We start from the raw sequence: 60,948 nt of genomic DNA, 5'->3' as shown, positions 1-60,948 counted from the left end.
AAATCTAACACCACATTCACTTTACCCTCCCGTGGAGATGCTACTAGTTAGAGCGGCAAAGAGAATAACTGGGGGGGACGGAGCCTGAGGGGGAGCTATATGGACAGCTCTGCTGTGTGCTCTCTTTGCCACTTCCTGTAGGGAATGAGAATATCCCACAAGTAAGGATGAATCCGTGGACTGGATACACCTTGTAAGAGAAATAACAGTTCTTATAGACGCAAGAAAAAACAGTCCTACTTTTATTGAGAATAAAAGAACGTTGATCCCAAGGTATCCCACGTGCAAAAAAGATGAATTCCAAATTCCCAGTCAACATGCTTAAAATAAGTAGAATACCTACTTACTCAAAATTACCTCAATCATATGAGGTAAGTGCCGCTTGTATACACAATCTGTAAACTTGTCAGCTGCTCAGACGGTCTGTGATCCACTGCAAGGCTGCTTAATATTGTTCCACTTTCCCATGTGTAGTCTCCTTAGTATATTGTAAAGTATAGGTACTATACTTGCTGATATTTCTATGCAGAAAGCCATAGTATCCTAAAATGCAGTAAGGTACCAAACATGCCCTGCTGCAGGACACCGTGTAAGGTTCATGATTCAGATAGAGAATACAATTATAAACAACATTCCAATTTGCTTCTATTATCTAATTTGCTTCATTCTTTAGATATCCTTTGCTGAAAAAATAGCAATGCACATAGTTGAGCCAATCACACGAGGCATCTATGTGCAGCCACCAAGCCTATCTAGATATGCTTTTCATCAAATGATATCAAGAGAATGAAGCAAATTAGATAATAGAAGTAAATTAGAAAGTTGTTTAAAATTGCATGCTCTTTATAAAAATAAATAAATAAATGATAAGTGTTTCATGTCCCTTTAAATTCTGCATGAAAGGCAGGGGGTTATTTTTGGCTGAGTGTATAGGGTTTAGTTACTTAATTATTGTGAATTCGTCCCTTAATTCTTTAGAGATGTCCCTAAAATCTGTCTACAGAATATTCATCTCTACGGAGAAGTTCAAAACTACTATACATTTTTTTATCCAAACTTTCTGAAATAATTATTTAGCAAACTGAACATAACAATTTTTTTTTGTACAAAAGAAAGAGTAGCACAAACACACACTTTTTTTGCTGATATGAAAAAGTGAAAGCTGTAACTTTATATAGAAATTAATATACATGAAAAGCATGTATGCAAAACTGATACTGTCATTTAGAGGTTTACTAGGACAACTGTCACTGCTGTATTGGTAGAAAAGTTTGTTTCCTCAGCACAGGCAGATCTGTTAACAAAGATGCCTGTAATGGTCTCAAGGTCAACTCATATAACTGAAGCCAGGTTGGTAGAGGTTTGCTCGGCAGTAGGAACTTGAAGAGACAAAGTATAGATTTTGTGGTGCTGGCTGTTGGGAGAACTAAAGTTGCAGTCCATAGTGGCAGACAATGAATATTCCATTATTTGTACCACTGCTGAGCTGGAGGCACTGGTCCCTTCTGACTCAACTCATACAGTTCTTGCTGTGGGGTTAGGGTAGGACCTGGTATTAGCACCGTCTATAAAACAGAAACAGACAAACTCATTCCATGAAAAGGGTTTACAAGGTACAATAATATCTTTTAGTACCATTATTCTAAATTCCACATCTGTCTCTACAGATACCTTTAAAATGGGCTCTTTGGGTGGAGCCCAAGCAGGAACAATCTTTCCATGCATCCTCCACGCTCCATATGGATTCACCATGTGGCGCTCAAACACGACATACTCCAACACATCCCGAGGCTCATCCTTCCCACACATCACACGCCCAAATCGATCATAGATCACCAGAGACTGGATGGCAGAGAGAAAATGTTATGAGACACTGACCATTGTTGGAACAAAAGATGAGAAAAATTCAGGAATGGATCAATCAACCTGGAAGAAATAACAACATTTATGCTTACCTGATAAATGTATTTCTTTCTGGATATGGAGAGTCCACAACGTCATTCAATTACTAGTGGGAATATCACTGCTGGCCAGCAGGAGGAGGCAAAGAGCACCACAGCAAAGGTGTTAAGTGTCACTCCCCTACCCATAATCCCCAGTCATTCGACCGAAGGGAAATGGAAAAGGAATAAAACAAAGGTGTAGAGGTGCCTGAGGTTTATTAAAAAATAACTGTCTTAATAAAGGGTGGGGTCGTGGACTCTCCATATCCGGAAAGAAAGAAATTGATCAGGTAAGCAAAAATTGTTATCTTTCTAAGATATGGAGAGTCCATGACATCATTTAAATTACTAGTAGGTACCAATACCCAAGCTAGAGGACACAGAATGAACAGGGAGGGAGAACAAGACAGGCAGACCTAAACAGAAGGCACCACCGCTTGAAGAACCTTTCTCCCATAAGAGGCCTCAACCGAGGCAAAAGTATCAAATTTGGAAAAAGTATTCAGAGAGGACCAAGTTGCAGCCTTGAAAAATCTGTTCCACAGAAGTTGCCTTTTTGAAAGCCCAAGAAGAGGAGACAGCCCTAGTGGAATGAGATGTAATTCTCTCAGGAGGCTGCTGTCCAGCAGTCTCATAAGCTAAACGAATCATACTTCTCAACCAGAGGGAAAGAGAAGAAGAAGTAGCCTTCTGAACCTTACGCAGAAGACTGGCGAAAAATTCTTAGTTGCCTGTAGGTAGAATTTTAGAGCATGCACAACATCCAAATTGTGCAACAGACGTTCTTTAGGAGGAGGATTGGGACAGAGAGAAGGAACAACAATTTCCTGATTAATATTTCTATCCGAAACCACTTTAGGAAGAAACCCCAATTTAGTACGAAGAACCGCCTAATCCGCATGAAAGATAAGGTAAGGCTAATCACACTGCAAAGCCGAGAGTTCCGAAACTCTCTGAGCAGAAGAGATAGCAATAACAAATAAAACCTTCCAAGATAGCAACTTAAAAGCTAAGGAATGCATTGGCTCAAACGGAGCCTGCTGCAAAACTTTAAGAACAAAATTAAGGCTCCAAGGAGGAGCAACAGGTTTAAACACAGGCCTGATTCTGACCAGGGCTTGACAAAAAGATTGAACATCTGGCACATCCGCCAGACACTTGTGTAACAAAATAGATTATGCAGAAATCTGACCTTTCAGAGAACTGACTGACAACCTTTTCTCCAGACCTTCCTGGAGAAAAGACAAAATTCTAGGAATCCTGACCATACTCCAAGAGTAGCCATTAGATTCACATTAATAAAAGTAATTTTTCGAGCAACAGGCTTGCGAGCCTGGATCATGGGCACAATGACCGACTAAGCGTTCAATCTCCAAGTAGTTAGCTTCAGAGAAATGAGATTTGGCTAGATGAATGAACCCTGAGTTAGAAGGTCCTTCCTCAGAGGCAACCTCAAAGGCATCCGAGATGACATCTTCACTAGGTCTGCATACCAGATCCTGCGAGGTCATGCAGGAGCTATTAGAATTACTGATGCCCTCTCTTGTTGATACGAGCAATAACTTGTGGAAGGAATGGAGGAAACCGGTATGCTAGACAGAAATCCCAAGGAACCGCCAGAGCATCTATCAGAGCGGCCAGAGGATCTCTTGACCTTGAACCGTACCTTGGAAGCTTGACGTTCTGTCGAGACGTCATGAGATCCAACTCCGGCACCCCCCATTTGATGGTTAAGCTGGAGAGCACCTCCGGATGGAGAGCCCACACCCCGGGATGAAATGCCTGTCTGCTCAGGACATCTGCTTCCCAGTTGTCCACTCCAGGAATGTGGATGGCAGATAGACAACAATTGTGATAACAATTGTGAGCTTCCACCCACTGAATAATCCGTGCCACCGCCTTCATGGCTAAGAAACTCTGAGTTTTTCCCTGGTGCTTGATGTAAGCCACTGAGGTGATATTCTCCAACTAAAACCTGATAAACCAGGCTAAAAGACAATTGAGGCCAAGCCATCAGAGCATTATATATCGCTCTCAACGCCAAGATGTTTATGGGGAGAGCAGACTCCTCCCGAATCCATAGTCCCTGCGCCTTTACCGAGACCCAGACTGCTCCCCAGCCTAGCAGGCTGGCGTCCGTGGTCACAATCACCCAGGAAGGTCTCCAGAAGCATGTGCCTTGAGACAGATGGTCCTGAGAAAGCCACCATGGGAGAGAGTCTCTTGTCGACTGGTCTAGATCTATCCTCTGAGACAGATCCGAATGGTCTCCATTCCATTGTCTGAGCATGCATAATTGCAAAGCTCTCAAATGGAATTGAGCAAAGGGAATTGAGCAAAGGGAATGTTGTCCATGGAAGCGACCATCAGACCAATTACCGCCATACATTGAACAGTAGACTGAAGAGAGAGGTAAGGAGGGAATTTTGGATTTTCTGACCTCTGTCAGAAAAATTTTCATATGGTCCCTAAGAAAACCACCCTTGCAGCTGGAACAAGGGAACTCTCTTTCAGATTCCCTTTCTAACCGTGGGAACATAGAAAAGACAACAAGATCTCTGTATGAAAGTTTGCTTGTTGAAAAGATGGCGCCTGAACCAATGTGTCGCCTGAACCAATGTATCGTCCAGGTATGGTGCCAAGAGAGCCCCCAGAACCTTTGAGAAAATTCTGGGAGCTGTGGCAAGTCCAAACGGAAGAGCCACAAACGGAAAGTGTTTGTCTAGAGAGGCGAATCTCAGGAATTTGTGATTATCCCTGTGGATGGGAACATGAAGATACGCGTCCTTCCGGTCTATGGTCGTCATGAACTGACCCTCTTGGACCAAAGGAAGAATGGAACGAATGGTTTCCATTTTGAAGGACGGTACCCTGAGAAACTTGTTGAGGCACTTTAGGTCGAAAATGGGTCGAAAAGTTCCCTGCTTTTTGGGAACCACAAACATATTTGAATAGAATCCTAGACCCTGTTCCCTTACTGGAGCAATCACTCCCAGGGAGGAAAGGTCCTGAAAGCAGTTCAAGAATGCCTCTCTTTTAACCTGGTCAGCAGATAATCTGGAAAGGTGGAAATTGCCACTTGGAGGGAAAGTTTTGAATTCTATTTTGTAACCCTGAGATACTATGTCCACAGCCCAAGAATCTGGGACATTTCGTCTCCACACTTGACAAAATAGGGAAAGTCTGCCCCCCCCCACTTGATCCGATCCCGGACCGGGAGCTGACCCTTCATGCTGACTTAGACTCAGCTGCGGGTTTCTTTGATTGCTTCCCCTTATACCAAGACTGATTGGGCTTCCGAGAAGACTTGGACTGCTCCTGCTTGGAGGAGGGAGAGGAAGACTTTTGTCCTTTGAGTCTGTTGTTCTTGTCTTGCGGTAGAAAAGACCCTTTTCCACCTGTAATATCAGAAATTATTTCTGCCAGACCAGGTCCAAACAAGGTCTTACCCTTGTAAGGAAGCGCCAGAAGCTTGGACTTAGAGGTAACATCAGCTGACCAATATTTTAGCCACATTGCCCTACGGGCTAGGACAGTGAAGCCAGACATCTTGGCTCCCAGTCTAATAACTTGCATATTAGCATCAGAAATAAAGGAATTGGCTAGTTTGAGAACCTTAATCCTATCTTGTATCTCCTTCAACTGAGTCTCTTCAAAAATTGGATCAGACAAGGCGTTGCACCAATAAGATTGCGCACTTGCTACTGTGGCAATACAAACTGCAGGTTTCCATTGAAGACCTTGATGAACATACATCATCTTCAAATAAGCTATCCTCTATAGGGATCCTAGTTCGCTTAGCCAGAGTAGAAATAGCCCCTTCTACTATAGGCACCGTGCGCCAAGAATCTTTAATTGAGTCAGTAACAGGAAACATCTTTTTAAATACAGGAGACAGGGAGAAAGGAATCCCTGGCTTCTCCCATTCCTGTGAAATAATCTCCGTCACACGGTTTGGGATAGGAAAACTTCCACAGAGGAAGGAACATCATAGTATTTATTAAGTTTACTAGACTTAATAAAGTTGACAACGACAGAAGTGTCGGAGTCGTCCAAAGTAGCCAATACCTCCTTTAACAGTACACAAAGGTGTTCAAGCTTAAATCTGAAGTTTACTTCTTCAGTATCAGATGAAGGAATAATACTGTCCGAATCTGAGATTTCACCCTCAGAGGCTACCGACGTATCCTCCTCATCAGACTTATGAGGGAGGGCAACCTGCGTAGCAGTAGGTGGAACAGAAATCTTACTATCAGAATGTCTAAATTTTCCCACTGCGTTTTCCCAGTATATGAAAAGCAGATAATTCCGCAGATACCTTAGAAGATACATGTGCAGCAAAATAAACTACTCCCGGAGGCTGAGAGGAACTGCAGGGCACTGTATGTGACGCCAGAGGCTTGGGACATTTGAGGAGAAAGCTGTGGCACTGCCCGAACAGCATCATTCTGAGAGACATTGGGTTCAGAGGGCTCAAGTGTTCTAGCTAAGCATGCAGCACATAATTGCATAGGCAAAACAATTTTGCATCAAGGCATAACAAGCATTTGTCAAAAGACACAGAGTCTTGGTACATGTCCATAATACCAAATAAAAAATTCCCCAAAAATTGTAGAAATGTTTTAAATACACTGTCACTTTAAAAAAATTTAATACCACAGCCACTTAACGTTATGCAAAAATTCTTTAAAATAATAAACAAATCAGGCCCCCTACACCTCAGACAGGCGGAGGTGCCTTACCGTAACACATATACACAACTTGGCTGCCAGAAGTCTCTAAAATGATCATATGGTAGATCGACACTGAAGAGACTGAAATTCAATGACGCCGCTCCGTGAATATTCGACAGCAGAGAGAAGTCACATGACCGGCAGAGAGAGGAGACTACGCAGCAAGTAAAAGGCGCGCTTTTCCTTCTGCCTACAACACCTGAGCTTAATTTACACAAACGCTCAAGCAGTCTGTCAGCCTGTTCTAGCTAAGCAAGCAAAGAAAACCAACTGTCAAATTTTAAGTTTATACATAAATCCCTGTATAAAACATAAGCCACACACATACTAATAAAGTATTTCAGCAAAATTAACCCAAAGAGGAAAAAACATCCCAATAAAGGGAAGATAAACCTCTAGTCCCAACATATATAATGTGCCTGGCCAATGCTATAGAAAATCCTGTATAAAGGATTTTAAAAATATCCCCATATACTGCATATGACATATTCTTCTGAAGTGCAAGTCTCCAAGACCTAGAAGGCAAAAGCCCTTACCTGCAGTCTAGCTGTCCGGCAGGAAGACAGCTCACAAGTCGTGAAAGGACACATACTCCTTACAGAGACCTGTAGAAAAAGAAAGGACAGAGTAACCAACTCTGGCTTTCTGTATTATGGGCAGCAATGTGTTAGGAAACAAAGCAAATACTTCCTAACTGCTTAAAAGCCACCATTACGCTACTGAAGAGATTGACGTGGACTCCGATAAACCCAAATCCTTGCCTGCAGGGAAAAGTATCCGAAAAAGGAATTCATTTCTTCAGACACCAAACTTCACCTCCTCCATTGACAGAGGCAAAGAGAATGACTGGGGATTATGGCCAGGAGTGATATTCCCATTAGTAATTGAATGACGTTGTGGACTCTCCATATCTTAAGAATGAAAGTATGTTCGCTTCAGAGCAGCATTGTACTACGGGGACCTAGCTAAACACATTCAGGGTCTAATGATAAAAGATTCTACTGCTTAAAAAGAAATTATAGTGCAGATTTCACAGGGGTGGAACTCCCAGAAAGATGAGAGATGCCTCCCATAAAGCTCTAAGCTCAGATGAGATCTAAAATTATTCTTCAGCACAGCGAGATCTCTCACTAAATTCTAGACAGACAAATATACTTTCACTTGTGTATATTAAAGCATTTAGATACAGCAGTGATTTTACAAATACAATTCTGATTATGTTTTGAAAGTCTCTGTGTGACAAACAAATTAGGATCATACTTTTATATTTCTGTATATCTTTTAGAGATTACATTGCACTCAGTATTTGCTCTCTCACAATGAACTTCTTAAACTGACACAAAAACAGAATTTATGCTTACCTGATAAATTACTTTCTCCAACGGTGTGTCCGGTCCACGGCGTCATCCTTACTTGTGGGATATTATCTTCCCCAACAGGAAATGGCAAAGAGTCCCAGCAAAGCTGGTCACATGATCCCTCCTAGGCTCCGCCCACCCCAGTCATTCGACCGACGGACAGGAGGAAATATATATAGGAGAAACCATATGATACCGTGGTGACTGTAGTTAGAGAAAATAATTCATCAGACCTGATTAAAAAACCAGGGCGGGCCGTGGACCGGACACACCGTTGGAGAAAGTAATTTATCAGGTAAGCATAAATTCTGTTTTCTCCAACATTGGTGTGTCCGGTCCACGGCGTCATCCTTACTTGTGGGAACCAATACCAAAGCTTTAGGACACGGATGAAGGGAGGGAGCAAATCAGGTCACCTAAATGGAAGGCACCACGGCTTGCAAAACCTTTCTCCCAAAAATAGCCTCCGAAGAAGCAAAAGTATCAAATTTGTAAAATTTGGCAAAAGTGTGCAGTGAAGACCAAGTCGCTGCCTTACATATCTGGTCAACAGAAGCCTCGTTCTTGAAGGCCCATGTGGAAGCCACAGCCCTAGTGGAGTGAGCTGTGATTCTTTCAGGAGGCTGCCGTCCGGCAGTCTCATAAGCCAATCGGATAATGCTTTTAAGCCAAAAGGAAAGAAAGGTAGAAGTCGCTTTTTGACCTCTCCTTTTACCAGAATAAACAACAAACAAGGAAGATGTTTGTCTGAAATCTTTAGTAGCCTCTAAATAGAATTTTAGAGCACGGACTACGTCCAAATTGTGTAACAAACGTTCCTTCTTTGAAACTGGATTCGGACACAAAGAAGGTACAACTATCTCCTGGTTAATATTTTTGTTGGAAACAACTTTCGGAAGAAAACCAGGCTTAGTACGCAAAACCACCTTATCTGCATGGAACACCAGATAGGGCGGAGAACACTGCAGAGCAGATAACTCTGAAACTCTTCTTGCAGAAGAAATTGCAACCAAAAACAAAAAACTTTCCAAGATAATAACTTAATATCTACGTAAGGGTTCAAACGGAACCCCTTGAAGAGCTGAAAGAACTAGATTTAGACTCCAGGGAGGAGTCAAAGGTCTGTAAACAGGCTTGATCCTAACCAGAGCCTGAACAAATGCTTGAACATCTGGCACAGCTGCCAGTCTTTTGTGAAGTAAAACAGATAAAGCAGAGATCTGTCCCTTCAGAGAACTTGCAGATAATCCTTTCTCCAAACCTTCTTGTAGAAAGGATAGAATCTTAGGAATTTTTGTCTTGTTCCATGGGAATCCTTTAGATTCACACCAACAGATATATTTTTTCCATATTTTATGGTAAATTTTTCTAGTTACAGGCTTTCTAGCCTGAATCAGAGTATCTATTACAGAATCTGAAAACCCACGCTTTGATAAAATCAAGCGTTCAATCTCCAAGCCGTCAGTTGGAGGGAAACCAGATTCGGATGTTCGAATGGACCCTGAACAAGAAGGTCCTGTCTCAAAGGTAGCTTCCATGGTGGAGCCGATGACATATTCACCAGGTCTGCATACCAAGTCCTGCGTGGCCACGCAGGAGCTATCAAGATCACCGAGGCCCTCTCCTGATTGATCCTGGCTACCAGCCTGGGGATGAGAGGAAACGGTGGGAATACATAAGCTAGGTTGAAGGTCCAAGGTGCTACTAGTGCATCTACTAGAGTCTCCTTGGGATCCCTGGATCTGGACCCGTAGCAAGGAACCTTGAAGTTCTGACGAGACGCCATCAGGTCCATGTCTGGAATGCCCCATAATTGAATTATTTGGGCAAAGATTTCCGGATGGAGTTCCCACTCCCCCGGATGGAATGTCTGACGACTCAGAAAATCCGCTTCCCAATTTTCCACTCCTGGGATGTGGATCGCAGACAAGTGGCAGGAGTGATCCTCCGCCCATTGAATTATCTTGGTCACTTCTTTCATCGCCAGGGAACTCCTTGTTCCCCCCTGATGATTGATATATGCAACGGTCGTCATGTTGTCTGACTGAAACCTTATGAATTTGGCCTTTGCTAGTTGAGGCCAAGCTCTGAGAGCATTGAATATCGCTCTCAGTTCCAGAATGTTTATCGGGAGAAGAGACTCTTCCCGAGACCATAGACCCTGAGCTTTCAGGGATTCCCAGACCGCGCCCCAGCACACTAGGCTGGCGTCGGTCGTGACAATGACCCACTCTGGTCTGCGGAAGCTCATTCCCTGTGACAGATTGTCCAGGGTCAGCCACCAACGGAGTGAATCTCTGGTCTTTTGATCTACTTGAATCGTCGGAGACAAGTCTGTATAATCCCCATTCCACTGTCTGAGCATGCACAGTTGTAATGGTCTTAGATGAATTCGTGCAAAAGGAAATATGTCCATTGTTGCAACCATCAATCCTATTACTTCCATGCACTGCGCTATGGAAGGACGAGGAACAGAGTGAAGTACTTGACAAGAGCTTAGAAGTTTTGATTTTCTGACCTCTGTCAGAAAAATCCTCATTTCTAAGGAATCTATTATTGTTCCCAAGAAGGGAACTCTTGTTGACGGGGACAGAGAACTTTTTTCTTTGTTCACCTTCCATCCGTGAGATCTGAGAAAGGCTAGGACGATGTCCGTATGAGCCTTTGCTTTTGACATGGACGACGCTTGAATCAGGATGTCGTCCAAGTAAGGTACTACTGCAATGCCCCTTGGTCTTAGAACCGCTAGAAGGGACCCTAGTACCTTTGTGAAAATCCTTGGAGCAGTGGCTAATCCGAATGGAAGTGCCACAAACTGGTAATGCTTGTCCAGAAAAGCGAACCTTAGGAACTGATGATGTTCCTTGTGGATAGGAATATGTAGGTACGCATCCTTTAAATCCACGGTAGTCATAAATTGATTTTCCTGGATAGTAGGTAGGATCGTTCGAATAGTTTCCATTTTGAACGATGGTACCCTGAGAAATTTGTTTAGGATCTTTAGATCCAAAATTGGTCTGAATGTTCCCTCTTTTTTGGGAACTATGAACAGATTGGAATAAAATCCCATTCCTTGTTCTCTTATTGGAACTGGATGTATCACTCCCATCTTTAACAGGTCTTCTACACAATGTAAGAATGCCTGTCTCTTTATTTGGTTTGAAGATAATTGAGACCTGTGGAACCTTCCCCTTGGGGGTAGTTCCTTGAATTCCAGGAGATAACCTTGAGAAACTATTTCTAGCGCCCAAGGATCCTGAACATCTCTTGCCCAAGCAAAGAGAGAAAGTCTGCCCCCCACTAGATCCGGTCCCGGATCGGGGGCTATCCCTTCATGCTGTTTTGGTAGCAGTGGTAGGCTTCTTGGCCTGCTTACCCTTGTTCCAGCCTTGCATTGGTTTCCAGGCTGGTTTGGGTTGTGAAGTATTACCCTCTTGCTTAGAGGATACAGAATTAGAGACTGGTCCGTTTCTGCGAAAGGGACGAAAATTAGGCTTATTTTTAGCCTTAAAAGACCTATCCTGTGGGAGGGCGTGGCCCTTTCCCCCAGTGATGTCTGAAATAATCTCTTTCAAATCAGGTCCAAATAATGTTTTACCTTTGAAAGGAATGTTAAGCAATTTTGTCTTGGAAGACACATCCGCTGACCAAGACTTTAGCCAAAGCGCTCTGCGCGCCACGATAGCAAACCCTGAATTTTTCGCCGCTAATCTAGCTAATTGCAAAGCGGCATCTAAAACAAAAGAGTTAGCCAATTTAAGTGCTTGAACTCTGTCCATAACCTCCTCATACGAAGATTCTTTACTGAGCGATTTTTCTAGTTCCTCGAACCAGAAACACGCTGCCGTAGTGACAGGAACAATGCATGAAATTGGTTGTAGAAGGTAACCTTGCTGTACAAAAATCTTTTTAAGCAAACCCTCTAATTTCTTATCCATAGGATCTTTGAAAGCACAACTATCTTCGATAGGAATAGTAGTGCGTTTGTTTAGAGTAGAAACCGCCCCCTCGACCTTGGGGACTGTCTGCCATAAGTCCTTTCTGGGGTCGACTATAGGAAATAATTTCTTAAATATAGGGGGGGGGGGGACAAAAGGTATGCCGGGCCTTTCCCACTCTTTATTTACTATGTCCGCCACCCGCTTGGGTATAGGAAAAGCGTCGGGGGGCACCGGAACCTCTAGGAACTTGTCCATCTTACATAATTTCTCTGGAATGACCAAATTGTCACAATCATCCAGAGTAGATAACACCTCCTTAAGCAGTGCACGGAGATGTTCTAATTTAAATTTAAATGTCACAACATCAGGTTCAGCTTGATGAGAAATTTTTCCTGAATCTGAGATTTCTCCATCAGACAAAACCTCCCTCATGGCCCCTTGAAATTGGTGTGAGGGTATGTCAGAACAGTTATCATCAGCGTCCTCTTGCTCTTCAGTGTTTAAAACAGAGCAATCGCGCTTTCTCTGATAAGTAGGCATTTTGGATAAAAGATTTGCTATGGAGTTATCCATTACAGCCGTTAATTGTTGCATGGTAATAAGTATTGGCGCACTAGATGTACTAGGGGCCTCCTGTGTGGGCATAACTGGGTAGACACAGTAGGGGATGATGTAGTATCATGTTTACTCCCCTCATTTGAGGAATCATCTTGGGCAATATCATTATCTGTGGCATTACTGTCCTTACTTTGTTTGGACACTATGGCACAATTATCACATAAATTTAAATGGGGAGACACATTGGCTTTCATACATATAGAACATAGCTTATCTGATGGTACAGACATGTTAAACAGGCTTAAACTTGTCAACAAAGCACAAAAAACGTTTTAAAATAAAACCGTTACTGTCACTTTAAATTTCAAAATGAAAACACTTTATTACTGAATATGTGAAAAAGTATGAAGGAATTGTTCAAAATTCACCAAAATTTCACCACAGTGTCTTAAAGCATTAAAAGTATTGCACACCAAATTTCAGAGCTTTAACCCCTATACAGTCCCAGCTATATGCTTTGCTGAGACCCAACCAAGCCCAGAGGGGAATACGATACCAAATGACGCCTTCTATAAGCTTTTTCAGTGATTCTTAGCTCCTGACACATGCATCTGCATGCCTTGCTCTCCAAAAACAACTGCGCATTAATGGCGCGAAAATGAGGCTCTGCCTATAACTAGAAAGGCCCCCATCTGAAAAAGGCGTCCAACACAGTGCCTGCCGTTTTTCTAAACGTTCCCCAAGATTATAATACCAATTATTAGTTAGAATCTGCATAATATGCCTAGTAAAGCAATCGTTTTAGCCCAGAAAAATGTCTACCAGTTTTTAAGCCCTTTTTGAAGCCCTTTATTCTTTTATGTTTAACTAAGAAAATGGCTTACCGGTCCCCATGAGGGGAAATGACAGCCTTCCAGCATTACATGGTCTTGTTAGAAATATGGCTAGTCATACCTTAAAGGATTACTTTATGTTATAATTTTTAAGCTAAACAACTAACATATTAAAGTTAATAAACATTAATTAAAACCTACTGACCTATATTTTCTCCAAAACGAAGTTTCATAACGTTCTAAAAGTTATATCTTTTATTCGCCGATGATGTCACGTTATCCTGCCCACTATTTTCAGCACTGCGTGTTCAAAATACTTAAACCAATAACTTTGTGTTTAAAGTGCCATTTTGAAACCTAGGTATTGTAAACGGATTGGTACAGAGCAAAGGATACCCACGGAGTGGGTTTGGAAAACAATTAAATTTGCAGACAAGATTTCTGATATACGGTAGAGATATGTTAATGAAATGCGATTGATAAAAAGCGTATTTGGGGTAGTTAGTTAGTAACAGGCATAGAAAATATTTACTTACAGTGGCCCTTTAAGCAGAAAAGTCTGCCAACTGTTTCCCCCAACTGAAGTTACTTCATCTCAACAGTCCTGTGTGGAAACAGCAATCGATTTTAGTTACTGTCTGCTAAAATCATCTTCCTCTTACAAACAGAAATCTTCATCCTTTTCTGTTTCAGAGTAAATAGTACATACCAGCACTATTTTAAAATAACAAACACTTGATAGAAGAATAAAACTACATTTAAACACCAAAAAAACTCTTAACCATCTCCGTGGAGATGTTGCCTGTGCAACGGCAAAGAGAATGACTGGGGTGGGCGGAGCCTAGGAGGGATCATGTGACCAGCTTTGCTGGGACTCTTTGCCATTTCCTGTTGGGAAAGAGAATATCCCACAAGTAAGGATGACGCCGTGGACCGGACACACCAATGTTGGAGAAAGTAATATTTACTAAACTAGATTCAAAAAGCAACTCAAAATGTAGAGAAAACACTTAAGTTTAATTTGTATTTGCTGCAAACTGAGAATTTATGTCAGTCACTCAGTTTCTATGTAAGGCATCTTTCATCTATCTGGGACTTCCAGATTCCGCTGTTTTTGCTATGGAATTCAACGAGTTAAGTCCCTGTGAAGTCTTCACTAAAATGTCCCTCCAAACTAGAGAATCTTTGATAATCAATCCCATAGAAAGTAATTAAGCTCTCTGGGAAACTGCACTTTGTATTTCTTCTATTAAAAATAAAACTGACAGCTTCAAAGTAATTTATAAAATATACAAATAAATATAAAATATAAAGTATGACCCTAATTTGTTAAATTCACACAGAAACTGTCAAAGCATAATTGTATTTTGTAAAATCACAATGCTACATACATTACTATAAATTCTGACTCCGACATACAAAGCCCTCAACTGCACTGCTCCACCCTATATCTCAGACCTTGTCTCCAGATACTCTCCCTTCCGTCCCCTTCGCTCTGCTCACAATCTCCCACTCTCCTCTCTTTTTACCTCCTCACATTCCGGATTACAGGACTTCTCCAGACTGGCTCCCATCTTGTGGAACTCTTTGCGTCGCTCCACAAGATTTCCCCCTAGTTTTGTAAGCTTCAAGCACCCCTAAAGACTCTACTATTCAGGGATGCATATAACCTACACTAACCTTTCCTAACTCAATTTATATCCCCTTGAACCCCTTAGTGTGTAGGTCTATGAGCCCAGCTGTTTGTAGAGCACCTTCGTAAGATACGACTACAACACTGCAACTCTCGGCAGGGCCTTCTACCCATTTGATCCCTATAAATGTTATCTTGTATACCGCCTTTGTTTATAGAGCTGCAGAATCTGTTAGCACTCTACAAATAACTGATAATAATGATAATATTAATATATACAGTATGAATATGCATTAAAATATACAAAAAGTTGAAAAAAAAATCTGAAGTCTAAAGTAATGTAAAATAAAAAGTGTAAATCCTGCATAACGTTCATGTCACACATTTCTATATTTCACTGGGCTTGTTTCTTCTTCACATCCAGAAATGCCTCTTGGAGAAGTATAGCAAAATCTGCCTGGAGTGCAGAGGATAATTTCTTTCATGTAATTAGCAAGAGTCCATGAGCTAGTGACGTATGGGATATACATTCCTACCAGGAGGGGCAAAGTTTCCCAAACCTCAAAATGCCTATAAATACACCTCTCACCACACCCACAATTCAGTTTTACAAACTTTGCCTCCCATGGAGGTGGTGAAGTAAGTTTGTGCTAGATTCTATGTTGATATGCGCTTCGCAGCAGGCTGGAGCCCGGTTTTCCTCTCAGAGTGCAGTGAATGTCAGGAGGGATGTGAAGAGAGTATTCCTATTTGAATATAATGGTCTTCCTCTAGGGGATCTATTTCATAGGTTCTCTGTTATTGGTCGTAGAGATTTCTTCTCCTACCTCCCTTTTCAGATCGACGATATACTCTTGTATACCATTACCTCTACTGATTCTCGTTTCAGTACTGGTTTGGCTTTCTACTATATGTAGATGAGTGTCTGAGGGTAAGTAAGTTATTTTATTTATGACACTCTAAGCTATGGTTAGGCACTTTTATATGTAAAGTTCTAAATATATGTGTTTAAACTTATATTTGCCATGATTCAGGATAATCAGTATTCCTTCATTCATACTGTCAGTTTCATTTTTTGGGATAATGCATATGAATAAATATTTTATCTTACCTTAAAATTATTTTCAATTGACTTTTTTCCCTGCGGGCTGTTAGGCTCGCGGGGGCTGAAATGCTTCAATTTATTGCGTCATTCTTGGCGCAAAATTTTGTCATTTCCGGCGCCTTAATTGACGCCAGAAGTTTATTCGTAGTTGCGTCATTTTTGACATTTATGTATTTTAGACGTTCTTTTGTGCCAAAAAATGTGGGCGTCATTTTTTTGCCGTCAGAGGATGTGACGTCATTCTTGGCGCTAAAAATATGGGCGTTGTACTTGGCGCCAATAATGTGGACGTCATACTTGGCGCCAAAAAATGTGGGCGTCATTCTTGTCTCCACCTTTTTTCCACATTATTTAAGTCTCACTTTTTCATTGCTTCTGGTTGCTAGAGGCTTGTTCATTTGGCATTTTATCCCATTCCTGAAACTGTCATTTAAGGAATTTGATAATTTTGCTTTATATGTTGTTTTTTCTATTACATAATGCAAGATGTCTCAACCTGACCCTGGATCAGAATCTACTTCTGGAAAGACGCTGCCTGATGCTGGTTCTACCAAAGTTAAGTGCATTTGTTGTAAACTTTTGGTATCTGTTCCTCCGGCTGTAGTTTGTGTTAGCTGTCATGATAAACTTTCTAATGCAGATAGTGTTTCCATTAGTAATAATCCTTTACCCGTTGTTGTTCCTTCAACATCTAATGTTCAGGATGTTCCTGTTAATGTGAAAGAATTTGTTTCTAATTCTATTAGGAAGGCTTTGTCTGTTATTCCTCCTTCCAGCAAACGTAAAAGGTCTTTTAAAACTTGTCATATTTCAGATGAATTTTTAAGTGACCGCCATCATTCTGACTTATCCGTTTCTGATGAGGATCTATCTGGTTCAGAAGATTCTGCCTCAGATATTCACACTGATAAATCTTCATATTTATTTAAAATGGAATTTATTCGTTCTTTACTTAAAGAAGTATTGATTGCATTAGATATGGAGGAGTCTAGTCCTCTTGATACTAAATCTACTAAGCGTTTAAATTTGTTTTTTAAACCTCATGTAGTTATTCCAGAAGTTTTTCCAGTTGATGCTATTTCAGAAGTAATTTCTAGGGAATGGAATAGTCTGGGTACCTCATTTACTCCTTCCCCAAGGTTTAAGAAATTATACCCTGTGCCATCTGATAGATTAGAGTTTTGAGACAAAATCCCTAAAGTTTATGGGGAAATCTCTACTCTTGCTAAACGTACTACTATTCCTACGGCGGATAGTACTTCCTTTAAGGATCCTTTAGATAGGAAGCTTGAATCCTTTCTAAGGAGAGCTTATTTATGTTCAGGTAATCTTCTTAGACCTGCTATTTCTTTGGCTGATGTTGCTGCAGCTTCCACTTTTTGGTTGGAGGCCTTAGCGCAACAAGTGTCAGACCATAATGCTTATAGCATTGTTAAACTTCTTCAACATGCTAATAACTATTTGTGATGCCATTTTTGATATCATTAGAATTGATGTCAGGTATATGTCTTTAGCTATTTTAGCTAGAAGAGCTTTATGGCTTAAATCTTGGAATGCAGATATGACTTCTAAGTCAACTTTACTTTCTCTTTCTTTCCAAAGTAATAAATTATTTGGTTCACAGTTGGATTCAATTATTTCAACTGTTACTGGGGGGAAAGGAACCTTTTTGCCTCAGGACAAAAAATCTAAAGGTAAATACAGTGCTGCTAATCGTTTTCGTTCCTTTCGCCAGAATAAGGAACAGAAGCCTGACCCTTCCCCTAAAGGAACGGTTTCCGTTTGGAAACCTTCTCCAATCTGGAATAAATCCAAGCCTTTTAGAAAGTCAAAACCAGCTCCCAAGTCCACATGAAGGTGCGGCCCTCATTCCAGCACAGCTGGTAGGGGGCAGGTTACGATTTTTCAAAGATATTTGGATCAATTAAATTCACAGTCTTTGGATTCAGAACATTGTCTCACAAGGGTACAGAATAGGTTTCAGGGTAAGACCACCTGTGAGAAGATTTTTTTCTCTCTCGCATTCCAGTAAACCCAGTGAAGGCTCAGGCATTTCTGAAATGTGTTTCAGACCTAGAGTTGGCTGGGGTAATTGTGCCAGTTCCAGAACAGGGTCTGGGGTTTTATTCAAATCTATTCATTGTACCAAAGAAGGAGAATTCCTTCAGACCAGTTCTGGATCTAAAAATATTGAATCGTTATGTAAGGATACCAACATTCAAAATGGTGACTATAAGGACTATTCTGCCTTTTGTTCAGCAAGGGCATCATATGTCTACAATAGACTTACAGGATGCATATCTTCATATTCCAATTCATCCAGATCACTATCAGTTCCTGAGATTCTCTTTTCTAGACAAGCATTACCAGTTTGTTGCTCTTCCATTTGGCCTAGCAACAGCTCCAAGGATTTTTTCAAAGTTTCTCGGTGCCCTTCTCTCTGTGATCAGGGTATTGCTGTATTTCCTTATTTGGACGATATCTTGGTACTTGCTCAGTCTTTACATTCTGCAGAATCTCATACGAATCAACTGGTGTTGTTTCTTCAAAGACATGGTTGGAGGATCAATTTACCAAAGGAGTTCATTGATTCCTCAGACAAAGGTAACCTTTTTGGGTTTTCAAATAGATTCAGTGTCCATGACTCTGTCTCTAACAGAAAAGAGACGTCTGAAGTTGGTTGCAGCTTGTCGAAACCTTCAGTCTCAATCATTCCCTTCGGTAGCTTTGTGCATGGAAATTCTAGGTCTCATGACTGCTGCATCGGACGCGATCCCCTTTGCTCGCTTTCACATGAGACCTCTTCAGCTTTGTATGCTGAACCAGTGGTGCAGGGATTATACAAAGATATCACAATTAATATCCTTAAATCCCAATGTTCGATCTTCTCTGATTTGGTGGTTGAATCATCATCGTCTAATTCAAGGGGCCTCTTTTGTTCGTCCAACCTGGACTGTAATCTCAACAGATGCGAGTCTTTCGGGTTGGGGAGCTGTATGGGGATCTCTGACAGCGCAGGGGGTTTGGGAATTTCAGGAGGCGAAATTACCAATCAACATTTTGGAACTCTGTGCGATTTTCAGAGCTCTTCAGTTCTGGCCTCTTCTGAAGAGAGAATTGTTTATTTGTTTTCAGACAGACAATGTCCCAACCGTGGCATATGTCAGTCATCAAGGGGGGACTCACAGTCCTCAGGCTATGAAAGAAGTATCTCGGATACTTGTATGGGCGGAATCCAGCTCCTGTCTAATCTCTGCGGTTCATATCCCAGGTGTAGACAATTGGGAAGCGGATTATCTCAGTCGTCAGACGTTACATCCGGGCGAATGGTCTCTTCACCCAGAGGTATTTCTTCAGATTGTTCAAATCTGGGGACTTCCAGAAATAGATCTGATGGCCTCTCATCTAAACAAGAAACTTCCCAGGTATCTGTCCAGATCCAGGGATCCTCATGCGGAAGCAGTGGACGCGCTGTCGCTTCCTTGGAATTATCAACCTGCTTATATCTTTCCGCCTCTAGTTCTTCTTCCAAAAGTGATTTCCAAAATTCTAATGGAACGTTCGTGGTGGCTCCAGCATGGCCTCACAGGTTTTGGTATGCGGATCTCGTTCGGATGGCAAGTTGCCAACCTTGGACACTTCCGTTAAGGCCAGACCTTCTATCTCAAGGCCCTATTTTCCATCAGGATCTCAAATCATTAAATTTGAAGGTATGGAGATTGAACGCTTGATTCTTAGTCATAGAGGTTTCTCTGACTCAGTGATTAATACTATGATACAGGCTCGTAAATCTGTGTCTAGGAAGATTTATTATCGAGTCTGGAAGACTTACATTTCTTGGTGTTCTTCTCATAAATTCTCTTGGCATTCTTTTAGAATTCCAATAATTTTACAGTTTCTTCAGGATGGTTTGGAAAAGGGTTTGTCTGCAAGTTCTTTGAAAGGTCAAATCTCTGCACTTTCTGTTCTTTTTCACAGAAAGATTGCTAATCATCCTGATATTCATTGTTTTGTTCAGGCTTTGGTTCGTATCAAGCCTGTCATTAAGTTAATCTCTCCTCCTTGGAGTCTTAATTTGGTTCTGAGGGCTTTACAGGCTCCTCCGTTTGAACCTATGCATTCTCTGGATATTAAATTACTTTCTTGGAAAGTGTTGTTCCTTTTAGCCATCTCTTCTGCTAGAAGAGTTTCTGAGTTATTTGCTCTTTCTTGTGAATCTCGTTTCCTGATATTTCATCAGGATAAGGCAGTGTCGCGGACTTCATTTAAATTTTTACCTAAGGTTGTGAATTCTAACAACATTAGTAGAGAGATTGTTGTCCCTTTGTTATGTCCTAATCCTAAGAATTCTCTGGAGAAATCTATACATTCTTTGGATGTAGTTAGAGCTTTGAAATATTATGTTGAAGCTACTAAAGGTTTTAGAAAGACTTCTAGTCTATTTGTTATCTTTTCTGGTTCCAGAAAAGGTCAGAAGGCTTCTGCCATTTCTTTGGCATCTTGATTAAAGTCTGATTCATCATGCTTATGTAGAGTCGCGTAAGTCCCCGCCTCAAAGGATTACAGCTCATTCTACTAGGTCAGTTTCTACTTCCTGGGCTTTTAGGAATGAAGCTTCTGTTGATCAAATTTGCAAAGCAGCAACTTGGTCTTCTTTGCATACTTTTACTAAATTCTACCATTTTGATGTTTTCTCTTCTTCAGATGCAGTTTTTGGTAGAAAAGTACTTCAGGCAGCTGTTTCAGTTTGATTCTGCTGCTTATTATTTCATTTTTTTGATTTGGGTTGTGGATTATTTTTTCAGCGGAATTGGCTGTCTTTATTTTATCCCTCCCTCTCTAGTGACTCTTGCGTGGAAGTTCCACATCTTGGGTATCTGCTATCCCATATGTCACTAGCTCATGGACTCTTGCTAATTACATGAAAGAAAACATAATTTATGTAAGAACTTGCCTGATAAATTAATTTCTTTCATATTAGCAAGAGTCCATGAGGCCCACCCTTTTTTTTTGTGGTGGTTATGATTTTTTTTGTATAAAGCACAATTATTCCAATTCCTTATTTTTTGATGCTTTCGCTCCTTTCTTATCACCCCACTTCTTGGCTATTCGTTAAACTGAATTGTGGGTGTGGTAAGGGGTGTATTTATAGGCATTTTGAGGTTTGGGAAACTTTGCCCCTCCTGGTAGGAATGTATATCCCATACGTCACTAGCTCATGGACTCTTGCTAATATGAAAGAAATGAATTTATCAGGTAAGTTCTTACATAAATTATGTTTTTATATCATCTCATCTGAGAGGAGAGCTTTACATCATCAGGCCCTCAGGGAGATAGAGACAAGAGATATGTGTGTAGCCACAAATCACTAGCTAGGTCTCATTAGTGCATTGGTGCTTCTAAGTCCACCTAGGTATGCTTCTCAGCAAAGGATATCAAGAGAACAAAGTACATTTGAAAACAGAAGTAAATTGAATTATTTCTTAAAACTGTATGCTCTGTTTGAAACATGAACATTTAATTTTGACTTTCAGAAGGCAAGAGTGATGGAGAACATTGAGAGCTGAATGTAGTACATATATACATATATATATACACACATGCTGAATTTGTCTAAGGAAGGGGTGAATGCCCCGAAATGAAACGCAATAAGGGTTTTGATGTGTTATATCCAGAGAGTTCAATAGCTTCTGTGAAATATATTACAGAAGTACCAAATGTTTAAAGGGACAGTCTAGTCAAAATTAAACTTTCATGATTCAGAAAGTTTCATGATTTTAAACAACTTTCCAATTTACTTTTATCATCATCAAATTTGCTTTGTTCTCTTGGTATTCTTTGTTGAAAGTTAAACCTAGGTAGGCTCATATGCTAATTTCCAAGCCCTCTTATCTCAGTGCATTTAGACATTTTTTCATAGCTAGACAGTGCTAGCTCATGTGTGCCATATATATATATATATATATATATATATATATATATATATATATATATATATATATATATATATATATATAAATAAAACATTGTGCTCACTCCGTGAAGTTATTTATGTATCCACATTGATTGGCTAAAATGCAAGTCTGTCAAAGAACTGAAATAAGGGGGCAGTTTGCAGAGGCTTAGCTACAAAGTAAACAGAGGTAAAAAGTGTATTAATATAAAACTGTTGATTATGCAAAAATTGGGGAATGGGTAATAAAGGGATTATCTATATTTTTAAACAATAAAAATTCTGGAGTAGACTGTCCCTTTCACGGAAGATGAAGTAGGTGATAGTGTGCAGAGAAGTAGATTTTGATGACAGAAGGTAAACCTAGCTTGCCCACTTCTCTGCATGTATACTCACAATAGCCTCATGCATATCCCAGGCAATATTACAATACTATACTGTAGGATGAGAGAATTTCCAATGGCACTACTAGTATATAAGACACCTGTCTATCCTTAATTTAGCCCACTAGTACGGCTTGGCATGGGTGCTAAGTGTATAAATTGAATACTTGCTTAGAGAGAAAAAGAATACACGTTGAAAGCACTCCCAGGTCAATTGCATGAATTAAACTTTGGATATAATTCCAGTAAGGAATTGGGGAGACAAGAATATTAGCTATAGTTAAAATATAACTTTTATTGGGGTCAAAAGAATAAAATAGGAAAAATATTAAAAACACGCTTAAGTTCCGAATGTAATATAATAAGGTGGAGTGATAATCTCCTAGTCAATTATAATATGCCGAGACAATAAATCTGTCAAGGGTGTCTCAGTTGACAACTGAATATATAAGGGTTAAATCTAGGTACGACAGTAGTAAGGTATGTAGAATTAAACCACTTTATGTATCCAGTAGCTGTACAGATGACAGAGTGAAGTGAATGGAATGTCACTGTTATTTGAGACGTTCAGTGTGATAGGTTATAATTTGGTACTGAATCTAGAAAGGAGGTTGGAATTGAGGTGCAGACCTTTTGTATTTAGTGAAGCTCAGTACAATGTATATAATCTGAAGTGTGACCCAAAATGTGTATCTGGTTTGAGGATAATATCAAGTACTCCACTGAGGTGTTCACCAACTGGGTAATTGTGCTTACTAGTAAAGGATATAAATAATATTGAAGATGCTCGAATTGCTAGGTAAAATAAGAACATACAGCCAAATCAGTAACCGATTCAATCACTGGTAAATTACCGTAGTGCTGAGAGTACAAAGGTATGTTTATTTTGCACTGCTACGAGTATCGAGCACTGTTATCCTATGTTAGGCTTCTAGTAAGCAGAGTCTCAAAAGTACCAAAGTACTATAACTGGGTACTATATTAATATTACTCGCCACCCGGGCTCATAAATAACCCAACAGTTAAATGATGGAGTTTGGTATATAGTGATAGAGCCGACTAAAGCAATGTTGGTCCTTTGCTCAAGTAAAATTATTTGGAAGTCACTGCATCAAGACTAGCTATCGCTAGATTAGGATTAGGTAAATTGAATATAGAGTTTCATTCATACCTCAGAATAAAACACATTCATTCACTCGCTGGTATCCAAAGTTAAGCTCCTGGTAGGCGGGACTCAAGAGTAACTAAGTACTATATCTAGTACCGTGTTGTATTCCCTAAGAGCGGAGTCTTAGCAGTAACTTAGTGCTATATTCATATTACTCGCCACCCGGGCTCATAAATGCCCCAACAATTAAATGATGGAGTTTGGTATATAGTGATAGAGCCGACTAAAGCAGTGTAGGTCCTTTGCTCAAGTAAAATTATTAGGAAGTCAAATTCAACAGGCCAACCCCCTGAGTGGTAGCACTAATTAAGTAAAGTAAAATTAACAACAACTCAGTAGCTTGCAGTGGGGTTAACAATACTCCTAAAGTTACTAGTATATTATGCCGATGTTTAATAAATATTTCGGGCCATATAATACTCGTGCGGTTTGAGTAAACCTCTGGTATCTACTTGCTATGAATACATCTCCGTGGCTACTAATATTTATTAGAGTGTGTCCTCACATTGGAGTTGTATTTTATCAGCAACATTAATCACCCTTTAATACCGTATAGGACTACAACAGATGCCTCTGAATTGTCAGTATATAGAGCGTTAGCTATCTTATAACCTGAACGTATTGTTCCTCGGGTATGGCTGTTAATGTATCCAAGCTAGTAACAGGGTATAGTTTGATGTTGTATCTTACTTCAAAGATCATATAGAGAGTACAATTAAGAATGGTTCGTGTTTCACTTGTGACTGCTAAGTGAGGTTATGCGCTCGGCTATGCAAACCAATCGAGCAAATGCTATTGGTTTCTAGTGTTACGACGTCACAGCCACATTTGCGTGTGTATTGGTTATCCACATTCAGATCTAAGTTATATCACGAACGCACATATGTTAGGAATTACGACTGTCCTAAACAATAGTTTGGCTGCATTGAATTCATTTAGCACATAGCACTGTGTACTTCCAATCTATACACTGCAGCAAGGCTAGCTCTCGCTAGATTAGGATTAGGTAAATTGAATATAGAGTTTCATTCACGCCTCAGAATAAAACACATTCATTCATATTCACCACCTTTTAATGGTAAGGCATATGTTACAAATAATTATAAGACACCACTTGAAGTATATTTGCTTATAAAATAAATAACTGCTTGGTGAGCATATAAGTATTGCGATAATTGACTACAGTATTGACTGCTGTATTTGCGGTTACCTACATGCCTGCCAGTGTATACTACTAAACTAACTGAAGCCAAGCATTGCTGAATGTATAATCACTGCTTTATGTTAGTATAAGTTTATAATAAAAAAGGATATTATTTCCCAGCATTTCAATCTCCTCCCTTTTTCAGTGCCAATAGGTATACTTAGCACTCTCTCTAGACCAAACAACCACCACTGTAATTGCACTATTGTCCTCTTCACTACAGCCTATGCTGCAGATGCCCCCAACTACAAAGCTCTTTATCACGAGCAGAATTATGATTGTTCACTTCTCCGAAAGCACATTTTATGATTGGCTATTGGTGAAAAGGCAGACATAAAAAGCAGACATAGCGAGCTTTGAAACTGTAAGCCCACAAAGGTGTTAAGCCAGACAGCAGCATTGTGGCAGATGGTCAAGACTTGGGCACCATACGTTATAACACACAAAAATGCAGATATAGCCACTCACCTGTTTGGTATGCATGCGTACAGTGACTTGTCCATACAGGTTCCCCTTGGTAACCATCTCAGGACACCGGATCTGAACCACACGTGGAGGCTCCAAGGACTCCACAAATCTCCAACGGATTGTTTTATATCTATTACCCCGCACCATCTCCTAAAAAATAAACATTAACACAAGAGGTCAGAAAGCTGATCACTATAGTCTTTGGTTGTAGAGTCAGGTTAAATGGTTTCAGGCCACTTACAGGATAGCATCTCTCAGTTACCAGCGCATGCAGCTTGTGACGGTCAAACCTAAAAGATTGAAGAGTGATTAAAAAGTGAGTGAGCCAAACAAAACAAAATATGGGGGGGGGGGGTTAATGTGTAAACTACTTCAAATTACATTATAATCTGTCCTTTGTTTGCCCTCACCATCATTTCTATTTTATGCAACTAAAATTGACAAAAGAAGGGAGCAATGAGTGAGTCAGATTCACGGAATAAAATGAATTGTTGAAATGCAAGGAAAGGCTTCTTAGTGAATTTTGTCCAATTTAGGTTTTGATAAGTTTTTGATATTAGATGGCTGAGGGTACAGATTGTGGGAGAAACTAATGGCTATGGACACACTGTATGAGACTATTCAATGCACAATTAAAAGCCAGCTGGTGATGGTCATACTGAAATGTTACTAAACAATTGTAGAAAGTTGTAGATAAATAATAAACCAACATATATTTTGTGGGAATAATTGTGCACAAAATGAGAAAGGGGAACAAGACATGCACAGTGCCACAGAGGTAAAGATCTTAATGGTGAAGATGCTTAAAAGGAACAAATGCTAAAATACGTACACAAAAAGATAAAAAAATTGATGGCAGCTATACACTGGGAGTATATAATCACACAGAATATGGGGGCAGTTAAAGAAAGCAAAAGGAATATGAATGAAATTAACAAGCATGGATAAAAGGGAATTGAAATTGAGAATCTCATAAAACAAACAATATGGACAAAACTGGCTAAAATATCCAAAGGAGAAAAGTTAAAAGGGACAGTCTAGTCAAAATTAGAAAACAACTTTCATGATTCAGATAAAGCATGTAATTTTAAACAACTTTCAAAATGTACTTTTACAATCAAATTTGCTTTGTTCTCTTGGTATTTTTTGTTTAAAAGCTAAATCTGGGTAGGCTCATATGCAAATTTCTAAGCCCTTGAAGACCGCCTCTTATCTCAGTGCATTTTTTAGTTTTTTTTTTTACAGCTAGACAACACTAGTTCATGTGTGCCATATAGACAACATTGTGCTCATTCCCGTGAAGTTACCTAGGAGTCGGCACTGACTGGCTAAAATGCAAGTCTGTCAAAAGAACTGAGACAAGGGGGCAGTCTGCAGAGGCTTAGATACAAGGTAATCAGAGGTAAAAAGTGTATTAATATAACCCTGTTTTATGCAAAACTGGGGAATGGGTAATAAAGGATAATATATCTTTTTAAACAATAAAAATTCTGGAGTAGACTGTCCCTTTAAAAGCAGAAGCGAAAAAGGGAGGTTTCAAGGCATTCAGTAAAGAACAAATATCGTAAGTAAATAGTGACATGGGAGGGTAAGGATCATGAAAATAGGACAATTAGCGTGCGCTATTGTTCTCACTGTGTCAGACACTCATGTGCTGCAACGAAGATTTCTTGTGCTTTCTCTGGAAAGGTCTTTGTACTGAAGCCACTGTCATACTCCTTAATTTTCCGGATTCTGTGAGCAGAGATTAAAAAAAAATATACTATGAAGGGTATTCAAATACAGTACTTGTGTTTGGGATTTGTTGTCAAAATGTATATTATAGTAAACTGATACAGCGACATGCGAAAAGATGCCATAGGATGAGAAACTGATGGGGTACACATAAAAACAAAAAAAATGTGTGGGTATGATAATAAATATGGTCCTATCACATCATATGTTGTATATGCGTGTATCTGTGAGGACAAACTCAAAAAGATTTGATGTGCATTAATATAGATTTTATTGCAATCAGGACTCACGCCAGCTGAGAGGCTGCTGTCTGTTTGAGCTGCTCTGTTCTCTGTTTCAGACCTTCTTTTGATAGAGAAGACAGACGGGCATCTCCCTCAGGGGGCACATATGGGTCAAAGATACCAGCTGAAAATAGGAATGTATGTATTACTACCAATAAAAATGCAATATATTTAAATGTAACCTGCCAGATGGACCAAAATCTTCTCTGATTTGAACAACTTAGACAGTGCAGAACACTCAACAAAGAACATCACATTATTAAAAGAATATGTTGCAATTTATGTTCTTATAAATCAGGGGTCGAAAAAACAGAATTTATGTTTACCTGATAAATTTCTTTCTCCAACGGTGTGTCCGGTCCACGGCGTCATCCTTACTTGTGGGATATTCTCTTCCCCAACAGGAAATGGCAAAGAGCCCAGCAAAGCTGGTCACATGATCCCTCCTAGGCTCCGCCTACCCCAGTCATTCGACCGACGTTAAGGAGGAATATTTGCATAGGAGAAACCATATGGTACCGTGGTGACTGTAGTTAAAGAAAATAAATTATCAGACCTGATTAAAAAACCAGGGCGGGCCGTGGACCGGACACACCGTTGGAGAAAGAAATTTATCAGGTAAACATAAATTCTGTTTTCTCCAACATAGGTGTGTCCGGTCCACGGCGTCATCCTTACTTGTGGGAACCAATACCAAAGCTTTAGGACACGGATGAAGGGAGGGAGCAAATCAGGTCACCTAAATGGAAGGCACCACGGCTTGCAAAACCTTTCTCCCAAAAATAGCCTCAGAAGAAGCAAAAGTATCAAACTTGTAAAATTTGGTAAAAGTGTGCAGTGAAGACCAAGTCGCTGCCCTACATATCTGATCAACAGAAGCCTCGTTCTTGAAGGCCCATGTGGAAGCCACAGCCCTAGTGGAATGAGCTGTGATTCTTTCGGGAGGCTGCCGTCCGGCAGTCTCGTAAGCCAATCTGATGATGCTTTTAATCCAAAAAGAGAGAGAGGTAGAAGTTGCTTTTTGACCTCTCCTTTTACCTGAATAAACAACAAACAAGGAAGATGTTTGTCTAAAATCCTTTGTAGCATCTAAATAGAATTTTAGAGCGCGAACAACATCCAAATTGTGCAACAAACGTTCCTTCTTTGAAACTGGTTTTGGACACAGAGAAGGTACGATAATCTCCTGGTTAATGTTTTTGTTAGAAACAACTTTTGGAAGAAAACCAGGTTTAGTACGTAAAACCACCTTATCTGCATGGAACACCAGATAAGGAGGAGAACACTGCAGAGCAGATAATTCTGAGACTCTTCTAGCAGAAGAAATCGCAACTAAAAACAAAACTTTCCAAGATAATAACTTAATATCAACGGAATGTAAGGGTTCAAACGGAACCCCCTGAAGAACTGAAAGAACTAAATTGAGACTCCAAGGAGGAGTCAAAGGTTTGTAAACAGGCTTGATTCTAACCAGAGCCTGAACAAAGGCTTGAACATCTGGCACAGCTGCCAGCTTTTTGTGAAGTAATACCGACAAGGCAGAAATCTGTCCCTTCAGGGAACTTGCAGATAATCCTTTTTCCAATCCTTCTTGAAGGAAGGATAGAATCCTAGGAATCTTAACCTTGTCCCAAGGGAATCCTTTAGATTCACACCAACAGATATATTTTTTCCAAATTTTGTGGTAAATCTTTCTAGTTACAGGCTTTCTGGCCTGAACAAGAGTATCGATAACAGAATCTGAGAATCCTCGCCTCGATAAAATCAAGCGTTCAATCTCCAAGCAGTCAGCTGGAGTGAAACCAGATTCGGATGTTCGAACGGACCCTGAACAAGAAGGTCTCGTCTCAAAGGTAGCTTCCAAGGTGGAGCCGATGACATATTCACCAGATCTGCATACCAAGTCCTGCGTGGCCACGCAGGAGCTATCAAGATCACCGACGCCCTCTCCTGATTGATCCTGGCTACCAGCCTGGGGATGAGAGGAAATGGCGGGAACACATAAGCTAGTTTGAAGGTCCAAGGTGCTACTAGTGCATCCACTAGAGCCGCCTTGGGATCCCTGGATCTGGCCCCGTAGCAAGGAACTTTGAAGTTCTGACGAGAGGCCATCAGATCCATGTCTGGAATGCCCCACAGGTGAGTGACTTGGGCAAAGATTTCCGGATGGAGTTCCCACTCCCCCGGATGCAATGTCTGACGACTCAGAAAATCCGCTTCCCAATTTTCCACTCCTGGGATGTGGATAGCAGACAGGTGGCAGGAGTGAGACTCCGCCCATAGAATGATTTTGGTCACTTCTTCCATCGCTAGGGAACTCCTTGTTCCCCCCTGATGGTTGATGTACGCAACAGATGTCATGTTGTCTGATTGAAACCGTATGAACTTGGTCCTCGCTAGCCGAGGCCAGGCCTTGAGAGCATTGAATATCGCTCTCAGTTCCAGAATATTTATCGGTAGAAGAGATTCTTCCCGAGACCAAAGACCCTGAGCTTTCAGGGATCCCCAGACCGCGCCCCAGCCCATCAGACTGGCGTCGGTCGTGACAATGACCCACTCTGGTCTGCGGAACGTCATCCCTTGAGACAGATTGTCCAGGGACAGCCACCAACGGAGTGAGTCTCTGGTCCTCTGATTTACTTGTATCTTCGGAGACAAGTCTGTATAGTCCCCATTCCACTGACTGAGCATGCACAGTTGTAATGGTCTTAGATGAATGCGCGCAAAAGGAACTATGTCCATCGCCGCTACCATCAACCCGATCACTTCCATGCACTGAGCTATGGAAGGAAGAGGAACGGAATGAAGTATCCGACAAGAGTCTAGAAGTTTTGTTTTTCTGGCCTCTGTTAGAAAGATCCTCATTTCTAAGGAGTCTATAATTGTTCCCAAGAAGGGAACCCTTGTTGACGGGGATAGAGAACTCTTTTCCACGTTCACTTTCCAGCCGTGAGCTCTGAGAAAGGCCAGGACAATGTCCGTGTGAGCCTTTGCTTGAGGAAGGGACGACGCTTGAATCAGAATGTCGTCCAGGTAAGGTACTACTGCAATGCCCCTTGGTCTTAGCACCGCTAGAAGGGACCCTAGTACCTTTGTGAAAATCCTTGGAGCAGTGGCTAATCCGAAAGGAAGCGCCACGAACTGGTAATGTTTGTCCAGGAATGCAAACCTTAGGAACCGATGATGTTCCTTGTGGATAGGAATATGTAGATACGCATCCTTTAAATCCACCGTGGTCATGAATTGACCCTCCTGGATGGAAGGAAGAATAGTTCGAATGGTTTCCATCTTGAAAGATGGAACCTTGAGAAACTTGTTTAAGATCTTGAGATCTAAGATTGGTCTGAACGTTCCCTCTTTTTTGGGAACTATGAACAGATTGGAGTAGAACCCCATCCCTTGTTCTCTTAGTGGAACAGGATGAATCACTCCCATTTTTAACAGGTCTTCTACACAATGTAAGAACGCCTGTCTTTTTATGTGGTCTGAAGACAACTGAGACCTGTGGAACCTCCCCCTTGGGGGAAGTCCCTTGAATTCCAGAAGATAACCCTGGGAGACTATTTCTAGCGCCCAAGGATCCAGAACATCTCTTGCCCAAGCCTGAGCGAAGAGAGAGAGTCTGCCCCCCACCAGATCCGGTCCCGGATCGGGGGCCAATATTTCATGCTGTCTTGGTAGCAGTGGCAGGTTTCTTGGCCTGCTTTCCCTTGTTCCAGCCTTGCATTGGTCTCCAAGCTGGCTTGGCTTGAGAAGTATTACCCTCTTGCTTAGAGGACGTAGCACTTTGGGCTGGTCCGTTTTTACGAAAGGGACGAAAATTAGGTCTATTTTTCGCCTTGAAAGGCCGATCCTGAGGAAGGGCGTGGCCCTTACCCCCAGTGATATCCGAGATAATCTCTTTCAAGTCAGGGCCAAACAGCGTTTTCCCCTTGAAAGGAATGTTTAGTAGCTTGTTCTTGGAAGACGCATCAGCCGACCAAGATTTCAACCAAAGCGCTCTGCGCGCCACAATAGCAAACCCAGAATTCTTAGCCGCTAACCTAGCCAATTGCAAAGTGGCGTCTAGGGTGAAAGAATTAGCCAATTTGAGAGCATTGATTCTGTCCATAATCTCCTCATAAGGAGGAGAATCACTATCGAGCGCCTTTATCAGCTCATCAAACCAGAAACACGCGGCTGTAGTGACAGGGACAATGCATGAAATTGGTTGTAGAAGGTAACCCTGCTGAACAAACATCTTTTTAAGCAAACCTTCTAATTTTTTATCCATAGGATCTTTGAAAGCACAACTATCCTCTATGGGTATAGTGGTGCGTTTGTTTAAAGTAGAAACCGCTCCCTCGACCTTGGGGACTGTCTGCCATAAGTCCTTTCTGGGGTCGACCATAGGAAACAATTTTTTAAATATGGGGGGAGGGACGAAAGGAATACCGGGCCTTTCCCATTCTTTATTAACAATGTCCGCCACCCGCTTGGGTATAGGAAAAGCTTCTGGGAGCTCCGGCACCTCTAGGAACTTGTCCATTTTACATAGTTTCTCTGGGATGACCAACTTTTCACAATCATCCAGAGTGGATAATACCTCCTTAAGCAGAATGCGGAGATGTTCCAACTTAAATTTAAATGCAATTACATCAGGTTCAGCCTGTTGAGAAATGTTCCCTGAATCAGTAATTTCTCCCTCAGACAAAACCTCCCTGGCCCCCTCAGATTGGGTTAGGGGCCCTTCAGAGATATTAATATCAGCGTCGTCATGCTCTTCAGTAACTAAAACAGAGCAGCCACGCTTACGCTGACAAGGGTTCATTTTGGCTAAAATGCTTTTGACAGAATTATCCATTACAGCCGTTAATTGTTGCATAGTAATGAGTATTGGCGCGCTAGATGTACTAGGGGCCTCCTGAGTGGGCAAGACTCGTGTAGACGAAGGAGGGAATGATGCAGTACCATGCTTACTCCCCTCACTTGAGGAATCATCTTGGGCATCATTGTCATTATCACATAAATCACATTTATTTAAATGAACAGGAATTCTGGCTTCCCCACATTCAGAACACAGTCTATCTGGTAGTTCAGACATGTTAAACAGGCATAAACTTGATAATAAAGTACAAAAAACGTTTTAAAATAAAACCGTTACTGTCACTTTAAATTTTAAACTGAACACACTTTATTACTGCAATTGCGAAAAAACATGAAGGAATTGTACAAAATTCACCAAATTTTCATCACAGTGTCTTAAAGCCTTAAAAGTATTGCACACCAAATTTGGAAGCTTTAACCCTTAAAATAACGGAACCGGAGCCGTTTTAACACTTTAACCCCTTTACAGTCCCTGGTATCTGCTTTGCTGAGACCCAACCAAACCCAAAGGGGAATACGATACCAAATGACGCCTTCAGAAAGTCTTTTCTAAGTATCAGAGCTCCTCTCACATGCGACTGCATGCCATGCCTCTCAAAAACAAGTGCGCCACACCGGCGCGAAAATGAGGCTCTGCTTATGCTTTGGGAAAGCCCCAGAGAAATAAGGTGTCTAATACAGTGCCTGCCGATATTATATATATCAATATACCCAGATAAAATGATTCCTCAAGGCTAAATATGTTTTAAAACTGAATCGATTTAGCCCAGAAAAGTCTACAATCTTAATAAGCCCTTGTGAAGCCCTTATTTACCATCGTAATAAACATGGCTTACCGGATCCCATAGGGAAAAATGACAGCTTCCAGCATTACATCGTCTTGTTAGAATGTGTCATACCTCAAGCAGCAAGAGACTGCACACTGTTCCCCCAACTGAAGTTAATTGCTCTCAACAGTCCTGTGTGGAACAGCCATGGATTTTAGTTACGGTGCTAAAATCATTTTCCTCATACAAACAGAAATCTTCATCTCTTTTCTGTTTCTGAGTAAATAGTACATACCAGCACTATTTTAAAATAACAAACTCTTGATTGAATAATAAAAACTACAGTTAAACACTAAAAAACTCTAAGCCATCTCCGTGGAGATGTTGCCTGTACAACGGCAAAGAGAATGACTGGGGTAGGCGGAGCCTAGGAGGGATCATGTGACCAGCTTTGCTGGGCTCTTTGCCATTTCCTGTTGGGGAAGAGAATATCCCACAAGTAAGGATGACGCCGTGGACCGGACACACCTATGTTGGAGAAAATAGATTTAACATTTATGAGCCAGACATACTTTTAGGATCTAGACAGTGGTATTTCTATATAAATATATGAAGAATAACCCGAAAAGTAAGCAGTCAGGGGTAAATTTCTAGGAGCCAGTGGTTCCCTGGCTCCTGGTTTTTTTTTTTAGAACAGTTATAAAGGGGCCATTATAGTGAAAACGATGCATGCTCAAATTTGTTAGTTGCTTTAACAGTGTTTTAACTCCATTGCTGGGGCTCAACACAGACAGTTAGTAGTGCTAAAAACAAAATTTATTCTTACCTAATAAATTCTTTTCTTTCGGAATAATGATGGTCCATGGTCCTCCATAACACATGGGATTTATGTCCCGCCACTAGGAGGAGGTCAAGAACCCATACAAGAGCTTTAAATCCCTCCCACCTCTATCCAGTTCAATGTATAGCCAAGCAGAGAATAGGAAACATAAGTAGGAAAAACAAAGCAGGGTCTGTAGAGATGTCATTAGAACTGTCGTCCAAAAATGTAAAATGGGCAGGGCCTATGAACCATCGTTATTCCAAACGAAAAGAATTTACCAGGTAAACATAAATTTTGTTTTCTTTCATAAAATAATTATGGTCCATAGTCCTCAATAACATAAGGGATTAATACCCAAGCAGAAGGTTTATGTTACGGAAAGTGTGGGACAATTTCTCTGGCAGTTCCTATTTAGTCGACACTGTGACCTGAAGGACTTTCCTCCCAAAAGCGGCTTGTGAAGAAGGAAAAAAAAAAAAACCATCACCACATGAAAGCGATAACATTTGGAAAACTTATGCAGAAAAGACCATGTTGCAGCATTGAAAATTTGCTCCAAAGATGCATAATTTTTAAGATTATATGAATTCTTTAGTAGCTTGAAGATAGAACTTCAAAGTTCTGACTACATCAAGATTATGCAATAGTCGCTTCCTATTACCTTAGGAAGCAAATCATATTTAGTACCAAGTACAGCCTTATCCTTGTGAATAATTAGAAATGGAGAATCACACAACAAGGCTGACAACTCAGAAACTCTCCTAGCTGAGGAGATTGCTAACAAGAAAAATACCTTCCAAGATAAAAGCTTTATATCAATGGAATGCATTGGTTCAAAAGGAGGACCCTGTAATATAGAAAGAAAGAACTAGTTTCAAATTCCAGGGTGAAGAAATAGGTCTTACAACTGGCCTAATTCTAACTAGTACCTGGACAAAAGTCTGAAAATCAGAAAGTTTAGCTAAATTCTTATGAAAAAGTACATAAAAGGCAAAAAGTTTACCTTTTAGGGAGCTAGCAGACAAACCCTTGCCAAGGCCATACTGTAAAAACGGAAGATTTCTAGAAATCCTAAAGGAATACCAAGAAAACCCTTTGGAATATCACTCAAAATATGCCTTCCAAATCTTGTGATAAATTATTTGTGTCACAGGCTTTCTGGCCTGAATCAAAGTTTCAATAACGGATTCTGAGAGACCTCTATGTCTCAAAAATAGGCGTTAAATCTCCACGCCGTTAAACATTGAGATTTGAAATCCTGATGGAAAAAGAGGCCCTTTGGACAACAACTGAGGCTGACTCCTGTTTGTTCCGATCAATAACTCTTGGAAGAACAACAAACAGAGGAAATAGGTATGCTAAATGATGTTCTCATGGACATACCAAGGTGTCCACCATGTGAGCCTTTAGATCTCTTGATCTTGCACAATACCTTGGAAGCTTGCGATTTCAGTGAGAAGCCATAAGATTTATATCCGGTAGACCCCATTTGATCACTAAGCAATAAAAAAATGTCCTGATGGAGAGACCACTCTACCGGAAGCTTTATTCTACAAGGTTCTGACAGAAACAAACAGATGCATAAGAACTGTATCTATTATGACTCATAGAAATACTACCCTTGTAGCAGGCTATAAATGAGATTTGTGAACATTGATTCCCCAACCTTGGTCTTGGTAAAAAGACAGAAGCTTGTGAGTTTGAGAAATAGCTAGTGACAGCAAAAGGGCTTTGACTATAATATTGGTGCACTTCAATCAAATGTGATTCATTGTAAAACATTATTATATATCTTAAACCAAGAGTGTATAAAAAAAAACCAATCAATTTGTCCATACTATTGTATCAGTAAAGTACTAAAAAATGTACAAGTGAACAATATACCCCTTGAGAGGACATATACATAAAGTATCTGTATAACAATACCGGTAAGAAATATTAAATTCATATGTTGTCATATCTTTTTAACCTAAGTGTTGCTCATCACCAACAAATACTTGTAAGATTTATATTAGCCAAATATTACATCTTAAACGTATAGCATATAAAACAAAAATGTGACATCCTAAACATACAGCATATTAAGCAAACAGGCGTAAGACAATGTCCCTCACATGGTGATCAACTTGGTGCACTTTACTGATATACAATAGTATGGACAAATTGATTGTTTTTTTATACACGCTTGGTTTAAGATATATAATAGTGTTTAACAATGAATCACATTTGATTGAAGGGGGAGGAGATGTGGGTCTGGATTGGGAATTGTGATTGGTCAGTTTGTATTTAAAAGCTTCCTGTTCAGTAACAGATGCCTGATGAAACAGCTAGCACAGCTGAGAAACGCGTTGCAATCTGTATTTCTTAATGTTTTTATACACTTGGGTGTGAGTTTGCATCCTCAGTTTTATTTGGATTTTAAATAAAACTATATCGAATTAATTGGAAGTCTGAGCTTATTTCTTGATCCGGAGCTGACACCGAGAGTTTGTGTCCATTGATCCCTGGCCTGGGACCAGTAAGCTGGGACACAGAGATCCCAGTAGGCCCGACTCAGCACAATAGGGTGCTGTCACTCTTGTGAGTATAACAACATCACAAGACATCTGCATTTCACTCTGCAACATAATTCCTTAGAGGAAGTAGGTTGCAGCTGATTTGTAAGCAAAATTAAGATACACAACTTGTCACAGAGTTGGTTGGAACAGATTTGCCAAATAAACATAATAATATACGAGGAGGGTTATCAGTAGCCGATTCCTCTACAGTGATAATACTGACATCAGTGGGTACAGACTCGGTTTGTTCTATAATAATTTGAAAAAGCAGAGTATACAGTGACACCACATATACACAAAAAGAAAACAGGTAGAGAGCCCTCTACACTAAACCAAATAACCCCTTTAACACCTTTATTTTAACTTAGTGTTTTTATACTAAAGCCCCAAGCTGCAGACTGAATACCTAACTGACCACCTGGCCTAACCTCACCCCCTTCTGTAACAGGACCAAGGATAAGCTAGTAATGGCTGAACACATTACAAGCCAAAGGCTCCTGAGCTGCTTTTCTACTCTGTAGCAGTTCCAGAGTGAAGAGGAAAGCAGGGGAAGCTGAGGGGTTGGGCTACCACCCGGTGTAACGTCAGGGTCTCAGAGAGGCTTACAGAGAAATAAAAACAAAGTATGCACCACGCACTAAATATAATATTAAAACCTTAAATTAAAAAAAACCCTGCCATAGCAGATTGCAGTTTTCTTAAAGGGCCAGGCACCTATTTTCTACAAAGTACTTAAAATGGTTCCCCAGAGCTGTCAGAAGGCTGTGAAGGGCATCAGTTTTACCTGGCTGTGCCCCTGATAATAATTGGGTATGAAGGGACCTGAAAAAAAAAAAAAAAAAAAAAAAAAAGAAGAAAAAAGTGTGTCATGATGAGAGCAGGCTAAGTCCCCTAACATTGTAAGGACAAATTCCAGCATAAGACATGGACAGGATACAATGAAAAGCACTCTTCCCTCTTATGTGGAGGTTTAGTACATGTAGGGTTAAAATTCAAACTTTATTGATTTAAATATTAAAATGGGTAACACATATTAAAACAATTGCAGAAAGTATGCGTATGTATCATTTCTTCCCTTTGATAATATCTTGTATAGCAAGGTTGTCTTGGGTTAATATTACAGGCCCAAAGACAAATATTGAGTCACAGGGAATATTAATGACCTATATTGGAGTATAAATATCAATTGCAAAAAGTATGATTGTACTCCTTATATATTAATATAGGCTATCTAAATAAAGTGACACATGCTCTAAATAGCCAACAGATCTCAGGAAATTAAATGAATCATGGTAGGATTCTTCAGGGAGCAATAATAACCAATTTTCCAATGGTAATAGAACCATTATAATCGCACTCGTATCATTTTAAAAATATTGCAGGACAACATTGTCAAAAACAGAATCATTAAATTTCAACCAATTTCACCTTTATAAAGAACTAGACTAATGGCACTACTATAATATAAACTTAGGGCTCCCTGTTTTAAATCTTTGTGGAAAATTCCACTTGCAAATAATTCACAGTCAGGTGCTGTGTACAGTTTTTCTAAGAAGAAAGGAAGTAGTTTTTAATCCTGAGATTAAAAATGTTGTACACTCTTATAGCACTCTAGCCTAAGGGATAGTGGTTTAGGTGTTAGAACAATTAGTTCCAGGGAGGTATGGCAGTATTTACTGTAACAAATTAAAATATAACCTTTATTAGGAATAAGATTAAAAACTGTTATATCCACACACAAACATATATTATTAAATTAAAACCACAAGATGTTCCCGAGAATGGAGTAATCGGTATATATAATTAGGTACAGAAAATTGCCAATAGGGTTTATTCTCACCCTAGGGTGTAATAATCCATAGCTAAGAGTAAAACCCTTTAAAAGATTATACAGTACTGAGTGTTAATAGATATCGTCAAAAGTGCTTAATGCAACCAACCATAAATATTCACTTTGCACCGGTTACCAGTGCACTCAAAATACACTATTTGCCATTCATGTGGGTACTTATTGAAATTGTTCTTGTGTGCACACAAGAACAATTTCAATAAGTACCCACATGAATGGCAAATAGTGTATTTTGATTTGACGATATCTATTAACACTCAAGCCATAGCTAAGAGTAAAACCCTTTAAAAGATTATACAGTACTGAGTGTTAATAGATATCGTCAAATCAAAATACACTATTTGCCATTCATGTGGGTACTTATTGAAATTGTTCTTGTGTGCACACAAGAACAATTTCAATAAGTACCCACATGAATGGCAAATAGTGTATTTTGAGTGCACTGGTAACCGGTGCAAAGTGAATATTTATGGTTGGTTGCATTAAGCACTTTTGACGATATCTATTAACACTCAGTACTGTATAATCTTTTAAAGGGTTTTACTCTTAGCTATGGCTTATTACACCCTAGGGTGAGAATAAACCCTATTGGCAATTTTCTGTACCTAATTATATATACCGATTACTCCATTCTCAAGAACATCTTGTGGTTTTAATTTAATAATATATGTTTGTGTGTGGATATTACAGTTTTTAATCTTATTCCTAATAAAGGTTATATTTTAATTTGTTACGGTAAATACCGCCATCCCTCCCTGGAACTAATTGTTTTAACACCTAAGCCACTATGCCTTAGGCTAGAGTGCTATAAGAGTGTACAACATTTTTAATCTCAGGATTAAAAACAATTTCACCTTTATGCAGACTAATTATATAGTCAATAAATAATTCATTTTAGTTTATTTCAGTATCTTACATACCGATTTTCACATTGTTCACACACACAAAATATACACTTTGTCACCTATACAGCAAAACACAATCACACTGAGCAGAATGGATCATTGACCAATATTGTTAATAGTAGAATGATCAATGTGGAATAAAACAGGATGAACTCAGTTGTATATAGTTTATACTAAGATGATAGGACGGCTCTTTGAAGATTTGGAGAACAACAATTTACACATTTCTTATTAAGACATTACTAAAATAGATAGGGCAAAAAATCTGCATTTCTCTATAAATACACTAAACCAACCTACCCATCCACTGGGAACGCAGGATGGCAAAGATTCTGATTGGATTAGCCGGAATGACGTTAAAATAGGAGGCGATACGTAACGTAGGAAGAAAATAAAAAGCCGCAAAAGGGGTGGCGCCTCCACTTTTGAAAAAAGCCGCAAGGCGAAACATGTTAAGGGTGGGGGGGAAATCAGCAGGGTTGTTGGGTGTCCTGCTTTTTTTTGTTGCACATAGTTTGGATATTTATCAATAATTACTTACCCTTGTGAGAAGGGAATTAGTGACCTTGTTATAATCAATTCAGGCGTGTTTATAAGATAGTGTCCGTTTGCAGCAGTGATTGCACGAATAACTCATGTTACTTACGCTATACACACTGTTTATGGAGTCATAATATACAGGTGTAATAGCGGTACTGTAGATCATATCATTTGATAAGATCACTCAGTACGGCGATACTTTATTTAACTGCAATGGATAAGTGTAAAGTTACTACCACCAGCAGCCATAGTTGACAGAGCATAAAAGAAAGGGTGAATATTTAAACCCCTGACTTTTGCTACACTTACCAGATAATACTTACATACCCAGCATTGGGGAACTATATATAAATCCGGCTAATAAAAATATATATAAGTGGAGCAAGCAAAATATTGGTATAAAGGTTGATACTTATATAATGATCTAACGACATAGCCATATTAGCAAGACACTGTCTTGCTGCTGTTATTTCTGTAACTGCTCTTGTGCACAAACAGTACACTCATCGATACTATCCAATCATTGCAACAATCTAGGAACATAATTGTATCTAAACACTGTGGTTTATTTCCTAGATGTGCACAAACATCTGAAAGCTAGCACTTCCAAATTATTTCAAGATACAGTGCTATCATTATTGCTTTACTACATAGTTTAGATATACTCAGCCGTCACTTTCTGAGATCTGTTGGCTATTTAGAGCATGTGTCACTTTATTTAGATAAAGTATATTAATATATAAGGGGTACCATCATACTTTTTGAAATTGATATTTATACTCCAATATAGGTCTTTCATATTCCCTATAATAACTCAATATTTGTCCTTGGGCCTGTAATATTAACCCAGGACAATCTTGCTATACAAAATATTATCAGAGGGAAGAAATGATACATAAGCATACTTGCCGCAATTGTTTTTAATATGTATTACCAATTTTAATATTTAAACCAATTAAGTTTGAATTTTAACCCTACATGTACTAAACCTCCACATAAGAGGGAAGAGTGCTTTTCATGGTATCCTGTCCAGTTCGTATGCTGGAATTTGTCCTTACAATGTTTACCTTTTGATACACAGCACCTCTAACACATTAGTTATAAGCGTGTATAAGTTCGCTTTTTCACACAATCATTACTATAATTATTCCATCAATCATAATAAGAGTAGTGCCATTGGTTTCTTTTGAGCAATAAGTCCCCTAGCTATGCTGTACCTGTGACAGGGTACCAACAAATAGCCTCTGGGCTGTGTGTGTGTGTGTGCGCATGCTGTGGTCACTTATCTGAAGTAGCACCCCTCCACAAGCTTACCAGGCATGTAGCTGCCACAGTATCCAGTAGAGAGACCATCCAGTGCATGTATGGGTACTGCAGAGGAAATACCTGTATCCCACAGAGGGAGGCTAAGGACAAGTCCCAGCAACGCCTGAGGGTAGTTATGGCTGAAGTCCCAAAGGGAAATACTGTGCACATAACAGGGTATTCCTATGTCCCTATATAATTCAGATGCTGTGAAGTCTCTCTACTGTCTTCTTTGTAAATGACAATTCCCATGGATTATGGGTCTCACATTGGTCTGAGCTCTCAAATTTAAATTCATAAACAAGTAGCAGGAAACACCTCTATTCTCAACCAACTCCTGAGAGGCCAAGAACAGAACTGAATAGAGATGGGAGGGATTTTAAGCTCTTGTATGGGTTCTTGACCCCTTCCTAGTGGCGGGAAATATATCCTGTGTGTTATTGAGGACTATGAACCATCATTATTTTACGAAAGAGATCACATGCTCTTTCTGGGTTTGTCAAGCCCTGCTATAAAAAGGGCCAATATAGTGCAAAAGATACATGCTCTAATTTGTTAGAGCAAGTAATCTTAGCCCTACCAACCGTTCAAAGTTTGTGTTCAACCACAGCAATGAAGTTAAACACACTTAAAATACTGTGCAGCAGCCATAGACAACTGCTGATCCAAAGCAACTCAGCAGGTAAACCAATCAGCAGCAGCACAACCCAGCAAAGAGCTCTCATAAACCCATTACCAAGAACATCTTCCAAATCTTATGGTATATTTGGACAGCAAAGAAGTTTCATGTCTGCAACAGTGTGGAAATCTATTATTTCTTCAGAGAAACTACTGTCTAGTAAAAATTAGAATTTTTACAGCCACACCATCGGTCATTTTGTGGGGTTTTACCTTAAGCCAATACATAAAACACCTTCCTAATGTCAGGGTATCTGTGAATGTTATATATATCTACACCAAATGATTAATTTATTTGTACGACATTAGATGCCTGGTCGACCACAATTCAATCCTCCCCCACTCAATATGCAAAATTGCAATGCATCCAGGTGAGAACAAAGGGAAGACATTTGGTCTAGTTGGTTCAGGCAGTCATTTCAAAGAAAGGCAAATTACTTCAAAAAGATGGTCATCTATATGGTTGTGTATTGCAAATCTTAAATCAGATACAAGAAGCATATGTCAACAGACATGATGTCTATGGAAATCCCTTTGAAACTCACTAAAGCCAGGAATATTGTAATTAGCATAGACTTGTTAATTGCCCCTGAACCAACTAAATACACATAGGACATCTGAACTCAAGTTACCTACAGACATGGAAAATTAGATCTCAGATATTGAAATGATGCCTAATCTTCATGTAGTTTAAGATACTCAAATGAATGTATGTATGTATGTATGTATGTATGTATGTATGTATGTATGTATGTATATATATATATATATATATATATATATATATATATATATATATATATTTCCATTCAGACAACATATTAAATATGAACACATAAACCTGGGAGATTGTCTATGCCTAAGAAGGGTAATATTGGAAGCTGAAAACCTAACAATCCCGATTTCAGCATGTCTTAACCTATGTATTTTAAAATGTCTCAAAATTAATAACATTATTTCTTTCATTTCAGACCTGCATCTGGTCCATGCCCAATTTTAATAACCTATTTCTTTATATTTTTTTGAGGCATCTAATAAGTACATAGATAATTGGTGCTTTAAATAATATCATATTTTACACACTCAACAAGAAATATGCAAATATGAAACCACATATTTGCTGATCTCAAGGTATGTATATGATATTAAGAAGATGGCTGAGATAGAAATTGAATCCATGATGAAGGTATTATAATCCTTTTAAATCGTTTCATAGAAAATATGATTTTTAAACGCATTTTAATATATTATAAGTGGAATTACTTCAAGTTTGGTCTTAAAATGATCAGAGAAGATGACACTGTGCGGACCATATATGAAACATATAATTTATTAATACAAGAGATTATAATATGTTGGATAAACATTTTAAGGTTAAATAATTAGACTGTTAGAAATATTTGATGGTGGGGCTGCATTCCTGGGTGTCTGCTGCCACCTATAGATCAGAAACGGTATTACAGTAAAAAGGCATTTGGCTGCTCAGGAAGGAGTTTCCCAAAATAACCTATGAGATGTTCAGATCCAAGGGCGAATCACAGACAAGCTTCCAAGGGACTATCATATCGTTTCACTGAGGATTAAAAGAAGATGGAATGCAAAAGGATAGAAACTGGCTGGCTGACTATTTGCTGAACTTTGGACTGATAACTTGCTGCGTTGGAACACAGTCACTTCGAAGCAAAATTGGGCTACCTTTTTATTATCCATATTGCAATACCCATATTTCATATGAGGTGAAACGAGAAGTTCTGGAAGCTGAATTATCGATTTGGTTATTTTGGTGAAGTATACGCGATTGATAAATCTATATTTTAATATTTAAATCAAAAGGTATTTGGTAACTATAACTAAATTGCAGTTAGAAATTTTAAAAGGGCACTTTGTATTTTAGCTTGCATTCATAGTCCTGTGTAGTCTTAACTAGTCACTCTTGTATGCTAAGTAATTTATTTGCTAGATAAATATCCTTTGTGTTATTGGTAACTATATTATATTTTAGAACTTGCCTTAATTGTAGCTAAAAAGAGTTTATTTCAGCTCAGAGAAATTGGCTGCTAAAGCATCTTGTTATATCGTTTAACTAGGCACTCTTAAGTTGCTGACCCATATTGTGGTATTTCATAGTGGTGATGCAATGCAATTCAATTGTGAATAAGGTTAAAGGGACAGTCAAGTCCAAAAAAAACTTTCATGTTTCAAATAGGGCATGTAATTTTAAACAACTTTCCAATTTACTTTTATCACCAATTTTGCTTTGTTCTTTTGGTATTCTTAGTTGAAAGCTAGACCTAGGAAGGCTCATATGATAATTTCTAAGCCCTTGAAGGCCGCCTCTAATCACATGCTTTCTATTTGCTTTTCACAGCAGAGCTAGTTCAGGTAAACCCTATAGATAACATTGTGAGCATGCCCGTGGATTGTGGCAGACACTGCACCAATTGGTTAAAATGAAAGTCAATAGATAATAAATAAAATGTCATGTGATCAGGGGGCTGTCAGAAGATGCTTAGATACAAGGTAATCACAGAGGTAAAAAGTATATTATTATGACTGTGTTGGTTATGCAAAACTGGGGAGTGGGTAATAAAGGGATTATCTATCTTTTAAAACAACAAAAATTCTGGTGTTGACTGTCCCTTTAATTCTAAAGATATTTGGTTTGCTTTGTAAAGTTTACGCTTGCATAGTTTGATTCATAACCTGGTTCCTATAAATAGAATTCAATGTGTCTATAAATTTTAACTAATATAAAGAATTTAGGAATTTACATAAATTTTAATTGTTTTGTATATGCATTTTATTCGGGGTTTGTTTAAAGAATAATTATTAAATATATTGTATTATAACCCGGCCACATACTGAAACTAATATGGAGGAAATGGTTTGGTGGGTGCTTGGAAGACTAAGGTCACACGCCTCCCAAATATTACGCAGTTGCACCTTCTAGAAGAAATTATATTTAGGAGCTAGAAGTGGCTCAGAATCAGTTACTGGACTTCGAAGAGGGCTTAAAAATCAAGTAACTAGAAATACTCAAAAAAGCATTTGCCTCAAAACTAAAAACCAGCTTTCTTGGTGTGTTAAGAAGAATTAGAAACCTCTATAGGAGTGGTGACTAGCATCTTCATATAGAACCTACATTAAAAGTGCAGCAGCTAAAGCAACGCCCTATGCTGATGAAAATATTTATTTTTCATCTAAGAGAGCTATGGTAAGTGTCTATCAGCCAATGAGCTAAATGAAGGGAAGAAATGACATAAAATAAAGAGACCCATACTCCTATCATACCATATTTCTGCAAAAAGAAAATTTGGATTCAAGTATGAAGGGAGTAAAATGTGGAAGGTAAGTTAGACCATGTGTACTTTGTATAATTTCTACCTTTTCCAAGGAGACAGAAATGAAATACCTTGCAGGAATTATGAATTGTTATGTAGTGAGACAAAACTGTATCTAGTTAAGCAAATATAGCCTTATCACAAAATTCTTAAGACAACAACTTCCATGGTCAATACATAAGCTTGATACATTTATAGAATAATATGCAGCCAGACAGCCGTTGTTTAGGGCCCAAAGATAGATTTTACATATGTAGAGCAACTAAAGGAGCCATTAGCAGTTCCTAAAAAAAAAAAATAAGACACGAACATCTAACAGTAGTTACTAATGTAAAAATATGCCTTTTCCTTTAAGCCCTATATATTTTAATAATGAGTTTTCTAAATAAGCTAATTGGAATATAGTCTACGCCAGTGTTTTTCAACCAGTGTCCCTCGGCACACTGGTGTGCCGTGAGAGATCCTCAGGTGTGCCACAGCAGACTGACAACAGTGTGACATATTTTTTAAATTTTACTTGTTTTTATGTGACAGGCTCTTCAGGCAGACATGCAGGCATCATTTACAGCCATGACATATTGACATTCATTCACAGACAATCATTATGATTCTTTGTGAATGAATGTCAATATGTCACATATAGTTTGTAGGAGGCATGGCATGACAGCACAGTACAGTATGTGTATATATATATATATATATATATATATATATATATATATATATATATATATATATATATACGCGCTGTATTAGGCTACAATGTGTGATTTTGTAAAATTTTGGGATAATGGTGTGCCGCAGGATTTTTTTTAATGTAAAAAAGTGTGCCACGGCAAAAAAAAAGGTTGAAAATCACTGGTCTACGCCATAAGGTATAATGTAAAATGATGACACTTTCATCTGTGACTGCAGTAGTGAAGCTTAGATCATGTATGCGCAAATCCATGCATCTTCAAAAATTGACCCTGGTGTAAATATTTTTTAACAGATGCTTTGCCCATGGTGCCAACCTCCCTTTGCCAATTTAGAGCATGCAATTTTAAGTTTAAACCTCACAAACATATTGTTAAAGTGCTGCTGCGGAGATGAAGGCAGTATGCAAATGGCAGGGTTGTGTAACTCCACTGCCGATTGGTTCACCAACTGTTTCTTGCTCAGGGCCAGCAGTTCTCTGCAGCTTGCAAGTGGGACTTTGTGTGGTTAAACACAAAGTTGAAACATGATAAGTACAAATATTGAATGACCTAACTAATTAGCATGCAATTTTTGAACTACAATGTCCCTTGAAAGGGTTCATGTGTGGCCTTTGCCCACCTGCATCACATAATTATACAATTCCCATCATTTCACTAGCAGTTCATTTTGTGATACAATTGCCTTTAAAAATTATGCAAAAGGCAGTATTGTGATTGATAAAGGGGACAAAAAGGTCTGGCTTTTTCTACAGAACCAACATGCATCTCACTTAGCGCCTCTTTGTATAGGTAAAGCAAGGCAATCTGCACCTGTGCATGAAACAGTTATAGGCCGTTCTGGAATTTCATGGGGTGCAACAATCCCGGCTGCCCGAGCTTTGTTCATCATCTCGTTCATAGTTTTGTGTTTTACACCTACAGCTGGTGGAATGAAGTATCTTTTCTTCGTCCTTACAGGAAGCACCAGACCAGGTGATGCTAGCCGTGCTGGGTTGAGGAGGGCCAGAAGTCCCTTTAAGGAGAGAACGAAGATAATATTGTTACTCATTCAAACATGTTTCTACAACTACTGCTGTCCTATCCCCAATGCATTATCATTAATACAAAATAAATAAATGGGACAGTAAACACTTTGTAATTCATGACATTTGACATCTGTTGTTTTGCTATAGAATAACATAACAGCCAAGTCTAAACATATTTTTTTAAACAATCTAACAACTTGTTTTTCAATAGTTAAACTCATACTATGATTCTGTCAAAACATGTCCTGTGTACCAAAGTATCCTGCCAAAAAAGTACTGTGTTTACATTTACAAAGTCAACTTTAAAATAGCATTTTCATTAAAGGGACATTATACACTCATTTTTTCTTTGCATAAATGTTTTGTAGATGATCTATTTATATAGCCCATAAAGTTTTTTTTTTTTAAATAAATGTATAGTTTTGCTTATTTTTAAATAACATTGCTCTGATTTTCAGACTCCTAACCAAGCCCCAAAGTTTTATGTGAATACGCTCGACTACCTACTCCAGCTTGCTCCTGTTTGTGTAAAGGGTCTTTTCATATGCAAAAGAAGGGGGAGAGGGTTTTATTTCCTACTTGTAGTGGGTTTTCCAGCTGCCTTTTCAACAGAGCCAAACTGACAGCTTCTAAGTAAGTTTTTAAACAGTTTTATACTGGGTTTTTATATCAGTATCTGTGCATCTTATTCTTTATAGTAGTGTCTAATACATGCAGTTATATGAAAATGAGTGTATACTGTCCCTTTAATATTGACTTTATGACACTTGAAAGGACCAGTAAATACAGACTACATAAACAACAAATGCATAACACAAAGACATTGCAAAAGCACTAAGGGCACGATTATCTAAACTTCGCCAGATCAGGCGTGATTTTTCTCGCCAACCCTGGCAGTGGTGGAATTATTGTAAAAAGGGCCGGTCCCTGCAAGTGGCGAATTGTCTCCTATTAAACGTAATAGAGCTTGTTGGAAAGGGACACTTCATTCAGTAGAGCGAAGTTAGCAGTGAGCGCACTTTAAAAAATTAATCCTGCATCCAATATAAATCACATTAATGCTGCTTTCTGCATATAGCATCTTGCAACCACCTATATTTCCGTTTGCATGTGTTTTCTATTAGGGTTATAAGTATTTTGAGTGTTTGGAGAAAAGCTTTGCACCTTTTAGTTTGTGAGTAAAAACAGTGAGCTCTGTAGTACAAAAATCTTTACACAATTACGCTGGGATTAGAGAGTCAATTTCATATACACCCATGGAACGCCCATGTTCAACTTATTTTACAAAAAACAACAATTAAGCTTCGTATTTTGTACTTATAAGTACACATTTCCAAGTTATGTTTGCACATTCAGTGTACTTATATTAAGATGTAAGTACATATGCAAATTTAATATGATTTATTACTGTGTAATTTACATACAAATTTTACATTTTTGCTAAAATACAATTTTTGGTGAAGAATTTTATAATTTTTGATGCACCTTGACAATACAATTTTTAATGCGTATTTTGTGTGTGAATGGATTATTCATTTTGTGAAATTTTTTAAAATACAAATTTTATTCTGCACTTTTGTAATGTATGCATCTCCTCCCCATACGAAAATGCAGTATATGCCCCTTAGCGAGACAAGTTGTTTTCAGGGTAAAAAGTGGCTTTAGATCATTCCACCAGGGAAATAGAAGTACTGGCGAGCATTCTTTAATAATCTCGCCAGCCCAGAGACCTTTAGAGCATTTGGCCCTTAGTCTAAATTTCAAAATTAGTAGATTTTGTTTCTGACAAATTTAAAAGTTTCTATTTTCCTTTCCCCTGCATCATGCGACAGCCATTAGCAAATCACAAAATGTATATGCTAGAAAGTCTTGCACATGATTAGAAGCTGGTACATCAGAAAGTGAGCATATAAAAAGATTTGTGTACATTTTAATAATGGAAGTGAATTGGAAACTTGTTTAAATTTGTGTGCTCTATCTGAATCATAAAGTTTTGATTTTGACTTTAGTGTTCCTTTATTGTGGCATTGTTACTTTACACGCTGTAAAAAGCTGTATACTAAAAATAGAACAATAATTTCCATTTTGTTACCTTTTAAAATCATTTTACCACAAAAAACAAACAAACAACTAAATTAGCATTCACTAAGAAACAACCTATTCACTACACAAACTACAGGATAGTCCTTTCTGGTTTTCTTTTAAGCAGTCAGCCAGAAAACTAAGGAGCCATTTCTAAAATTAAAGGGACATGAAACCCAATTTTTTTCTTTCATGATTCAGATAGAGAAAACAATTTTAAACAACTTAACAATTTAATACTATTTAATTTGCTTCCTTTTTATTCTTTGCTTAAAGGTTTATATAAGTAAGCTCAAGAGCAGCAGAGAATCTAGGTTCTAGCTGTTGATTGGTGGCTGCATATATATACCTATTGTGATTGGCTCACCTATGTGTTCAGTAAGAAACCATTAGTGCATTGCTGCTCCTTCAAAAAATGATACAGATTAGATAATAGAAGTAAATTAGAAAGTTGTATTCTCTATCTGAATCATGAAAGAAAAAAAAAATGAGTTTCATGTCCCTTTAAAGGGACACTGAAGCCAAATTTTTTCTTTCGTGATTCAGATAGAGCATGCAATTTTAAGCAACTTTCTAATTTACTCCAATTATACATTTTTCTTCGTTCTCTTGCTTTTTTTTTTATTTGAAAAAGAAGGCATCTAAACTATTTTTTTGGTTCAGGACCATGGAAAGCACTAGTTTATTGGCAAGAACAACCCAGGTTGTTCACCAAAAAATGGGCCGGCATCTAAACTTACATTCCAAATAAAGATACCAAGAGAATGAAGACAATTTGATAATAGGAGTACATTAGAAAGTTGCTTAAAATTGCATGCTCGATCTGAATCCCAAAAGAAAAAAATTTGGGTTCAGTGTCCCTTTAATTTCTATGAACCATGACTCCCCAGCTCCCACAATTTGCTAAGAAATCATCTGCCATAGATACTTGATCCTACACTTTATCCAACTGTCACATTCACTCTTTCACAAAATCATGCCACGTGCCTGCAGAAAATATTACATTTGTAAATCTTGTCTAAGTATAACATTGTTCTTCTCCACAGAATATTTTACCAGCAGGGAGGCATTATAAAGTAGCTGGGTGGGAGCAGTGTAATACTTTGCAATATACATGTTCTGTTATTTCTAATTGCACAATTTTAGCATAATAAATGGCTTCATTTTTAGCTGGATGATCAGTAAAATCAGCTAGGTGATAAAGCCAATAAACAGGTCCTGGGGAGAACAATGTATAATGTTTAAGGTGCCAATAGATATTAAAAGATAAGGTTGATTTCTTGCTCATTCTATAAACATAATCTATGATTTTTGTTAACTATTTTAAATACATTTTCAAGTTGTGGGCAACCTCACACTGTAACTTTACAGCTGTGTTGTAATGCTGTAAAAATGACGCCTCCCTGCCATTCACCAAAAAATAATGTCTTTTAACTTTACATCGTCATAAATATTCTGTAATCTCAATGTGCCGTGCTTCTTACTATTCTAATATGTCCTCTCCACAACTGTCCTCTCCACAGCTTTTATCACTACCGTGCTTTATTCCAGAAGTAACTCACCCACAACACCCTATACTGCCTTGGAACAACAGCCTTACCAAATTGATTTGTTGTACAGAAAGATCATTTTCTCACTGTTTTTTTACATTCAGCCACAGTATCTCACCTGATCAGCCAGTAACCTGGACACCCTTATGGAGGCGGCCATTTTGCAAACGAATTGCACGTTGGGACGTTTGGAAATTGTCATGTGATAGAATATCTGCAATAGGCTGAAGGGTTAATGCGCTGCTTGTGGAAAAAAGGGCGGAGATTAGAAGCCGCTGTGTCAGACTGTCAGTCATACAGGGATGTGATGGAAGCGAGTTTGTTACGTAATACGTACTATTTGATAGGTTGTATTGTGCTATGTGTGTCCGTTGTAAGGCGGTTTTCTTCACAGTGTCCGTGTAGTGTTGCTGCTGTCAGTTCTGTGTGTAATTAATATACCGCGTTTATTCTGTTAGTGTCTTTTCAGTGTGTACTGTATTATAAGCGACTGTTAGAAGTTTTCATTGAACAACCTATTCACGTCACGAGGAATTGCAGATCCTCGCCATACTGTGCAATCTATTTAAAGGCCCATTATAGTTTAAAAAAAAAAAAAAAAAGTGCTCGTTTAGAGCTTGCAAGCCTATTTTTCAACCAGGGCTATTTTTAAAATTTCTGCCGTGTTTGTGTTTAGCTGTAATTTTCCTCTTACTCATTTACTGTACCCACACATATTATATACCGGTTTTCTCCCCATTAAATGGACTTTCTAAAGATACCATTATTTTTATCATATCTTATAATTTACTATAATTTTTTTTATAAAATATGATGAAAAAATGAAAAAAAAAAACACTTTTTCTAACTTTGACCCCCAAAATCTGTCACATCTACAACCACCAAAAAACTCCTATGCTAAATAGTTTCTACATTTTGTCCTGAGTTTAATAATGCCCAATATTTACATGTTCTTTGCTTTTATGCAAGTTATAGGGCAATAAGTACAAGTAGCACTTTGCTATTTCCAAACCGTTTTTTTTTTTTCAAAATTAGCGCTAGTTAAAGGGACACTATACCCAAACATTTTCTTTCATGATTAAGGTAGAGAATATAATTTTAAACAACATTCCAATTTACTTCTATTACCTAATTTGCTTTATTCTTTAGATATACTTTAATGAAGAAATAGCAATGCACACAGTGAACCAATCACAGGAGGCATCTATGTGCAGCTACCAATCAGCAGCTACTAAGCATATCTAGATATGCTTTTCAGCAAAGAATATCAAGAGAATGAAGCAAAATAGATAATAGAAGTAAATTAGAAAGTTGTTTAAAATTGTATGCTCTTTCTAAATCATGAAAGAAAAAAATTGGGTTTCATGTCCCTTTAAATTAGAACACCGATATCTGTCAGGAATCCCTGAATACCACTTGACATGTATATATATTTTTTGTTCACTTTTTCACAAACTTTAGGTTTCCACCGAAATTATTTACAAACAGCTTGTGCAATTATGGCACAAATGGTTGTAAATGCTTATCTGGGATCCCCTTTGTTCAGAAATTGCAGACATATATGGCTTTGGCGTTGTTTTTTGGTAATTAAAAGGCTGCTAAATGCTGCTGCGCACCACACGTGTATTATGCCCAGCAGTGAAGGGGTTAATTAGGGAGCTTGTAGGGTTAATTTTAGCTGTAGTGTAGTAGACAACCCAAAGTATTGATCCAGGCTCATTTTGGTATATTTCATGCCACCATTTAACCGCCAAATGCGATCAAATAAAAAAAATCGTTACATTTTTCACAATTTTAGGTTTCTCACTGAAATTAACAATTAGTGCAATCATGGCACAAATGGTTGTAAATTCTTCTCTGGGATCCCCTTTGTTAAGAAATAGCAGACATATATGGCTTTGGCATTGCTTTTGAGTAATTAGAAGGCCACTAAATGCTTCTGCACACCACACGTGTATTATGCCCAGCAGTAAAGGGGTTAATTAGGTAGATTGTAGAGTGCTTGTAGGGTTAATTTTAGCTTTAGAGTAGAGATCAACTTCCCACCTGACACATCCCACCCTCTGATTCCTCTCAAACAGCTCTCTTCCCTCCCCCACCCCACAATTGTCCCGGCCATCTTGAGTACTGGCAGAAAGTGTATATATATATATATATATATATATAGTGATATGGTTAAAATAAAATCTTTATTTTAAATAATTTGAAATCATAGCAATTATTTTAAGCATTACTTTTTATGCCTTCTTAACTTACAATCATTTATTCATCTGTAGCATACAGAGAAGCTACAATGCAAATCCCATCAGTCCAAGGCATCCAATTAGCTATTAGCATCACACATACATGAATGTGTGACGCTATAATGGCTCACATACATTTTACAAGTATGCAAGTTAAGGGCTTGGACTGTGGCATGCAGAGAATCCACAGTGAAACACCCATCACTCCAAGTGATAAATACTTTCTTCAGACTCTCTGGACTCTCTGCAGCCAGAGGAAACATTGAAACATAGGATTTGACAGTAGATAAGAACCTAAAAGGCCCATCAAGTCTACCCATATTACATGTTACTTTTCCTTAGGATAGCCTTTTGCATGTCCCAGGCATTTTTGAATTCCTTTACAGTATTTGTGTTTACCACCTCAAATGGAAGTTTATTCCATGAATCCACCACCCTTTCTGCAAAAAATGCTTCCTCAAATTTCTCCTGAATCTGCTACCCTCTAACTTTAGATTGTGACCCCTTGTTTTAGCATTTATGTTTTTGTGAAAAATTCTTTCAGTTTCTATTTTATTAAGTCCCTTCATATATTTGAAGGTTTCTATCATGTCACCTCTTTCCCTTCTATCCTAAACTATACATATTTAGATGATAGAGTCTTTCTTTGTACGTTTTATATTTTAGACCATGTACCATTTTAGTAGCCCTCCTTTGGACAGCATCTAGTTTATGTATATTTTTCTGAAGATATGGTCTCCAGAACTGTACACAGTATTCCAGATTTGGTCTAACTAATGTTCTGTAAAGTGGCATAAGAACCTTTGCTATTTCTGCTACTAATACCTCTTCCAATGCAACCAAGTATTCGACTGGCCTTAGTGGCTGCACTGCTGCATTGTGTACCAAATTTTAAATCATCTGAAATAATAAATCCCAAGTCCCTTTCTTCTTTAGTTACAGTCAGTAACGTACCATTGATACTATAATTGGCCTTTCGGTTTTTGGATCCTATATGCATAATTTTGCTCTTGGTAATATTAAATTTCAGATCCCATTTATTTGATCAGTCCTCTAGTTTTTTAATATCACAGTTCATTTGATCAACCCATCCTGGAACATCTACCCTGTTACAAATTTTTGTATCATCAGCAAACAAGCAAATCTTCCCATTAAGCCCACTAAGGAAACAGAGGTATCTCACAATAACACTGCTGCTGATGGCCAGCTAAACTGTTCTCACTCAGATTCCATTTCCCAGACTCATTCTGGCTAAGGGAGGAAGTGGAAATTCACCAAAATACTGCTGCTGTCAGATTTGTTTTCCCCACAAATATGGTTTCCCCTGAAATATAGTTTCACAAGGGTTAAACAAAATCAGATCTGCTTTCTCCGGGCACCCTACACCCCTTCCATCCCTAATAGATTATCCTCACTGTTTTTGCTCTCCCTGGACAATCTCTGTCCAGGGGAAACAGGTATCTTACTGTAACACTGCTGCTGTAAGATTTGGTTTCCCCAGTTTGTGAAGGGTGAAGTGGAAATTCACTGAAATACTGCTGTTGTCAGTGACAGTACCATACCCGCTTTCACTGACTGGCCACCACTCCGTGCCTTCCCAGCTAAACTGTTCTCATTTAGATTCCATTCCCCAGACTCATTCTGCCCAAGGGGGGAAGGGTAAACTCCCTAAAGCACTGCTGCTGTCAGATTTGGTTTCCCCAGGCTGGTTTCCCCTGAAATATGGTATCACAAGAGTTAAACAGACTCAGATTTGCTTTCCCTGGGTGCCCTACACCCCTGCCATTCCTAATAGAGTATCCTAACTGCTTCCCTTGACTCTCTCTGTTCAGGGGAAACAGGTATCTCACTGTAACACTGCTGCAGTCAGATTTGGTTTCCCCCGCTTGACAAGGGTTAAACTGATACCTACCCGCTTTCACTGTCTGGCCACCACTCGTGCCATCCCAGCTAAACTGTTCTTACTCAGATTCCATTCCTCTGACTCATTCTGGCTAAGGGAGGAAGTGGAAATTCACCAAATACTGCTGCTGTCAGATTTGGTTTACCCACAATTATGGTTTCCTCTGAAATATGGTTTCACAAGGGTTAAACAGAATCTGATCCGCTTTCCCCGGGTGCCCTACACCCCTTCCATCCCTAATAGATTATCCTCACTGTTTCTACTCCCCCTGGACTCTCTCTGTCCAGGGGAAACAGGTATCTCACTGTAACACTGCTGCTGTCCAGATTTGGCCAGAATGAGTCCGGGCTGAGTGAGAACAGTTTAGCTGGGATGGCACGAGTGATGGCCAGTTAGTGAAAGCGGGTATGGTACTGTCATTGACAACAGCAGTATTAAGGTGAATTTCCACTTCACCCTTCACAAGTTGGGGAAAGCAAATCTGACAGCAGCAGTGTTACAGTGAGATACATGTTTCCCCTGGACAGAGAGAGTCCAGGGATAGCAAAAACAGTGAGCATACTATATTAGGAATGGCATGGGTGTAGGGCACCCAGGGAAAGTGGATCTGAGTCTGTTTAACCCTTGTGAAACCATACTTCAGGGAAAACCATATTTGCGGGGAAACCAAATATGACAGCAGCAGTGCTTTAGTGAGTTCCCGTTTCTCCCTTAGCCAGAATGAGTCCGGGGAATGGATTCTGAGTGAGAACAGTTTATCTGGGATGGCACGAGTGATAGGCAGTCAGTGAAAGCAGGTAGGAATCAGTTTAACCCTTGACAAGCTGGGGAAACCAAATCTGACAGCAGCAGTGTTACAGTGAGATACCTCTTTCCCCTGGACAGAGAGAGTCAAGGGATAGCAAAAACAGTTAGGATACTCTATTAGGAATAGAAGGGGTGTAGGGCACCCGGGGAAAGCGGATCTGATTCTGTTTAACCCTTGTGAAACCATATTTCAGGGGAAACCATATTTTTGGGGAAACCCTCAGTTTCCCTTCCTCCCTTGGTCAGAATGACTCTAGGGAATGAAACTGAGTGAGAACAGTTTAGCTGGAATGGCACGAGTGATGGCCAGTCAGTGAAAGCAGGTAGGAATAAGTTTAACCCTTGACAAGCTGGGGAAACCAAATCTAAAAGCAGCAGTGTTATTGTGAGATACCTCTGTTTCCTCTGGCTGCAGAGAGTCCAGAGAGACTGAAAAAAGTATTTTATCACTCCGAGGGCCTCCATATATGTTTGATGTTAAATTGCTATATGGCTGACTTGGAGTGATGGGTGTTTCACTGTGGTTTCTCTGCAGGCCACAGTCCAAGCACTTCACTTGCATACTTGTAAAATGTATGTGAGCATTATAGCGTCACTCATTCATGTATGTGTGATGCTAAATGGCTAATTGGATGACTTGGACTGATGGGATTTGCATTGTGGCTTCTCTGTATGCTACAGATGAATACATGATTGTAAGTTAAAAAGGCATAAAAAGTTATGCTTAAAATGATTCCTATGATTTTAACTTATTTTAAATAAAGATTTTATTTTAACCCTATCTCTCTCCCTCTCTCTCTCTCTCTCTCTCTCTCTCTCTATATATATATATATATATATATATATATATATATGTGTGTGTGTATATATATATATATATATATATATATATATATATACAGTATATATATATATATATATTTATATATATATATATGTACATATACACAAATATATGTATATATATATATATATATATATATACAAACAATTATATATATGTATATGTGTATATAATCATGGATTATGTCACCATCCCCCCCCCCCCCCATGTAACGCTATGGAGAGGCAGGTACAGGACCGCTTCTCTCCATAGCACTACATGGGTCATAGGAAAAGCAGTGCTGGAGCTCCACCTGTGTGCTGTCAAAATATTAGCACACAAAATTGGGACCAATAGGAGGCATCCCTCTTTTTGCCTTCTAGCAAGGGAGCCAATCAGAGATGGTCATGGTCATGATTCACAGTACCAGGAGAACATGACTGGCAAGGATTGGCTCTCTGCGCATGCGCAAGGGAGAAGCATTGACAGCACGGTACTGGCGAGAAGAAGAGACTGCTGCCTCCTGTTAATGACCTATCAATTTTGAGCCTGGACGGATCGTCTTGACTTGCTGCACTGCATCGATTGAAGAAAACTCTTAGATCAACTGCATTCCTCTCGCAACAGCTCAGCAGCATTTGGGGCTCGATTTATCAAAGCCCTATGGCTGCAAGTTCTTACAAGAACCTGCTCGCCGTATTTAACAAGCAGCGGTCATCAGACCGCTGCTTTCCTAACCTCTTCACCACCTCTAAGAAATTAGCCTGTTAAACAAGGGAGTAGGTGAACTTGACTTTTTGATTGACATTAATAGGTTTTTGACAGCTGAAGGTGAAATAATTTTTCCAACACCATGAGAGGACATTAGGAAGAGAGTTCCATATCTCAGGACGAGAAACTAAGTTTGATCCTGTCAATTATAGCCTGAGTATAAAAACATTCGTAAGAATGGTACAGGACCAAGAGTTGGATAAATTTCCCACTTTTAAATGGAGGGATAATCTGACTAGAAAACAACGTGATGCCATTAAGAGTCTACAGGACGATAAAACCATAGTTATCCGCCCTACTGATAAGGGCGGAGCCATTGTTTTGCTTGATTATGTTGATTATCTTAATGACATAATGTTGCAACTGAATGACCCTAACACTTATGAAAAATTAACTTTTGACCCAACAGACAAATTTAAAAAACAGTTGGAGATATTGGTTGATTTTGGAATCTCGCAGGGATATCTAACTGAATCATTAGGCAAACAAATGATCACTAATTCTCCTGTGATTCCAATTTTATATTTAATACCCAAAATACACAAAACCCTTGACAAACCACCAGGCCGTCCCATTATGTCCTCTAATGACTCACTTTTACAACCGATAGCACAGTATGTTGATTTTTTGTTGCAACCGGTGGTACAGGATACTAGAGCTTTCCTGCTAGACTCCAGTGAATTATTAAAGATTATTAAAGAAATCAAAACAGAGGATAAGGATTTACTTGTAGTATTAGCCGTTAATAGTCTGTATACTATTATTCCACATGGGTTAGGACTTGACACCATGAGGGACCTACTTGTGGCCTCTGATAAATACGTGGGTCCACCCATAGAATTTGTAGTACAACTGGCTGAATTCTGTTTAATTAAAAATTACTTTAAGTTTGAGAAATCGTTCTTTCTCCAAGTGGCAGGCACTGCGATGGGGTCAAATATGGCCCCATCGTATGCCAATTTATTCATGGCAAGTTTTGAAAACCGTTACTTATGGTCGAAGGATGTACCTCAGGTAATGGTTTTACAAGAGGTACACCAACGACATCTTGTTGATTTGGAGGGGGAGCTCCGAGAGTCTGCATGAGTGGTTCCAAGAATTCAATAATACTAACACTACGGTCAGGTTTAAGATGTCCTTTAGTGAACATCAAATTTGAATTCTTGTACCTGCTGATCACTAAAGAACAGACGGGTTTGGAGACAACTTTGTATTCCAAGCCCACGGATCGTAACTCCTTACTGATGTCCAATAGTTGCCACGCCCCTTCCCTTGTCAGAGGGATTATCAAATCGCAATATATTAGAGCTATTAGAAACAACTCTAGCAGAGAGAAGGGGGAGTCACAAGTACGAGAGATGCAAAATAGATTTGCACAAAGAGGGTATTCACCCTCTGTCCTTGAAGCAGTCAAAAAACAGATTAAGGATGCCACACAGGAGACACTATTATCCAAGAAAGAAAAACAGCAAAACACTGGGAAGAACATTATTTTTACAACCACTTTCGCCCCTAACACCTCCAAGGTTAGACAATCCATTAGAGAACATTGGCATTTTACTCTCGGATCCGAAACTGAAATTTGCGAAAGACACTCGCCCTATTGTTGGATACAGACACAATACTAATCTCAGAGATCTGTTGGTCATTTCAGACCCCATTAAATGCTACACAGATGAAGATCATAAAACCACACGTAAGGGATGCTTTCGGTGCCCTAATTGTGCCACATTTAATGGAATGATATATTTAAGCACGGTTTTGTGTGTACACTGTATGTTCTAAAGAAGAGGAGTTTTATTCCCCGAAACGTTAATAAATTTGACTCTTTGATTTGGAAAAATCCTGGTTGGTCTCTGTTTTTGTAGGAACTTGTATATTTACACGGAACAACTGGGTGGCTGACTCCAGGAGGGCAGATTCACATTGGGACTGCTTGTGTGTGTGTGTGTGCATATATATATATATATATATATATATATATATATATTTCCACTGTGTATCTGCACTCACAATTCAAAGATAGTCAGCAACCAGGGTGCTCAGTCAAAATTTCAATAAGTATCAACAAGTAGGGACTGCACTCACTGGATTCAGTTCAAATAATACCTTATTTATTCAATGGTGACGTTTCGGGGTACGCAAACCCCTTCCTCAGACCAGGAAGGAGTTTGATTTTAATTTGGGATTAAAGGCAGCGGAAGGACTCGTTTTTATATTTATTGAACGGATGCTTTAAAAATATTGTAAAGTGAGGAGTTTTCCTCAGACTGAGGAAGGGGTTTGCGTACCCCGAAACGTCACCATTGAATAAATAAGGTATTATTTGAACTGAATCCAGTGAGTGCAGTCCCTACTTGTTGATACTTATATATATATATATATATATATTATGTTAGTGCCTAACCAGCCACTCCACTGACATCACTGATATATATAAAAGGGGAGTGTGTCCCCGAAATGTTACACTTAATAAACATCAGGGATTGAAAAAGGAACAGAGAGTGCCTCCATTATATTGCTGTATATATATATATGTATATATTTAAGTATATGTATGTATATATATATATATATATATGTATATATATATTAATATATATGTGTGTGTATATATATATATATGTACATATATATGGGTATATATATATATATATACCGGTATGTATATTTATTTATTTATAAAATCTTTTACCAGGAAGGATACATTGAGATTTCTCTCGTTTTCAAGTATGTCCTGGGTTCACAAAACATTGCATTGATACAATAGGGTACAATAAAATTCAAAAACAATAATAATTAAACACAAGGCAGGAAAGATGGAGGGTGCGTCTGGATTCCAGCGTCAGCCAGTTTAGTTCTTTTAGCATGTCACAATGGTGGGTCCTGTAGTTACATTGTAGCACAAAGCGGTAGAACGAGTTATACAATGTATTAAGTTTATTAAGGTGAGTTTGCGGTGCAGGTATACTACGTCCCCGTAATCCATGATAGGCATCAGCATTTGCTGTACAATCTTTTCCTTTACTGTAGGGCTGAGGCAAGATTTGTTTCTGTACAGGGCACCTAGTTTTGGATAAAGTTTAGATGCAAGTTTTTCTATGTGGAGGTCAAAAGATAGATTAGGGTCTAACAACATACCCAAGTATTTGAAAGAGTGGACTGCGGTCATTGTGCAATTGGATTTTGTTTTGATGCGTAGATGGGAATTTTGTAATTTGTGTAATTTAGGTCCCATTCCAAAGATCATTGTGACAGTTTTGTCAGTGTTTAGGAAGAGTTTGTTTTTTGAGATCCACTTTTTCTACCTCTGTGAACTGGTCTTGGAGCACTGCTTCAATCTGCTGCAGATCGGAATTGTTTGCATAGATTACCGTGTCATCTGCATACATGTGTACAGTTGAGGATTTGCAGACATTAGGCAGATCATTTATAAATAATTTGAATAGTAGGGGGCACAGAATGGAACCTTGGGGAACACCACACGTGACTGGGAGAGGGAGGGAGTCACTGTCAGAAATGGAGACATATTGTGATCGATCTGATACATATGATCGAAACCAGGTTAACGGACGATCAGCAATACCAGAGTTTTTTTAGTTTGAGCAGTAGTATGTCGTCGTCTACTGTGTCAAAGGCATTTGCAAAATCAAGGAAAATAGCTTCAGTTAGGTCTCCTTGTTCCATGCCAGTTTGGATGTTGTTCCAAACTTTTAGGAGGGCAGTTGTAGTGGAGTGATTCAGGCGAAAACCTGATTGATCAGGGGTCAGATAGTTAGAATGTTGTTAATACTCGCATAATTGTGTATGGACGCATTTTTGACAATACTGGGAGCAATGACAGATTTTTGACAATACTTGGAGCAATGATATAGGGCGATAGTTAGAAACCAAGGTTAACTCCCCACTTTTATGAATAGTCACTACTCTTGCAGTTTTCCAATGTTTGGGTATGTATCCAGACATCAAGGATTTGTTAATTAGGGTTGTGACAGGCTTAGCAATTGCCGGTGCACTGAGCTTCAACAGCATTGCTGGGATTTGATCAGGTATATATATGTATGTGTATATATGTATATTTATATATAGTGTTGGATCTTACTAGTTAGCTTAAGG

General features: G+C 39.0%; 1 protein-coding gene across 1 annotated transcript; it reads right to left on the bottom strand.

The window, feature by feature from the left end:
* Positions 1-229: 229 nt before the first annotated feature.
* Positions 230-50,509, bottom strand: MRPL45 (mitochondrial ribosomal protein L45). The gene is made up of 8 exons (XM_053697691.1): positions 50,404-50,509; positions 46,439-46,640; positions 27,305-27,422; positions 26,916-27,014; positions 25,522-25,570; positions 25,281-25,430; positions 1,672-1,842; positions 230-1,565 (listed from the first exon to the last, which is right to left on the bottom strand). Exons 1-8 carry the CDS (start codon positions 50,485-50,487, stop codon positions 1,467-1,469), a joined length of 972 nt encoding a protein of 323 aa, XP_053553666.1. The 5' UTR covers positions 50,488-50,509; the 3' UTR covers positions 230-1,466.
* Positions 50,510-60,948: the final 10,439 nt, after the last annotated feature.

The sequence above is a fragment of the Bombina bombina genome, chromosome 1 (genome assembly GCF_027579735.1).
Source record: "Bombina bombina isolate aBomBom1 chromosome 1, aBomBom1.pri, whole genome shotgun sequence".
Classification (NCBI taxonomy): domain Eukaryota; kingdom Metazoa; phylum Chordata; class Amphibia; order Anura; family Bombinatoridae; genus Bombina; species Bombina bombina.
Note: the sequence above shows the minus strand (reverse complement) of the source record. Positions and strands in the feature narration are given on the sequence as shown.

What these genes read in the sequence shown, in the direction of transcription:
- MRPL45 (XM_053697691.1), bottom strand. Translation starts at nt 50,487, where the DNA reads ATGACAATTTCCAAACGTCCCAACGTGCAATTCGTTTGCAAAATGGCC. An exon ending in CCAGGTTACTGGCTGATCAG is followed by an intron (nt 46,641 to 50,403) that starts GTGAGATACTGT and finishes CTCTCCTTAAAG; the next exon opens with GGACTTCTGGCCCTCCTCAA. An exon ending in CCAAAGAGCCCATTTTAAAG is followed by an intron (nt 1,566 to 1,671) that starts GTATCTGTAGAG and finishes TCTGTTTTATAG; the next exon opens with ACGGTGCTAATACCAGGTCC.